Source organism: Lactuca saligna, chromosome 8 (genome assembly GCF_052625555.1).
Source record: "Lactuca saligna cultivar CGN05327 chromosome 8, ASM5262555v1, whole genome shotgun sequence".
Classification (NCBI taxonomy): domain Eukaryota; kingdom Viridiplantae; phylum Streptophyta; class Magnoliopsida; order Asterales; family Asteraceae; genus Lactuca; species Lactuca saligna.
This window is the reverse complement of record NC_136424.1, coordinates 165,047,858-165,119,946: the sequence shown is the minus strand read 5'-3', so window position 1 is coordinate 165,119,946 and position 72,089 is coordinate 165,047,858.

Below are 72,089 nucleotides of genomic sequence, written 5' to 3'. Positions count from 1 at the left end.
CGTCACCGAACATCGCAAGCAGCTGCGTGGAAGCCTCTCAGCTATGGAGACCTCGACCTCGCACCTTATAAATAGGGGGCTGCGAGATCTCCCGACTACTTTTGAAAAGTTGTCATTTTACACCCCTAAACTTATATTTTGACTATTTTGACTTCCCCCGAAGCCCCGATATCATTTTTAAAGCCCGGAATACGTCCTGAAGTGCCCGAAAACCCGGAAAATTTTATCTTTTCGGTTTTGAAGCTCCAACTCTCGTAGAGCCCGGTTTCTCAATAAAACTCCCAGTTTTATCAGAAACGATCATTTTAAGGAACGAATTGTTGTCCGATTATCATCAAATCAAGTGAGTGTATAGTCACTTTCATCTTACACATAGATATGAAGTATTTTCTATAAAATACGTGTTATGTGTAATTGTATTGATTGTTTATTTGAGATGATTGTTGAATACAATGTTCTATACAAGTTATAAATTGTATATGTATTTTATCTACAAATATGTTGGGTAGAACATGGGTAGACAAAATAGTTGATGTATTTTAAAATGATGAGAGGCCTCGATGTTGTTGTTGTTCCAGTCATCTAGCGGAGTATGGATGACGACCACAGACTCTTCTAGACAGTGCAGTGGAACGCTAGCAGACTCGCAACCTGTAGGTGTTGTGAACGATGTGTTCACCGGTGTACTCCATGCCCCTCATGGTTTCCTTTAGGACATTTATTGTTGAGGAACCCCCTTAGCAGTAGTGTCCATCCCGATGATGAAATCCTTAGACTAGGTCCCTTATATAGGTGTTTAGGGACGTAAAGTGAGGATAACGGGAATGGGTAATCAGGGTTATTGTTGATTTATGAAATTAATAAATTTATTGTTGATCGATGAAATTAATAAATTTATTATTATTTGTGGGTTGAAAACCCTATATGCTTACCAGGCTCCCAAGCCTGACCCACTCAGCTTTCGGTTTTACAGGTACTGGACTCAGAGCATAATTATGATGATGATGAGGGACTTTTGGATTATAGGCCATTAGTTTTAAATAACTGTTGTAAGACTTATAATGTATTGTATCGAACATGACATCCCAAGTCTTTTAATGAAATACATTTCTAAGGAAATACTTTTGATAAATCTTTATCATATTATTGTTTTGGGACAAATTCCGCATTCTTTTATTAAAAGGTTACTCTGATTTTGAAATAAAGTATAAACAAAACCGGTCTTTTCTGGCCGTGAAATTGGGGATGTCACAGTTGGTATCAGAGCATTAGTTTAAGCGAACTAGGAATTTGTAGGATTTTCTAGACTTAAACTTAGAATGCTAAGCAATGATTGTGAGGTATGAGCACTAGTATATTCTAGGAAAGATTCCTAAAATGCTTTTATGTTCTAAATGTGATGCGTTTGCTATACATGATATTAATGTTCGGATCTATGGTCTGTTGCCGACCGGATCTGGAAAACATTATGTGTGTAGGATTCTAAGCGTATGATAACAATATTAGAACTAGCATGTAAACGTTTCAGAGTCTATAGTGAATAAAGATCTAAATTCACCTTATTCGGTGTATAGATCAAGATGGCAAAGACCCGTAGCAGAAACGTAAACGCAAATGGAGATAGGAACCAACCCCCAGTGGTACAGCAAATACCTGTTGTTGAAGAAGTTGCACCTGAGCCAATCACCATGGCTGGAGTTCAAGCCGTAATTTAGGCTATGCTAGCTGAACAAAGGGAAGAAATGAGATGGATTCTCCACGAGAATAGGGACGAATCTACCATACATGTTGAAACGATGGAGCCAGTTCCTGAGCAATCCGAGGAAGGGACCTACAGCCGCCAAGTGAGTCAAATAGGGACTCAAGGTGAGCAAAGGGATGATCCAGAAGGGAGAAACAACAAGGATGGGTGGATGTACAAAAATTTCTTGGGTGCGAAACCACCAAGTCTCTCAGGAAGCCCAAAGCCTGTTGAGATCATGGACTGGATCTCCGAGATGGAAATGGTGTTTGAAAGTTGCGACTGCAGCAAGAAGCAGAAGACTATCTTTGCTGTGAGGCAATTGAAAACTGGAGTCTTGAGCTCGTGGAAGCTATTGGCAGATACAATTCCACGAGGAGAAGCTCTGAAAATGTCATGGGATAAGTTCTTGGAACAACTGAAGGTGCAATACTGTTCAGAGATAGATCTCATTGATCTGAACAATGAGTTCCAAAATTTGAAAAAGGGAAAATGAGCATCGATGACTATGCTGTTGCATTCACGGAAAAGATAAAATTGTTTCCATACCTAGTGCCAACCGAACTTTCCAAAGTTGAGAAGTTCGCAAACAGACTGCCGGCTGACTTTGGCCCAACAGTCAAGATGGCAACCACTCTGAAATTAGCCGTTCGAGCAGCTAAGAATGTGGAGACCCAACAAAAGGAAAGAGGTCTAGAAAGGGCTGAGGTTGGTGAGAAACGGAAGTTCGATGGATCCTCGAAGTCCAACAAGAAGAGTAGATTCTCGAAGTCTGGTTCGAGAGGAGGAGGATCAGAAGCGATGTGGTGTGACAAGTGTAAGAAGAAGCACTCTAGGAAGTGTGATGGAGGGGTCACTTGTTTCAAATGTGGAAAGCCTAGGCACTATGCTAACGAATTCACATTCACTAAGAAGGTATGTTATGAGTGCAACGAGGAGGGGCACATTTCAAAAGATTGCCCAAAGAAGAAGGAGGCAGGAAGACCCAACATACCACCAAAGCCGAAGGCGAGAGCCTTCCATATGACACTTGAGGCTACAAAGGAGGCAGCAAATGTCGCTTCAGGTACCTTTCTTGTAAATGGTTTGCCTGCAAACATACTATTTGATTCCGGAGCCAACTACTCCTTTGTGTCGCATAAATTTGGTGTGAAATTAGCATTACCTACAGAAAAACTTGATAATGCCTTGATTGTAGAAGTTGCCAGTGGCAAATTCATACTTGTTAGTAATGAGATTAAACTAACCTTTAATCTATAAAGATTGATTAGATCTTGAACAAATAAGTAAACAAAAACGATATAAACACAAAAATAAGAACAAGACGAGATGGAATCAAACGTGTTGAATGATTAAACAAAATCCTCAGAAGAGCTCGATTAAGAACATCAACTGTAGAGGATTGGAAGGTTACAAGAACGATCAAAGAAACCTGTTTATCGTCTAGATGTATCGCTATTCTCAAATCTCTAAAAACCTTAACCTAATATGCATGCAAGCGTAAACTTATATACAAAACATAAAAGGTTCACGGTTGGACAGGCCCAAACCGGAATACAAAGTAGCATAATCAGTCGAGCCCAAAAGATGCAATCTTCAAAATAATTTTCAGCCCAACAATATCCCCCTTTGCGTCAATTTGGAGCGAGACCGTAATTCTCTTTTCACATCAGAGGGCTTCTTTACCGTTTCAAAAATCTTCGGTATTAAAGCCAGAATATGATGCCTGAAGGTAATATACCAACGAAGCATGTTGGTAAAGTTCTTCTTGTCTGCTGTTAAGTTCTGTTTGCATCGGCGAATGATATTGATAATATGCTCAAGACAATCTGTAGAAAACAGATGTTTGTCTACCAAAGCAAACAGAAACTTATGCTTGTCGCCCCTGGTGAACATAACCGTCAGATTGGAAGAATCAATTTTCCCTATCTTCATTTTATGAACATCTCCGGTCTTGGAAGTGGGCTTGATGGTCGGTTTCTTGTTCATAACTTTTGCTATTTCCTGATCCATAGTGGCGAGCTCATGGACGTAGGAAGCCAACATTCTTTTAAGATGTTTAAGAATTGGTTCATACTCTCTTTGGTTGGAGAGAAGAATGTTGTATAGCAAAATCCAATCATGCGGATTCAGACTGGGAAGATCTGCCAGAGAAATAAGATGTTCGGTGTTGGCCGTTCCTCTGTTGATTTTGAAATTAACGTTCACAAATTTCCCAACCTGTGTCGGTTTCAGTACCTTGACTTTAATGATTTTCTGAGCGCTCCATGTCAAGTACTGCGGTTGACCATATTTCAGATAGAAATCTATGAGTTCTCTGTCAACCTTCAGGTTCGGATGAGGGACATCGGCAGTGACATCAAAGCAATGAAATGTGAAGGCTTTGAGCATGATAGGCATGTCGAACTGTGATTCTTTTGTATTTTCACACTCAAAGGATGCAATCGGTTCCAACCAATAAATGGAAGGAAACTCAATCGCTTGAGTGATGAGTGTGTCTCTGTCCCAATCTGGGAACAGAGTCTTCTTGGCTTGAATGGCCTCCTCATCCTCCCTGATCTTTCTTTCCCTGGCCTCGGCCTCACGAGCTATCCTTAGAGTTTCATCAAGCTCTTTGTCCCTTTTCTTGCGTTGAAGAGCTTCAGTGATAGTTTCGTCTGAATCTGATTCACTCTCAACTAGGACTTGTTTACCAGAAACCGAAGCTACATTAACCTTCGGTTCTGTCTTGGACACACCTTCCTCTCCCCCTTGTCTCGGAAGAACAAGCTTCTCCGAGACACCCTTCATTTCACTTAAGATATTAATAGCAGGAAGGAGTTTTGCCTGGAGATGCTGTCGAATAGTGAGGGTTAGGAAGGGATCATGGGTGTCAAGAACATTTGTTAGCATATTCTTGACATCACCAGCGCAACTTTGAAGAACTGCCCGCTGAGTCTGCAGCAAAGTAATTTCATGTTGTGCCTGGGTCAGTTGGATCTTTTGTAATTCGATGGTTGCCTGGTGCTTGACAAGATCTTCCTTCATGGTGCTCTCGGCTGCCAGAGAGGCAAAACGTGAATCCAAAGATTTGAGAAATGAAGTGGATTCAGTTTTGAGGTCAGCGCGCAGAGCCTCAAATTTTGTGGTTTCATTCTGAAGGGTAGCCGAAAAAGAGTCTACTGACGTTTGAAATTTGGACGCTCTAGAGTCAGCGTGAGCTTTGAGAGAATCAAGAAAGATCTGAGTTGTATGAACAACCTCGGAAACTTCCTGGGTGGCTTTTGAGCATGAAGCTGCTGAGTTATCTATGGCTTCAGTTGAGCGATCCAAGGCTTCAGTGTACGTCTGGATCGCAGACTCAATGAAAGCTTTGAGCGCAGCACCCCCGTAGGCTTTGCTGTCAGCTAGCAGACTGTCAAGTTTGGCGTGAATTTCCTGAAGCTGCTGAGTTGACACGGGGGTATCGGCATCGGTGTCTGTAGGAATCCGGTAGGGGCTATAATAGATAGAGTCGAACTCATCATCATCGCCCCCTAACGTAGCACCGGAGTTGGAGGATGGAGAAGGAGATGAGGGAAGGTTGATGACCGGGGTTTCAACCACAGTAGCAGCCCCTGTATCAGATACATTGACCGTTACTGGTGGTTGGGAAGAGGTGATGGTAACAGATTCGGTGATAATGGGCGTGGAGATAGAGGATGAAGGTTGAGAAACAGATAATGGAATATTAGGTTCTGTTGTGGTTTGGGGAATACATATAGGAACAGAAAGTGTGACCTTCTGTGTGGGTGATTGGGGTGGGGTTGGAAGGTTTGGGGAAGTAGGAGGAGTAGGTGATTTGGTAAGTTGGGGAGATTTAGGTGGAGAGGGTGATTTGGGAATATGAGGAGATGCTGGTGAGGATGGTTGTTGAGGAGACTGAATGGGTGTTGTTTCGGTTTGAGGATCAGCAGCTTCTGTTTCTGAAGGTGCATTCGGTTCTGATTCAGAAGAAGGAGACCCTTTGGCTCTTTTAGCCATTTTCTTTACCTTTTTCGATTTAGACTGAGAAGGTGCCTCTGCCTCATATTTGCGTTTGGAGGACCTTCTCTTTCTCTCCTTCTTTGGTGCGGTTTCTTTCTTCTCCGGCTTCTCCTTTTTGCTCGCCCTCTTGCCACGGTTGGCAGGTTGATCCAGGGCATCAAGAGCAGCACGTTGTTCCTCAGACAGAACCCTAGGAGGCAGGGGGGTTCTGGTGCTGTAGTCAGCCATAATTGTGCTGTGTGGCGTGACGCACCTATACATGGACTCAGGGATTAGTCCATAGTGAAGAAACTTAGTTGGATCGGAGACTATGATCTTCTTGGTGTGGTAAGTGGAAATTGAAGCCGTAAGAACATCCTTCATTACCAGGATGTCAAGGGAATCCATGGCCCTTCTGGTAATAAGCGTCCAAAACCTGCCGCACGATATCTCAGAGTGCCTGGCAGTTGTGTTGAGACTCTGAACAACTTGAGCCCAGATGATGGACCCATAATCGAGATTAATGTCGTTGTAAAGACCATACACGATGGTCAGAAACCCTTTGCTGGTGGTGTCAGAACCACCACATCGCTCCGCTAAACCCTTAATTAGAAGGGTAAGCAATCCGTTCCATTGAGACGGAAGACAGGATTTCTTGACTTTGGCAATGGAGGTAAGAACATCCGTATACCCCATCTCATACATCATCGAAAAACGTTGCGTCGTGGAGATGAAGTCTGGTGAGATGACGGAGGAGTCGACAGCATGCCCTAGAAGAGAGCAAAACCGGGTTTTGGATACTGAAGTTTTCTTATCGTGAATGGTGAAGAAGATGCGGTCTTTATGTTTGTCGTAGCTGGCCGTGGTGTAGATTTGGGAGAGCAGGGACATGGGAACGGCCTCCACTTGCGTAAGTGCCAACAACAATGGGGAATATTTGAGGCATTCCAACACATGTAGCATGTAGGAGTCATAAAGGAACGGGGTCATCTCTATAATCAAATTCTGATTTGGTTTGATTGAGAGCAAAGAAGAGGATGCAGATTGATCTTGTGCTGAAGAAGAAGTCGCCATTGTTGAGTTGTGGAAGAAGATGAACAGTGGTAACTTTTTCAGAGAGAGAATGCTTGAGAGGTAACTGCCAAAGAACACGATCACGCCTTATTTATACCGTTCACAGGAGAGAGAAAATCGTGATGATGAAGAAACCAAAACGTCGCCTGAAAAAGCGCGATTGGAAGTTATGGTGTATCCCAAGAATACGTCAGCACACGTGGGTGTGAAACGAATCATTTGCACGCGCCCAAATCATTTTCGTACCGTTTGAAATTCCTTGTGCCCTTGTTTGGTTACAATTGAAACTTAAAACCATATGCCAACCGGCAATCAAAATGTTGGAAAAATGTAATTTTCGTGCATAAGAGTGTGAAATACAAAGAAATAAATCAAATGTGTTTGGAATGTGAGTGTTGTCTAGTAAGAAGACAGAAAGCGGAAGATTCCGGGCAAGAATCGCTTCCTTCAAAGCCAAGAGTGACCTGAAGTGCTTGTGTGGTTTCCCAAGAAATACGATCAGTTGTCTTTTAACAAACAATGAAAGGCATCTTTTGATAATGGCTGAACAAGTCTTGACATAAAACTGAGTGTTGGCAGAGTTACCTGTGAGACCGATAAGATCTGTGGAACAGGTAGGTGGGAAGTATTTCGTGACGTGAATGGTATAGACAGAAATCTCAAGAAAAAAATTAAACTGGACCTCTTTGGGAAGAAATGTCTTAGGTCGAGACAATTTCATAAAAGATCACACAAAAAGAAAAGGAGATTTCCAAGTAATAGCTTGAGATTATTTCTCACCGTCAATTCATTTTAGGTGTTGGATTTTGGGTTTCACTTAGAACGTGGTAAACGAATCTAAGATCATAAACACTGATGTTGTGCAACCATAAGCCTTAGTGGTAAAGACCGAAAGCATCAAGGGTTACTTTTGAGGAATCGAAGGCACATGAAGAAGATGATGAGAGGGTTAAGAGACCAAACGTACCTTCTACTACAGTAATGGGACAAAGCAGAGCAACTCATGTTTCAGATGAGTAGAAGAAGGTGTTGATCGAATCATTAAGGCATGTTCGAGGTCATAGAGGCTTGCGACAACATACATCAGCATGCTTCTAGGGACGTCTAACTAGTCTGATAAAGATAAAACATACATGGGTAAACATTATAGAAGGAGATGCTTGTATTCACCTGTGCAAAACGTACACCTACTAGAAAGATAAAATGTTTTTGTAATTTTCTGAAAAATAAATAAAAACTAAAAGATAAAATATTTGTGTAATTTTGGAATTTTCTGAAAAATAAATAAAAACAGAAAGATAAAATATTTTTGTAATTTTGGAATTTTCTGAAAAATAAATAAAAACAGAAAGATAAAATATTTTTGTAATTTTGGAATTTTCTGAAAAATAAATAAAAACAGAAAGATAAAATATTTTTGTAATTTTGGAATTTTCTGAAAAATAAATAAAAACTAAAAGATAAAATATTTGTGTAATTTTGGAATTTTCTGAAAAATAAATAAAAACAGAAAGATAAAATATTTTTGTAATTTTGGAATTTTCTGAAAAATAAATAAAAACAGAAAGATAAAATATTTTTGGAATTTTGGAATTTTCTGAAAAATAAATAAAAACAGAAAGATAAAATTTGTACAAAATTAGGAAGCAGAGATAGACCGATCGATCTGTGTATTTCGGTGATAGTTTAGGAATCGAGAAGAGACCAAGCGTGCTGTTTGCTTGAGCGCCTTTAAATTACTGGGATATAGAGGGACCAAGCGGTCTAGTTGTTTCGGTTACTTTATTTTACCAGAGCAGAGAGTGACCGAGCGGTCTGGTTGTTTCGGTTCCTTTATTTTACCAGAGCAGAGAGTGACCGAGCGGTCTGGTTGTTTCGGTTCCTTTATTTTACCAGAGCAGAGAGTGACCGAGCGGTCTGGTTGTTTAGGTTCCTTTATTTTAAATAGAGATTTGAGGATTTGGGACCGACTCTGCAACCATCATACCTAAGCCTTGCAATATTTTATTGAATGATGCTTCAGGAAGAGCTTTTGTAAAGACGTCAGCCAGTTGATCAGTGGTTCTTACGAAGTGAACTTCGACGTTTCCATCTTCCACGTAATCTTTGATGAAGTGATACCGTAGTGCTATGTGTTTGGTTTTGGAGTGTTGCACTGGGTTATGACAGATCCTAATTGCACTTTCAGAGTCACAATATAGTGGGATCTTCTTCATATTGAGTCCATAGTCTCGAAGTTGACTTTGGATCCAAATCACTTGTGATGTGTAGGATGCAGCTGCAATGTATTCCGCTTCGGCAGTAGATAGCGACACGCACGTTTGTTTCTTGGATTGCCAGCTGACTAACTTCCCGTCAAGAAATTGACAACCACCAGTTGTGCTTTTACGGTCGAGTCCACATCCTCCAAGGTCAGCATCAGAATAGGCTTGAACAAAGAAGCCTGAGTTGGATGGATACCATAGACCTAAGGAGGTGGTTCGCTTAAGATATCGTAAGATGTTCTTCACTGCAAGCATGTGAGGTTCGCGTGGGTTTGCCTGAAATCGAGCACAATAACACACAGAAAACATGATATCAGGTCTGCTAGCAGTTAGATACATTAATGAGCCAATCATTTGACGATAGAGCGTGATATCGACAGCCGGTTTGTCTAGAGATGGGGTAAGCTTGGTGCCGAATGCCATTGGGACTTTGACTTTTGAGTCTCCCATCATACCAAACTTTTCTAGGAGAGTCTTCGTGTAAGCTTCCTGATTAATAAAGATGCCTTCGGGTCCCTGTCTTATGTTTAAACCAAGGAAAAAGTTAATTGGACCCATTGAGCTCATTTCAAACTTAGTCTCCATCAGCTTTCTGAATTCAGCTGTTAAGCTGGGATTCGTGGAGCCAAAGATGATGTCGTTGACATAAATTTGAACTATCATAAGGTGGTTACCTTCCTTTTTGCGAAAGAAGGTTGGGTCAACCGAACCTTGTTTGAATTTAGACATCTTTAAAAATTTTGTAAGCGTTTTATACCAGGCCCTCGGAGCTTGCTTGAGGCCGTACACAGCTTTATCCAGAATATAGCAATGATTTGGATGCTTCTCATTCACGAACCCAGGAGGTTGCTCCACGTACACAATTTCTTCGAGTTCTCCATTGAGAAATGCACACTTTACGTCCATTTGGAAAACCTCAAAGTTCTTGTGAGCAGCATAAGCCAGAAATATTCTAACAGATTCTAGCCTAGCTACTGGAGCGAAAGTCTCTTCATAGTCTATCCCTTCCTCCTGACAGTATCCCTTTACCACCAGACGAGCCTTGTTCCGTATAACATTACCTTCCTTGTCCATTTTGTTCCTAAATACCCATTTGAGACCAACAACCGAAGCATCTGGAGGAGTTGGAATGAGGCGCCAGACTTTGTTCCTTTCAAATTCGTTCAGCTCGTCTTGCATTGCTTGAACCCAATCAGAGTGATCCAGGGCAGTATTAACTGTCTTTGGTTCAACTTTTGATACGAATGAGTTAAACATGCAAAACTCAACCTTTGAAAATAAGGAAGTCTGTTTTGCCTTCAGTTGTGATCGGGTCAAAACCTTTTCAGAAACATCGCCAACTACTTGAGAGACAGGATGATCTTTGGTCCATTTGATAAGAGGAGGGTAATTCGGATCAAAGGTTGGGTCTAGTTCAGCATTAATTATTTCGTCTAGCTCAGATTGGCTATCGTAAACGAGTGTCATATCATTGTGTTCCTCCTCAGTTGATGAGCTTTGAAAGATATGGGGTTCAGGTGTTTCTTGTGGTTCTGAGCTTCCTGGTGTTGAGGCCTCTTCGGTTGATGAAGGACCTTCGGTTGAAGTTGTAGAATTTGGCTCCCCCTGGACTTGTGAGCTCGGCTCCCCCTCGACTTGTGAGCTTGGCTCCCCCTCGACTTGAGTGTTGTTGGAAGGAGAGTCGTTAGAGGTAGATATTTCTTCATGCATACTTCTTGCAGCATCTTCGACAATCTGCTTCATGTGATCAACTTTGTTGTCTGCTGCACCTGCTTCGGAGAGTGACGCGTTCTCTGGTTCGTCAAAGAGCTCCAGAAATGTCGAATAAGTTGGCGACCGAGACTGTAACCTGGCCATTTAGAGGAAAGATTTCCCCAGCGATGTCTTCTTTAGCCTGTAGCTTCTTGACATAGATGTCATCAAAGGTCACATAGTATGTCTCTTCAATCTTTCTCGAACACTTGTTTAGGACCCTGTATACCTTGGATGTGAGCGAGTAACCCAGAAATATTCCCTCGTCGGCTTTGACATCAAACTTGTTGCGGTGTTCTTTAGAATTAAAGATGAAACACCTTGAGCCGAACACATGGAAAAATTTCACATTTGGCTTTCTGTTGTTCAGTATCTCATATGGAGTGAGCTTGAACCTCTTGTTGAGATAGGACCTGTTCTGTGTAAAACAAGCAGCCGAAATAGCGTCAGCCCAAAAATAAAGAGGTAAAGAAGCGAAACTTAGCATGGTTCAGGCAACTTCATATAAAGATCGGTTTCGTCTTTCTACTATTCCGTTCTGTTGCGGTGTGTAGGGAGCTGAGAAATTGTGACTTATTCCTTTTTCTACAAGAAACTCTTCAAACTCCCTGTTCTTGAATTCGAGACCATTGTCGCTTCTGATGTTGCGAACAACCTTCTTGAGCTGTACTTCAATTTGCTTGATAAACACTTTCAGCTTTTGAGTCGCTTCAGATTTGAGCTTTAGAAAGAACACCCATGTAAATCGTGAAAAGTCATCAACAATAACAAGAATATACTTGCTACCACCGATGCTTTCGATAGATGAAGGACCACACAAATCGATATGAAGTAATTCGAGTGGTTCAACAACTTTTGTGTTGATTATAGATGGGTGACTTTGACGACTCTGCTTCCCCATTTCGCATGCAGCACATAAATGATCTCTGTCGAACTTGAGCAATGGAAGACCCCTAACATGACCTCCAGTGACAAGTCGGTTGATATCTTTAAAATTGAGATGAGATAATCTTCGATGCCACAACCAGCTTTTGTCGGATTGAGCTTTTGACAACAAGCATATAGCTGGGTTTCCTTTAATGGGTTTGAGGTTTAAAGGAAACATTTCACCCTTTCGCTCTGACTTGAGAATCACTTTCTTTGACTTTTTCTCTATGATATCAGAACCTTCATCATCGAACGAGACTTTGAGACCTGTACCTCCAACAAGCTGAGATACACTAATTAGGTTGTGTTGGAGTCCTTCCACATAAGCCACCTTCCTTATAGTAAAGTCCCCATTTGTTATCATCTCGTATCCCTTTATGGTGCCGAAAGAATTATTTCCAAACTTGACGTTGCCACCATTTGCAAGATATCTGTATTCCCTAAGCTCCTCTTTCCTCCCTGTCATGTGACGCGATCAGCCACTATCGATGTACCATTCTTCGTCGAACTGCTCGTCACTTATAACCTGCGAAAATTAGACAGATTTAGGAACCTAAGGTTTCTTGGGTCCACGTGAGCTTTGCATGGGAACGGGAACAATAAGAGACACATCAACAAGATAAGTTCGTTTTATAAGAGTTGTTTCATCTTTCCTTTTAATGGTAAAAACTTTTATTTTGTTAGGATTGGGTGAGTTAGGTTTGGACCCTAGTTTGGATTCATTGACCTTCTGCTTCCCCTTTTGCTCAGCTGACGAATGAGATTTTTGAAAGCAAGAGGAATCAGCTTCAGAGGAAGACGGAGACGAATCGGTGGGAGTAGAAGAATTAGAAGAACGAGAAGAAGAATTAGAAGAACGATAAGAATTTGAACGAGAGGATTTTCTGGCTGGAGACTCTAGGTGACCCTTTTGCTTTTGATCGTTGAAGGGACTGACCTTAGAATTTTGTTCTCTTTTGACTTTGGAACCGAACCTTTGCGTTCGGTTGGAGCTGTCTTTGGAACCAAACCTTTGGTTTCGGTTGAAGTCTTTTTCAGAACTGAACCTTGGCTTTCGGTTGATATCTCCTTGTGAACCGAACCTTGGCTTTCGGTTGATATCTTCTTGTGAACCGAACCTTGGCTTTCGGTTGATATCTTCTTGTGAACCGAACCTTGGCTTTCGGTTTTTGTGACTTTCAAGCTTTCCTACAGGATTGTTTTCATACTTCAGATTCTTGTCTTGATGAGAGAAATATGCATTCTAGGAATGCCAGAATTGTTTCCTTTCAGAAAGGTTCTTCCTGTATCTATTGTTCCTTTCTCTCTTCCTATTCCTCATCTGTGTAGGTTGATGATGAACATTTGCTTTTGTTTTCGGTGTTTCCTTGGCCGGTTCCTTTTGAACTACAGGAGTTTTACTTTCAGCCGAAAGAGCCGAGGGAATGTCTTCTTTTGCCGAGTGATCATTCTTCTGAGGAATATCTTTTGTACCACTGGTGCTTGGCTCATCGAAGTTGTTCGGCTTATTCAGGGGTTCAGGTATGTATCTTCCTTTGCTCTTCCAGGAAGTTCTTTCAGATAAACCAATGGTTTCGTCTGCATTATCAATTGGAGCTTCCCAGAAGTACTCATCGCATCCATCAGCATTGTCTTCGTTTACAATGGCTACAAGTTCAGCTGTTTGATGTTCGGTAACTCCTGTTACCTTGTATACTTGATTCGGAATGGTCCTGACCTTTTGATACACAACAGCTTTCTCAACTAATTTTGGGGACTTTTGATGGGACAACCGAGCGAACTCCACTGAATTTTCAGAAATAAGATTCTTGTGGTTTTCAGGTTCGGTTTTAATAAATTATGAGCAGTCAACCGTGTCCTCTACAGAAATTTCGCTCATGTTTTCGTCCTCGTTAAGCTCAGATGCATTTTCAACATCAATTTTGTTTTCTGAGCTTACGTTGGCGTTTAAAGAGTCAAATTTTTGCATGGTTTCGGTTCTCAGTTTAAGTCTGTCATTTTCATCCAAAAGAGTTTTAAGCATGTCCTTGTGATCTTTGGATTTAATGAAGGACTCAATTTTTTCCAGTCCATACATGTAGGTCGGATTGACATCATCAGACGATATCACACTCTCACAATTGTAAGCTTCGGCATCGATTTCATCTTCCTTAAATTCTAGGAAGGGCAAAATCATGCGGTGGATCTTTTGGCCTATTTCACAATCCAAGTGAAGCTGAGTAATATTAGAATACAGACGTTTAGCAATTAAACAAAAAACATTCCGCTGTTTTAACAATTTTAAATTGTCTTTTTGCAAATAAATGTTTTCATCTTTAACTTTAACTAATTCCGACTCCTTTAACTCGATCCACATTCTCCGCTCCTCACTCTTCGACGTCACCCTGCTCAATTGATCAGTTAGGTTAGAATTTGTGACTCGAGTTTGAGTTAAGCTACTATCTAGATGAGAAATTCTTGTATTGACGTTTTTTAGTTCTTTCTCATATGAGGATGAGGGTACTTCGCATGAAATAAAAACAGATTGTACCTTCTTTATCAGTTCATCGAGCTCATTGAACTGTTGGCTGAGCGGTTTGGCCGTAAAGCACATGTCCTCCTTTACCTTCGGTCCATCGCTTCCTCCATCGGTGTTGTATCCCCTCATTTGAGATACGTCAGTCACCATAAAGCATCTTCCTCCACTTCTTTCTTCCTTAGCCACGTAGGCCTTTCCATGGGTAGGCTTCATCACTTCCTCGTCTTCTGAGTCGGTAGACCAAACTTCCGTGCTACCGAACTCATCACCTTTAACCGAACCCTGCACAATAAGAGCATTAATAGAAGGGTTAGCGGTAGACTTCTTCTTTCTCAACTCGTCCAGTCTTTTCTGCAACACAGCTTCCTCGTCATTCCCATAATCTTTTTCAGCCATCTTCTTAAGGACACAGTCCTTGGCATAGTGATTTTTCCCACCACAGTAGAAACAGCTTACTCCTCCTTCTTGTGCTCCTCAGCTTTCGGTTCATTGTTCACCTTTTTAGAGCTGTAACTCCCCTGCCAGTTTCGGTTTTTGTTGCTGGGGAATCTCTTCTTTATGAACCTCTTGGGATTGGACACCATCATGGCATAATCCTCTGATGTGAGATCATATTCCTCCAGGTTGAGGTCTTCATCCTCCATCACAGCTTTACTTTTAGATAGGAGGGCCAACGAACCGAGACTGGAAACGACGTTCTTTTCTTGCAGCACAATCTTCTCTTGGGACTTGAGAATTCCCACCAGTTTCGCCAAAGAGTATGATTTAAACTGTTCATGGGCTTTGACTGTGGAAACCACTGCTCTCCATTCAGCCCTCAGGCCATTCAAGAAAGTAACCTTCTGTTCGATAAGTTTCCTTTCAATATCGTGTTTGATCATCTTGCTGAGAAGATGATTGAAGCGATCAAATGTCTGGGTCACGGTTTCTTCAACCCCTTGCATGAATTCTCCAAACTCAGATAGAAGCAAAGTTTGAATAGAATGTTCAAGATCCTCGTCTGTAGAATACAGTTCACCAAGTCTATCCCAAACTTCCTTTGCCGTCGTGCATGAGCTAACCAACCTGAATGTATCGGACTGAAGGGCGAATCTGATCAACCTTAATGCCTTGATATTGCACTGGAATTTATCTTTTTCATCTTGTGCAATATCCTTCACGTCCTTTAGCAGATCATTGTACTCCTTTTGTGTTTTGATGATTCTGGATGTCGCAGAATGAGAAAACGGTCCATTAGTGATGGCTTCCCAAATGAGATACCCATTATCCTCCGATCCAATAACGTAGTCTTCGAAGTGGTGCGCCCATACTTCATAGTCATGGGTGTATAAGATTGGAATCTTTGTCGTCGAACCAATGCTGTTGGAGATATTAATAAGGTTTGATTGTGTCGCGTCCATTATGATCGTAAAAACCTGTTCAAAGATCAGACTTGTAATAAAGCAGATTAGGGCAAAATAATAAATATCAAGATACGTCAATAAAGAGATGACGGCTCAATAAATATTGATAATTGCGGAAAAACCCTAATGGAAATCTTTTTCACAGAAAAGATGTGTATCAATTACACAGCCTCCCACTCTGATACCAATTAATGAGATTAAACTAACCTTTAATCTATAAATATCGATTAGATCTTGAACAAATAAGTAAACAAAAATAATATAAACAAAAAAATAAGAACAAGACGAGATGGAATCAAACGTGTTGAATGATTAAACAAAATCCTCAGAAGAGCTCGATTAAGAACATCAACTGTAGAGGATTGGAAGGTTACAAGAACGATCAAAGAAACCTGTTTATCGTCTAGATGTATCGCTATTCTCAGATCTCTAAAAACCTTAACCTAATATGCATGCAAGCGTAAACTTATATACAAAACATAAAAGGTTCACGGTTGGACAGGCCCAAACCGGAATACAAAGTAGCATAATCAGTCGAGCCCAAAAGATGCAATCTTCAAAATAATTTTCAGCCCAATAGTTAGTAATCATATTAGGAACATCGCCATTGACCTAAACGGAAACATATTCCATGAAGAGCTATTACCCATAGAGTTAAATGATTTCGACATCGTTTTGGGTATGGATTGGCTTAGCGCCAACGATGCTGAGATTCTTTGCAAAAAAAAGATTGTAAGGGATAACCCACCCAAAAGAGAATCATTTATGGTGTACGGGGACAAACGCAGAGTGAATTTTGGAATTATCTCCCTGATGAAAGCAAGGGAATGTTTGTCCAAAGGATGTGCGCCGTACTTGGCATTTGTAATTGATGCTAAGGAGAAGAAAGAGGTGCAGACTATACCGGTTGTATGTGATTATCCAGAAGTCTTTCCCGAAGATGTTCCCGGATTACCACGTGATAGGCAAGTGGAGTTTCGTATAGACTTGTTACCAGGAACAACACCGATAGCAAAGGTACCTTACCGATTAGCACCGACGGAGATGAAGGAGCTCATGACGCAACTTCAGGAGCTGTTGGACAGCGGTTTCATTCGACCTAGTTCATCACCCTGGGGAGCTCCGGTGTTATTCGTAAAGAAGAAAGACGGAAGCATGAGAATGTGTATTGATTACAGAGAGCTGAACAAAGCAACGATAAAGAACAAGTACCCGTTGCCAAGGATCGATGACCTGTTCGACCAGTTACAGGGTTCGAGCTATTTCTCGAAGATCGATCATAGGTCGGGATACCATCAACTAAAAGTGAGAGAGCAGGATATCGAAAAGACTGCATTCAACACAAGATATGGACATTATGAGTTCTTGGTTATGTCATTTGGGCTAACCAATGCTCCTACAGTATTCATGGATTTGATGAACAGGGTTTGTAAACCATTCCTCGATAAATATGTGATAGTGTTCATCGACAACATTCTCATCTACTCGAAAAACAAAGAGGAACATGAAAAGCATCTACGTGAAGTGCTAGAAGTTCTGAAAAATGAGAAGTTGTATGCAAAGTTCTCCAAATGTGAATTTTGGATTCAAGAAGTCCAATTCTTGGGTCATGTGATTAACCAAGAAGGAATAATGGTTGATTCAGCAAAGATTGAAGTTGTAATGAAGTGGGAACAACCAAAAAGTCCTACGGAGATCCGAAGCTTTTTAGGATTAGCTGGATATTACCGAAGGTTTATCCAAGGCTTTTCTTCGATAGCCGCTCCATTGACAGCCTTGACCCACAAAGGAGCTACTTATACTTGGAGTGAAAAGCATAAGGAATCCTTTGAGAAGTTGAAGAAGAAATTATGTGAAGCAGCAATTCTTTCTTTACCTGAAGGAGTTGAAGACTTTGTAGTCTATAGTGATGCATCTGGAGTTGGGTTAGGTTGTGTTCTGACCCAACGAGATAAAGTGATAGCATATGCATCAAGACAACTGAAGGAGCATGAAAAGAACTACCCTACTCATGATTTGGAGTTGGCAGTGGTAGTTTTCGCTTTAAAAATATGGAGACATTACCTCTATGGTACGAAGTGCAAACTTTTCAATGATCATAAGAGTCTCCAGTATCTCTTTAATCACAAGGAACTGAATATGAGGCAACGACGTTGGCTGGAATTACTCAAAGACTACGACTGTGAGATACTTTATCACCCTGGTAAAGCAAATGTTGTTGCTGATGCTCTCAGTTGGAAAGTCAACCTTGAAAAGAAAAGGCCAAGAGCATTGAGAATTGAGGTTGTCTCAACAATTGTGGACTGTATAAAGAAAGCTCAGGAAGAAGCTTTAGAGAAGAATGACCGAAAAGAAGAACGTTTGGGCAAAACATTAGTATTCGGTATAAACAACCAAGGGTTGAAGGTATTCCAAGATAGGATTTGGGTACCTAAGACGGGAGGAGTAAGAGATGTTCTGATGGAAGAAGCTCACAAGACCATGTACTCGATTCATCCTGGCAGTACAAAAATGTATAGGGATTTAAAACTCTATTACTGGTGGCCAACGATGAAGCTTGATGTTGCTAAGTATGTGGCCGAATGTGTGACATGTGCAAGAGTTAAGGCACAACATCAGAAACCATATGGGAGTTTAGATCCTTTACCTGTACCCATGGGTAAATGGGAAGACATCACCATGGATGTTGTGACTAAACTACCCAGAACAAAGCGGTCACGACATGATTTGGGTGGTCGTGGATCGTTTCACCAAGAGTGCACACTTCATAGCAACCAATGAAAAATGGTCTATGGATAAGCTTGCAAACACTTATGTGAAGGAAATTGTGAGACTTCACGGTGTTCCTCTAACAATTGTATCAGATCGTGATAGTCGTTTCACGTCACGATTTTGGAAAAGTCTACAAGAGGAAATGGGTACCAAGTTGTGTTTAAGTACAACTTACCATCCACAAACTGATGGTCAGAGCGAAAGAATAATACAAACACTTGAAGATATGCTGAGAGTATGTACCCTGGAATTCCAAGGTAACTAGGATGAACATTTATCTTTAGTAGAATTTTCCTACAACAATAGTTTCCACTCGAGCATAAAGATGGCACCTTATCACGCTTTGTATGGATAGAAGTGTCGTACGCCGTCTTGTTGGCTTGAAGCTGGAGAAAAGCAGTTTATGGGACCTGAGATAGTCCATCAGACTACTGAAAAATTGAAAATGATTAGGGAAAGGATGTTAGCAGCTCAGGATCGTCAAAAGAGCTATGTTGACAAGAAAAGAAAACCGATAACATTTGAAGTTGGTGATTCGGTTTTGCTTAAAGTCTCGTCGTGGAAGGGACTTATAAGATTTGGTAAAAGGGGAAAGTTGAGTCCAAGGTTTATTGGACCATTCAAAGTTCTTCATAGGATTGAGAATCAAGCTTACAAGCTAGAACTACCAGAAGAACTAGATGGTATTCATAACACTTTCTATGTTTGTTATTTAAGGAAGTTCACAGGAGATATTCCTGACATAATTCCAATATCTGAGTTAAGATTCGATGAAAGCAAGAGGTTAATCGAAGAACCAGAGGCAATCGTTGAACGTAAGACTAAAAAGTTACGACGCAAGATGGTCGATTTAGTGCTTGTGTAATGGAAACATACGAATGGGCCAAATCTCACCTGGGAAACGGAGAGTGACATGATGAGTCGCTACCTGTATATGTTTGCTGATGTGTGATTCCGAGAACGGAATCATCCTAAGGGGGAGAGAATTGTAACGCCTGTGTTTCTGGGCTAAAAGCATCAATAAAGTTGTAATAGTCTAGGTCAACCTTTGTAACTCATTTTGGAGTAGTAAAGAGGAATTATGTGAATTATATGATTATTTTCTTAATTATTATGATTTAATTAATTGATAATAAAAATAAGCATTTAAAATAAATATTATAAAAAGCCAATATCTTTTAAGGAAGTTGTAGTGGCCGAAACAAGGATTCCGGAGATATAAAGAACGTCGAAATTCGAGTTATAACGAAGAAGTTATGACCTGTCGAAGTTTCGCGACAAAACCGGCACAACACCGGGAAGCGTAAAAAGTAAATATTATGATAAAGTGTTTTTTAGCCTTAACAATCTAAACTAAAGTCGTAGTATTCGTTAAACCGAGAAGTTCGATAAAAAGAACGCCCAAATCTGACTTCGTATGAGGAAGTTATGATTTTTCTAAGTTTTAGCTTAGCAGTAGACAGCTAAATACTCGAATTTAAAATCGAACGAAATTTAGCCAACACAACCTAAACAAGAATCGAAGGTCTCGTCAATAGTAGTACAACGGTAAAAAGACTGATGAAAACGGACGTCGGATGAAGAAGTTATGAATTTTTAACGGATTTTCCTCTCCCGGTCTGTTAAAAATAATAATATTAAAATTAGAATCAAAATTAGCCGACAAAGTCTAAACAAAAGTTTTAGAGCATGATTTTAGCTACATGTGCATATAAAGAACGTCAAAAACGGAGCTCGTATGCGAAAGTTATGGATTTTAGAAGTTCGGGGCTCAAAATTCGGAAATTTTCGCATGAACAGTAACCAGACACGTCATCGAGGCCGAAGCTGCTGCGTCGCCGAGTCGTGGCCGAATCCGAGACCGACGCGTGCCAGCCTCTGATAGGCCGAAGCCAATGTCCAGCCGGAATCAAGCGCGTGTCGCCTCCGTGGAAGAATCCGAAGCAACCACGTCTCGCCTTCGCATCCTCCGACACGCCCTTCGCATCCGAGCCTCGCTGGCCTTCGCTGCATCCGACGCGTGTTGCTTCCGGATTCGACCAGCCTCACGACCTATCCTCTTCCGACGCGCCTCGCCTCCGTGCCTCCTCCCCTCGCAGCCACGCCTCCCTTCATCACCGAACTTCGCAAGCAGTTGCGTGGAAGCCTCTCAGCCACGGAGACCTCGGCCTCGCACCCTATAAATAAGGGGGCTGCGAGATCTCCCGACTACTTTTGAAAAGTTGTCATTTTACACCCCTAAACTTATATTTTGACTATTTTGACTTCCCCCGAAGCCCGGTATCATTTTTAAAGCCCGGAATACGTCCCGAAGTGCCCGAAAACCCGAAAATTTTTATCTTTTCGGTTTTGAAGCTCCAACTCTCGTAGAGCCGGTTTCTCATTAAAACTCCCGGTTTTATTAGAAACAATCATTTTAAGGAACGAATTGCTATCCGATTATCATCAAATCAAGTGAGTGTATAGTCACTTTCATCTTACACATAGAAATGAAGTATTTTCTATAAAATACGTGTTATGTGTAATTATATTGATTGTTTATTTGAGATGATTGTTGAATACAATGTTCTATACAAGTTATAAACTGTATATGTATGTTATCTACAAATATGTTGGGTAAGCACATGGGTAGACAAAATAGTTGATGTATGTTAAAATGATGAGAGGCCTCGATGTTTTTGTTCCAGTCATCTAGCGGAGTATGGATGACAATCACGGACTCTTCTAGACAGTCCAGTGGAACGCTAGCAGGCTCGCAACCTGTAGGTGTTGTGAACGATGTGTTCACCGGTGTACTCCATCCCCCTCATGGTTGCCTTTAGGACATTTATTGTTGAGGAACCCCCTTAGCAGTAGTGTCCATCCCGATGATAAAATCCTTAGACTAGGTCCCTTGTATAGGTGTTTAGGGACGTAAAGTGAGGATAACGGGAATAGGTAATCAGGGTTATTGTTGATTTATGAAATTAATAAATTTATTGTTGATCGATGAAATTAATAAATTTATTATTATTTGCGGGTTGAAAACCCTATATGCTCACCAGGCTCCCAAGCCTGACCCACTCAGCTTTCTGTTTTACAGGTAGTGGACTCAGAGCATAATTATGATGATGATGAGGGACTTTTGGATTATAGGCCATTAGTTGTAAATAACTGTTGTAAGGCTTGTAATGTACTGTTTATACTTATGTACTGTATCGAACATGACATCCCAAGTCTTTTAATGAAATACATTTCTAAGGAAATGCTTTTGATAAATCTTTATCATATTATTGTTTTGGGACAAATTCCGCATTCTTTTATTAAAAGGTTACTCTAATTTTGAAATAAAGTATAAACAAAACCGGTCTTTTCTGGCCGTGAAATTAGGGATGTCACACTTAATTTCTTCTTCCTTCCTGTCATGTGATGGGAATAGCCACTATCAATGTATCATTTGGAGTCAAACTGCTTGTCACGCATCACCTACACAAATCAAAGAGATTTAGGAGCCTAAATTTGTTTGGGTCCATGTGAGGTTTTCATAGACACAGGAAATGTATTGCTTCATCAACCAAGTAACATCATTTAATCAAAGTGGAATTATCTCTCTTAGTTATTTTAAAAACAACGATCCTGTCATCTTTATGATTCCTTTGAAAAGAAGTTTTTCTTTGCTTATCTTTGATTTGTTGGTTGATAAACTTTTTCTCAACAGTCTTTTCCTTTTTCAAGTTTGATTCGGAGTTTTTGAAATGAGTTTTTGACTCCGAAACAAGCTTTCCTTTGACTTTAATATCTTTCGATATTTAGACAGATTGGGAAACATTGGATTTTTTATAGAAATTAGGCTTTGTTTGCTCAAAAGATTTTGCTTGACTCGAAAAATGTGGTTTTTGAATTTTTTTTGGATTCAATGAAGGAGTTGATTGAGATTTTGAAAAACTTTTAGGATTCGGTGTTGAAGAGACATTCGTACTCAGATTTGCTGATTTTTCTTTATAAACAATGTTGGGATTTTTGGATCTCCAGAAATGCTTTTTTTCTTTTAGATTATTATTGCATCTAGCATTTCTTTGACATTTCTGAAATGCAAATTGCTCAGCAGACTTATGATAACTAGTCCAAGGTTTCAACCTTAGAACAAGTGTTTCCGCCTGTTCGGATGATGTATCACTTGGAACATTTTTGGTTCTACTCAGACTTCCTTTCTCGTAGCTTGAGTTAAATTTTTTCAAAGGGTCCGCCACATATCTTCCCTTTGACTTCCAACAAGTCATTTCTGATAGACCTTTGGTTTGACCAGCGTTGTCAATAGGGGTAGACAAAAAATATTTTCCGCACCTATTAGCGTTGTCTTCTTCTACAAGGGTCGATAGTTCTTTGGTCTGATTTTTGTTAAGTCTGGAAGTTGCGAAAACCTGATTCGGATCTGTTTGAACCTTTGGGAAAGCAGTTGCCTTTTCTTTTAAAACTTTTGAACCATTTTCAAAAATGCGAATGTACTCGATTGAATTTTCAAAAATCAAATTTTTCGTAGGTTCAGGTTCACTTTTTATAAATTCTGAACAATCAACCTCATCCTCCACAGAAATCTCACTCATGTCACTATCATCATCAAATTCAGATATATTTTCAACGTCAAACGTATTTTCTGAACTTAATTTAATATATAATGAATCAAATTTCTGTAAAGTATCAAATTTAATTAGCTCTTTATTTTTTTCGCTCAAAATCTGTTTTAGCATGTTCTTATGATCTTTGGACTGTATATAAGATTCAATTTTGTCCAGTTCAATTTTGTAAGCATCAGAGACTTCTTCAGATAACACGATGGATTCACATTTGAAACATTCTGCATCAATTTCGTCCTCTTTCATTTCTAGAAAGGACAAAATCATTTTATGGATTTTCTTCCCTATTTCACAACCAATGTGCGGCTGAGTGATGTTAGAATAAAGACGTTTAACAATCAAACGAAAATATTCCATTGTTTCAAAATCCCTAAATTGTCTCTCTGCAAATAAATTAAATCATCCCTACACCTAGATAACTCCAACTCTAACTTCTCAATCCATATCCGTCTCTCCTCACTTTTTGATGTTACCCTGCTGATTTGATCAATTAACTTAGTATTACTTAAACGAGTTCTCTTTAAACTATCACTTAAACTAGAAACTGTAAATTTTAAATCATCTAACTTAGTTTCATACCTAGAGACATGAATATTTAAAGATTCAATAATAGAATTTACCTTGCTTATCATCCTTTCACATTCACTGATCTGCTATGTGACTAGTTTCGCAGCGAAGCAATTGTCCGAAGTATATCCCAATCAGAGAAAACCCTAATCAGAAAAGCTTTCATCAAAAGTTAACCTAATGATTATTTATATGGAACATAAAATATTTACCAAAAATATAAAACCAATGTCTTAGAAGAGCTCTTTAAAGAACTTCTACTGTAAAGGCACCGTAGGGAATCAGAAAACAATTAACCCCAAAAAGGCTAAATAACCAAACATGCCAAATCAGTTTCAATATCTCAAATACTCAACAATTTCCTCCTAGATGATAAAACTGATGAAGATCACGATTTTTGATCTTCTTGGCATTTCTCCCCCTAATTGTGAGAAACATCAGTACATGGGGTCTTCAAAGAGAGAGAAACAAATATCATCTTCCAGATACAAATTCCCCCTTGAATAATCATCACCCCCTTCAATCTTCAAAAAATACCATAGAGAGAATCTGAAAAATTAATAAGAATCACCAACAATCTTTGTTATCTCATAGAATAAGTCGTAAAACCTGCTCTGTCGATTTTGCCAAAATAGATCTTCAAAACCTGTTGGATTTGATGAAATAATTTTTTTTAGAATATTCGTAATCTCAAAAATTAAAACCGGAAAAATAACATAAATTAATTTTGTATTTTTCGATTTTTAAATATTAGACAAAAAGAATAGAATAAGAAACAATTATTTAGAAGAGTTTGAAAAGATTTAGACCAAAGAAAATGATAAGAAGTGAAAATATTTGGAAAGCAGAGTTAAAAGTGGTAAAATCCAAGAAATTCTAAAGGAATCTAAAAATTTGGGTTGAAATTGTTAGGTTGCCCGAACTCTGAGGGCTGAATCTTGAAAGAAAGCCACGATCTTCATATGAACGGAGATCAACACATTCTTTGACTTTGTAAAGTCAGAATCAAATACGTGAAAGAAAATTTCCGATCCAGAAAAGCTTGTAAAATGAAACCAATCTTCAATGCCGTTGGTTCCGATTACCATTAATAATAACGACGAGATATGAAGACCAGAAAACTCGTGATATAATTCCGAGATCAAATTCCGAAATCAAATCAAAATTTATTCCTATTGAAACTTCCGATTTTGGTTTCAGAAACCAGATAATCATGAAATTCCGATCAATGAATTTCAATTTCAAACGTCCGATGCCTGTAAACTCCGATTCCGAATCGATTTCGAATCTTTAGCCCCTCTGATGATCAACTCCGAATGCAGTTTTTAATCCCAGAACTCCGAATGCAATTTGAATTTTGAGACAGAAACACCGATTGCGAATCGATTGCAACCTCCGAACGCATAAACTCCAATCCCGAAAGTGTTGTAGTTGCGAAGCCGATTCCTTCCGAGCCTAGAACTCCAAACGCCTCCGAGCGCTCGGAGTTGAACAGTGAAATCCGAACCCTTCGCAGTGAGAATATTTTATTCCAATCGCTTTTGTTTTTGATGTTGAACTTCCGATTAAAGATGTCGGTTTCTGAATTAAACAAAGTGCCGAAACTATGAACGAACTCCTATATATTTCCTTGAGAAATACTGATGCCAATCTTGTCTGCAAATGATTTTTGAACGTGATCTGATCTACAATTCCAAAATGTAGCCTTTAAGTTTCAAGGAAATGGCATATGTCACCCAAAGTGACGAAACTAATTGATTTTGTGTATAATTTCGAAAGTAACCCTTAAAGTTTGAATAAACTCGCAGTTTTTACCCAAATTCTGAAAGTGACATCTTATTGGCAATAATTTCGAATCTGACCCTCTGTTTGCAGTACACTGACAGTTTCAACGCACTTTTTGCTGTAATGTCAGATTGATACCCTCCTTTTGCAGAAAATGTTAATTTTCACCTACTTTTTCAAGTTTTTCAGCTTTTGTCATTTCCAACCATTAAAAATCAATAAAAATTTGTTCCTTCAACAAGATTTCATCCTTTTAACTCAAAATTCGTCAGCTTTCACCATATTTTTTTTATAAAGGAAAAAACTTTTATGAAACTTTTGGTACCCATTTAAGATTCAAGATTGAAGTTGGGTTTTTGCACATCCATTTATTTGAAGAAAATCGATCGTCTTCTGAAAATAATACCCGTTTTTAGTTGGAAAACAAAATTTTCCATAAATTTCATTAACCCAACCAAATACTCTTTTCTCTTTTTTCAAACTTCTAACATCTTTATATAAGGAAAAATAAGAATTGAAGTTTCTTTGAACATGTTTGAATTCAACTTTCTTAACCTTTTCACATGCAATAGGTACTTATACCTTAGTCATCCAAACCTTCTTTATTTTACTCTTGTTCTTGTTCTTGTTCTTCTTGTTCTTCTTCTTGTTCTTCTTGTTCTTGTTCTTCTCTTGTTCTTCTTGTTCTTGTTCTTGTTCTTGTTGTTCTTCTTCTTCTTTCTGATTTCTAGGCTTCATAAATGAATTTTGGATCTGAACAACCTCTTCATCTTTCTGAATCTGAACATCAGAAACTTTTGGCACACAAATTTTGGAGTTTGATAAATATAAACATCTTGAAGTATTGACTTTAAGGAATCATTCCTTCAAAAACATCATCAGAACATAAAAAGTCATCGGTTTGAGTTACAATCGAACAAAACTTTTTCACTTTCACGATTTTAGATGAATTTCTTTGAGATACGTCTTCTGAAGTACCAGATTCGGAATGTAACACTTCTGAAAACATGAACCACTTGACTCAGAACATCTGGACTCATCATTTCTTCATAAACATGAGGAACATTATTAACTTCACCAAGAACATCAACAATATCTTCCTTTTTCTTGTTAACTCTTTTCATCTCCAGAATTTGTTATTTTCTCGATCTAAATGTCTATGGATAATAGGAAATTGTTCTACTAATCTCTCATCTTTTGTATTTCACGATCATTAACACGTGAGTCTTTAGATATTTTCTTATCAACAATAAGATTATACAAGTCAGTAACATCCTTCAACATATATTTACCAATAATATGAAGCATAATCACTTTGTCAACACCATAGATTGGTTTAGTAAACTTTAATCCAAATTCTAAAATAGAGTCAAACAATAAATTCGTTTCATCCATTAGATCTTCAACAAGACACTAAACTTGAAGAGAGAGAGAGAGAGAGAGAGAGAGTGAGTGAGAGAGAGAGAGAAAAAACAGATATGAGATGGTTTCTAGAGAGAGAAAATAGAGATGAGACAAATTTTAGAGAGATCAAGTAGATCTGAACACAAAAATTCGAATAAACACGGGAATTTTCTTCTAATTCTCTTCCAGATCACAATTCAAGAACAAATCAGATGAAATAATGAGTAGAAGATAGCATATTCTAATAAGATTTTGCAATAAAACGAGGTATTAGAATTTTTCTTTTCAGAAAACTTACAAACTTGAAGAACAAGGTGAGATTCATGATAAAATATCACCATAAACAAGATATCAAGAACAATCAAGAATCAATCACCACAATATGCAAGTAATCTGATAAAGGTTTTGTGTATATTGATATGGATCTGAATGTATAGAGAAAACCCTAATCAGAAAAAGCTTTCATCAAAAGCTAACCTAATGATTATTTATAGGGAACATAAAATATTTACCAAAAATATAAAACCAATGCCTTAGAAGAGCTCGATGAAGAACTTATACTTTAAAGGCACCATAGGAAATCACAAAACGATTACCCTAAAAAGGCTTCCCTAAATAACCAAACATGCCAAATCAGTTTCAATATCTCAAATACTCAAAACTTTCCACAACTCGACACTCGGAGATTTCGTGTGCTTGGTTTTGGTGCGTCATCGTCCACAGAGCAATCTCTAAGCTCAACATTTCGATAACTTAAGGGTGTATCGTCATAGGTATTCTGCTCTATCACACTTTGAACATCATCGTGTCCGATCCAACAAAGTTCACCTTTATTAGATAACTTCCATGCTTCTCAATGTTCCTATCGACAATGTGATTATTAAAGAATACAGAAAGAAACCTATGTCCGGTCCTCTCCCATTAACACCAGAGATGAAAAAGGCTTTGGAGGAAGCAAAAAAGACTAAAATAGGAGGTAAGAGAAAAGCGATAGTTGGACCTTCCAAACCAGCTCAAGTTACGAGGAAGAAAGTAAAGAAACCGGCTCACAAGACAAGGTCTCCTACTCCTGTTGCTGCTGAGGATTCGGATTATCATACAATTTCTGAAATTCAGCGAACAGAGCAAGTCCAACGCGAAACTGAAGACACAGTTGCGACTTCGCAACCAATGGTCTCGGAACCATCTTCTGCTAACCCCACTCCATAGGTAACTTGCTCAATGCACACCTCTATTCCATTATCAGAAGATTTCTTTTAGGGCTTCACTCCTCCATTTTCTTCGAATCACACCCCTACGCAAACCACCACTCCAACTACCATTGCTCCATATCCAAAAATCTTTGTTAGTGTTTCGCATTGATAAGTCATAGTTCCTCAACCAACTCCTTTTTCACAGATTCTACAACAACAACCGCCACAACCATTAGTACACCGCCAATAACTGTCAACATATCTGATACGGGGGCAGGTGCTTCTGGTGTTACTGTTGGTCCCGATTTCTCTCCCATCTCACCTCTAAGAACTGGTGATTCTGATACGGTGTTTGCTGATGATCAGGATTATATCTAGGACTTCCACTATATCCCTTTCAACGTCCAACCGTCTAGTGATGACGAAGACGCACCGATGATGAAGGGGTAATTCAAATCCCTCAATGATAAGTTGGATACTCTCCTTGTGTATTCCAAATATTCGACCAGCAGTGAATATTCCCATGCGTCTTACAAAGCTTTATTTGACACCGTCTTACAAAGCTTTGTTTGAAACTCTCACCAAGGAGCATGTTGAGAATCTTGAAACATCGACAAAAGCCATTAAGCACTCTGAAAAGATTGTTCGTGAAATGACCGAAAAAGTCGATAAACTACTTTCTAATGTTAAACAGTTTATGGAAGTCTTCTAAACTTCTTCGGAACGAAACATAGCTTCTGCAAACAACGTAATTACGAATCTTGGCTCTACACTCCAAACCAAGAAATAAGCTCTTTCCAATGTTCTCCTGGTATCCAGGCTGGTAATATAGAGCTGCAAACGTCGATCACTTCCATGATTGAAAAGCTTCAAGCAGACCTTGCTACTGAGAACGCTCTCATGGATACACTTGCCATCAAAACTGAAAAAGTGCAAGTTGTTTCAACCCACCTCTCTCATGCCAACACAAAGATTCAAGAGCTTATGCCTGATAAAGTTGTGGTCAAAAGTGTTGTCATTGATGTTAATAAGTTTTTGCATAATCTCATCAAGACTCATGATTCTATGCTCACAGTCTCTGTTCGACAACATTTGGTTAACAAACTTCAACCAATATTCTATATGCTTGATCTGATAGATGGTGTTTCGAAATTTGGTACTCTTTCGAAACAATGCGGAGAAGCAAAGAAGGTATCTGGTGAAGAAATTAAGAAACCAGTTGGTGGCTCTGATGAGCACGAATAGAAACCCAAGTCAAAAGATCCAAAGGTTAATGTAGCTTTTGGATCAAAAGGTAAAGATAAGTTAATTGATGGTGATGATAAAGATGAAGAGGATGAAGGATCAGAGCTTAAATGCAAGTCTAGTGATGCAGAGATGGATGAAAATATGTGAATTGCCAAGGAAGCCAAAGCTCGACAAAGGGAAGCCCATGAAGCCCAAGTGACCCTAGAAACTCAAAGGCTTCTTTTTCCTACCTGGTCTATGGAGTGTATTCTGAATGAAGCCTTTGATAATCCAAATGTTTACTGGCTTGAGCCTGTAGTATTGTTTGATTTGGAGAACTCAATGGATTCGCAGCTTGATCTTCCATTCACTCTGAAGGCCTCTCAGTTTCGTAGCTTTGATAAAATTGCGAACGCTCCTCTTCCGGACCATGATGTTGATCATGTGCTTTTCTCATTATATCTCAAGCACATGAAGCCTCGTTACCAAACTTGGAGCTCAAAGAAGATTACTACTATCAAAGTTTAGTACCAATTGAAACCGAGAGTTTATCAATGCTCATTTCAAGGTTGCTCGTGGGGCTGCGAGTTCTGTGTTTGAATTTACTCTCGTTGACTTGCCTTACCTTAACCCATCCGAATGGATTTCTCTGTTGCATCTTTTACTAAAGGATGAATGGAAATTTGAACCTATTGTTGCACATCTCAAAGAATGTTGGTTTCTTACATCCAAGAAGTTGGTAAGATGGATGTGGAAATTAAGATTGTTCTTCGAAAGAAACCTACAGTGCTATGTAAGGAGCCTCCGAAAGATCTTGACAAGATGAAACTGGGATGAATTTGGAAGGACAACTGGAGTATGACGTTCCAGATACTTGAAAGGGCTAGTGCGAATTTTCAAAAAATGTTGCTTCTTTTTGCCTGACAATCATTTTTATTCCACTCCGTCCATGGAATATGTAACATCCCCCTCTGGCACGTATCACATATTGTCCGCTTTGGGCCACTCGGCACGAGGACTTCCCAGGGGGTCACCCATCCTGGTACTACTCCCGCCCGAGCATGCTTAACTCCAGAGTTCTTATGGGATTTGCTGCCCTCACGACTTTAAAACGCGTTGCGATAGAAAAGGTATCCACACCCCTTGTAAGGAATGCTTAGTTCTCCTTCCCAGCCAATGTGGGATCAGATCTAACCCACTTATCTAACTTTCGTATTTATGAAAGACCCAAACTTTCATAATTCACATTATCATTACTCCAAAACATGCTACTTGCATATTCATAAAACCAATAGTTTACATTGATAAAGGGATTACAAACTACTGGATAGAAACCGACTATTGTAAAGTGTTATATATTACATAACTTCCCAGGATTCTATAGTTTTATACATATGGGAGTGCAAAATACAATAGTTTCAAACTATTCATAAGCTTCTATCGATACAATAGTTTCAAACTATTCAAGAATCTTCTACCAGTATATAACTATACAGGATGTTTATCTCCTGCAATTTGTTAAACATCGACAGGGTAATCGGTGATGCTTAGTGAGTTCAAAAATAGATACAATATAACATTATGCCATATATATACTTTAATAGGGCAGAAGCAAAGAGGAACAAGGAACAACAAGGGCATATGTGAATCATGTGACAAACATTCCATATCAATGGTTGATTTGATTTAAAGATATACAATCAATGAGACATAACAATTTCCATGCTTGATATACATCAATAAAGCTTTGGCCCAAACGGCACAAAAGATATACAACTTCGGATTAACATTTCGGTAGATTTCAGGCTTATAGCCCTGTCTAACCTTCTGCCACTACCATAGAATAGAATTCATTCTCTTACGGAGACATGTTCCACATGGCCTGAGGCTACATACCAATACCAACGTGAATCTAAGTGCTTTCACTGATCACATGGTCAAAGGTACTTCTTTGCTATTAAAAATAGCAAATCAAAATAACTTGGGAAAATAACCCAGAATAATAACACTGAAAAGCACGTAGCACATATAACACATAACATACAATTATTTCTATATATTAAACTCACCGTGAAATAACCGGGGGCTAAAATATTATTTTGGGCAGTCCTTCGGCTCTAAATACGACTTTCGTCGTTGAAAACCGGGAGTTTTCTTGAAAATCGGGCTTTGCGAAGGTAGAGCTTCGAAACCGAAAAGATAAATTTTTCGGGTTTCTCGGGAGTCTCGGGGCGTGTTTCGGGCTTTGGAATCAGTACCGGGGCTTCGGGGGAAGTCGGAATAGTAAAAATATCAAAAAAAGGGGTGAAAGTGGCAATTTTCCAAAATTACCCGAGAGGTCTCGCAGCCCCTTGTATTTATAGGGAGGTCCGAAGTCGGCTAAGGAAGGGGAGTCAGCAGCGAGGACACGCGGCATCAGCAGGGCGAGGGTGCGCAGGTGGCTCGCACGTGGGTTGCGCATGCGAGGGGCTCGGTGTTGGCTTCTGATTAGACCAAGGTCTAGTCCGAGGCTTCGGACGTGGCACCCATGCGAGGCTTGCACACGTGATAAATGGCACGCATCGGATTCTTAGCGGACCGGACTTCGGATGCGAGGGCAGGCGACACGTCTCGCCAGCTGGCTTCGGTGACTCACCAATTTCGGATACGTGACATCTTCTAAGCGAGGGTGACTTGGACGAAGCCACCTATGCGAAATTTCTCGGTTTTCGCGCCAAAACTTCTAAACTCCATAACTTTCGCATACGAGCTCCGTTTTTGACGTTCTTTATATGCACGCATAGCTAAACTTACGCTCTACAACTTTCGTTTAGACTTCGTCGGCTAATTTTGACTTTAATTTTAATATTATTATTTTTAAAAGACCGGGACAGGAAAATCCGTTAAAAATTCATAACTTCTTCATCCGATGTCCGTTTTTGTCAGACTTTTTACCGTTGCACTACTAATGACGAGACCTTCAATTCTCGTTTAGGTTGTGTCAGCTAAAAATCACTCGATCTAAAATTCGGGTTTTTAGCTGTCTACTACTAAGCTGAAACTTCGAAAAATCATAACTTCCTCATACAAAGTCAGATTCAAACGGTCTTTATATAAAATTGATTATTTTCACGAGTTCTAAAACTTTTATTTACATCACTAAGGCTAAAAATTAGTTTATCGAAAACTAAATTTTTACGCGACAAAGTATTTTCCGGATTTATCAAGGATCTTCGTTTGGTCATAACTTCTTTATTATAACTCGGATTTCGATGAGGTTTTCGCCCAAATGTTTCTAACGAGATTATCGACAACTTTCAATAATAAAATTTTACTTATTCCAAATTTTATATTTTCACTATATTTCACTATTTGATTTTTAATTGGAATCTCATAAGACTTCCAACATTTTATGAGTGATTCTAAACATAGTTTTACTTCATTTCTAGTAAAAAACTATCTGTTAGAACTCAACATTCAAATTCACATAATATTTCATAATATTATTTACTTATAACACGATTTCAAAACGTGTATGTTACAAATACCTCCTCCTTTTGAGGATTTCATCCCCGAAATTACATCAATTAAAATAAATTGGGATACTTTGCTCTTATCTCATTCTTATTTTCCCAAGTATAATTTGGGCCTCGATGGTGTTTCCACTTGACAAGAACCAACTCTACTTCTTTATTACGTAGATTAGTTGTTCTTTCATTCACGATCTCTTACGGCTCTTCTACATATCTTAACTTATTATCCAATTTCAGTTCGGATAATGGAACTGTCTCATCATTGATGCTCAAGCATTTGTGCAGATAGCTCACATGAAATACATCATGAATACATGCCAAATCTTCAGGCAATTCTAAGCGGTATGCTTGCTTTCTAATTCTTTGGATGATTTTGAAAGGACCAACAAATCTGGGACTCAACTTTTCTTTCTTCCCAAATCTCATAAGGCCTTTCCATGGAGATACCTTCAACATCACGAAATCACCCACTTGGAATTCTATGGGTCGTCTTCTCTTTTCTGTATAGGACTTCTGTCAATCCTAGGCCGCTTTCATTCTTTCTCGTACAATTTGAATCTTGTCGGTGGTGTCTTGAATCATTTCAGGGCCTCCAAGGATCTTCTGTCCTATGTCTCGCCAACATAATGGAGTACGACACTTGCGACCATATAATGCTTCATATGGTGGCATTTTGATTGAAGCCTGGTAACTATTATTATACGAGAATTCGACAAGAGGTAAGTATTTATCCCAGTTAGCACCAAACTCCAAGACACATGCACGAAGCATATCTTCTACTATTTGGATTGTTCTTTCCGTTTGACCATCTGTCTGGGGATGATAAGTTGTGCTGAGAGCAACTCGAGATCCTAATTCACGTTGCATACTTGCCCAAAAGTGAGAAGTGTAGAGAGTATCACGATCGGAAACGATCTTTAGTGGCACACCATGTCTTGCCACAATTTCATCCAAGTATACTTGCGCATATTTCTCCATTGGAGCCGTTTCACGCATTGCAAGAAAATGAGCACTTTTAGTCAGGCGGTCGACAATTACCCAAATGCTATCATGCTGTCTAGCAGTCTTTGGCAATTTGGTAATGAAATCCATGGACAATTACTCCCATTTCCATACAGGAACACTAAGACTTTCCGGGGTTCCATAAGGCTCTTGGTGCTCTGCTTTGACTTGTAAGCATATTAAGCATTCCTGTACATATCTTCCAATGTCTCTCTTTAATCCAGGCCACCAATAATCATCTCTTACATCATAGTACATTTTACTTGTACCTGGATGGATTGACAGTTTAGATTTATGGGCTTCATCTAAAATCTTCTGTCTCAATCCACCAATCTTTGGAATCCACAGCCGATTCTTGAATACTTTTAATCCTCGCGGATCATCAAGTAGAGCATCATTATAATGTATCATCCCTTCTTTCTTCACATTTTCTGGCTTTAGGGCCTCTTCTTGCCATTTCTCTAATTCATCTAAAATAGTAAATTTTACTGTAGTATGAGTAATGGCATAACACATACTATTGCGATAAACTTTTCTGCTAAGTGCATCAGCCACCACGTTAGCTTTTCCAGGATGATATAAGATTTCACAATCATAATCTTTGATCAGCTCCATGGCTCGTTGTTGTTTCATATTCAAAGTTTGCTGACTGAATATGTACTTGAGACTTTTGTGGTCGGTAAATAATTGGCACTTTGTACCAAAAAGATAATGCCTCCAAAGCTTTAGGGAAAATACCACTGCAGCGAGTTCGAGATCATGAGTGGGATAATTCTTTCCATAATCTTTCAGTTGTATTGAGGCATAGGCTATCACTTTGCCACGTTGCATCAACACACAACCAAGTCCCAATCTTGAAGCATCGCTATATACGGAGAAGTCATCATCACCTTTTGGGAGTGATAAGATTGGAGCATGAGTCAAAAGATCTTTTAGAGTTGAGAAAGCTCTTTCTTGGGTTTCACCCCATTCGAACTTCACTTCTTTCCGTGTAAGACTCGTGAGAGGTACGGATATAAGAGAAAAGTCTTTAATGAATCTCTGGTAATATCCCGCGAGACCTAAGAAACTACGAATTTCGGAAGCATTACGGGGCACTTCCTAATTTTGAATGGCTTCTATTTTGATAGGATCTACGGATACACCATCACTAGAAATAACATGGCCGAGAAATTGAACTTGGCGAAGCCAAAATTCACATTTCGAGAATTTAGCATATAGTTTCTCCTTTCGAAGAAGTTCCAATACCGCACGAATATGAATGGCATGATCAGCTTCAGACTTGGAATAGATTACAATATCATCAATGAATACAATGACTGATTTATCGAGCATTGGGAGGCATACCCGATTCATCATATCCATGTATACAGCCGGAGCGTTTGTTAAACCAAACAGCATAACAAGGAATTCATAATGCCCATATCGAGTATGAATAGCAGTCTTCGGTACATCCTGCTCGTGAACTTTCAACTGATGATAGCCAGATCTTAAATCAATTTTTGAGAAATAGCTAACACCCTGAAGTTGATCGAACAAATCTTCGATGCGAGGTAGTGGGTACTTGTTCTTGATAGTCACCTTATTTAACTCACGATAATTAATGCACATCCGCATCGATCCATCTTTCTTCTTGACAAATAGTACCGGAGCACCCCAGGGAGAGGTACTCGGTCGAATGAAACCCCTGTCAAGTAGTTCTTGCAGTTGGATCATCATTTCTTTCATCTCAGTTGGTGCAAGACTATAAGGAGTCTTTGCAATTGGAGTAGCACCAGACACAAGGTCAATTCGGAATTCTACTTGCCTATCCAGAGGAAGGCTAGGCAAATCGTCGGGGAAAACGTCAGGATATTCGTTAATAACGAGAACATCATTTACAGTTTTCTTCTCCTCTTTTGAGACATCAACTGTGTAGGCCAAATAGATAGAACACCCTTTCGATATGAATTTACGAGCTTTAAGGAAAGAGATTATTTTTAAGAGTCTTTGTTCACCGTAGACATAGATAGCATTCTCCCTTCAATCGGAATACGTACTATCTTTTCATAGCACAAAAGTATAGTCTTCAATTTCTATAACACAATCTCTATAGACTTTATCAGCAAGTAATGATATACTTCCCGCAGTATCTACGTGAAATGGTTGTGCGAGTACAAAGCATGCAATTTGAAAGGCATGCGCAAATTCGTAAGACACAAAAGAATCTGAGGCACCAGAATCAAATAAGATGTGAGCAGGTCTAGAGTTGACAACAAATGTACCCATCACAATATTACGGTCCTCACGTGCCTCCTCTGAGGTAATGTGGAATGCACGACCCTTAGCTTTTGGCACCTCCTCCTTTTTAGTTGGAGTACCCTTTGATTGTTGAACAGGGACTTGGCTTCTCGCCGGTTGTTGAACAGAAGCTTGACTTCCCGTCATCTGACTAGTAAGAGTAGGGCAAAAATGCTTCTTGTGGCCAGTAATACCACATGCATAGCAAGTAACATCCTTTCTTGGGCAAGCTGGCTTTATATGACCCTTTTCTCCGCATCCATAACAGACAATGGATTCCTTTTCTATTTTGCATTCGCCCGGATGATTCCTTCCACAAATACGACATGAAGGCAATTGCATAGAAAAAGATTGTGATCTACCGCGTCCACGAGAGACACTTTGAGTTTGAACTTGATTACCAGGTTCAGTCCGAACGGATTGAGCTGGTAGAAAAGAAGGAACAGGAACAGTTCTTTCAGTACGTGGATGCTTCGGAGCAGTAACAGTGGCACCACGTATTTCTAAGTCATGCTCACGTCTTCGAGCATATTCAATGGCTTTATCGAATGACAGAACTTCTCGATTGGCAACGAAATCGTGGATTTTGTGTCGTAGTCCCTCCATGAATAACTGAATTTTCTCATCTTCAGTTGGAATATACTTTGTATCAAACTTTGCTCTTTGATTAAACTGTGTTCCATACTCATTCATAGTCATTCCTCCTTGTTTAAGCTCGAGGAATTCCTTTTCCAATCTCCTCCTCATGTCTATAGGACAATACTTCTCTAGCAAACGAGTTCTAAACATTTCCCAGGCTAAATTCTCCTTGTCAAACCCGTTGAGAGCTTCATATGTTGCTTCCCACCAGACCAATGCTTCTCCGATGAGCATTGCGGAAGCATAGTTAGCCTTGTCTTCATTATCCACATGAGAAATACGAAACACTTTCTCTGTGTTCTGGGTCCAAGTAAGAACAATAATGGGATTGAGAACACCAGAAAACTCTGTAGCACCACTACTCTTGAAATCTTTGAACGAGGGATGCTTCACCTCTCCTTTTGAAGATTCTCCAGTGGCTTTCTCTTTTCCCTTATCTCCATTCTTTTTGTATTCTTCGAGAGTTTGTCGAATAACACCGGTAAGTTTACCCAAGAGTCGCTCCTCACGAGGAGATATTGGAGTATTCACTTCCTCGGGTTGACGACCTCCAGCAATCTCAGGGGTATGGCTACTAACCTGTTCAGCCATTGTTCTGCACTACGGAGTGACATTCTATTTTAGAATATTAGGGTTTATTATTAATTAATACTTTTACTTATATCTTTCCTATGGTTTGTATCCCTATACTTAAAATGATTAAGTTCATATATTGAACTTCCAATAGTTTAAGTCTAAATACCAATCCGTGGAATTTAGTTCACTCAAACTACTGCTCTGATACCATGATTGAAAGACCATAACTTTCGTATTTATGAAAGACCCAAACTTTCATATTTCACATTATCATTACTCCAAAACATGCTACTTGCATATTCATAAAACCAATATTTTACATTGATAAAGGGATTACAAACTACTGGATACAAACCGACTATTGTAAAGTGTTATATATTACATAACTTCCCAGGATTCTATAGTTTTATACATATGGGAGTGCAAAATACAATAGTTTCAAACTATTCATAAGCTTCTATCGATACAATAGTTTCAAACTATTCAAAAATCTTCTACCAGTATATAACTATACTGAATGTTTATCTCCTGCAATTTGTTAAACATCGAGAGGGTAAGCGGTGACGCTTAGTGAGTTCAATATTAGATACAATATAACGTTATGCCATATATATACTTTAATATGGCAGAAGCAAAGAGGAACAAGGAACAACAAGGGCATATGTGAATCATGTGACAAACATTCCATATCAATCATTGATTTGATTTAAAGATATATAATCAACGAGACATAGCAATTTCCATGCTTGATATACATCAATAAAGCTTTGGCCCAAACGGCACAGAAGATATACAACTTCGGATTAATATTTCGGTAGATTTCAGGCTTATACCCTATCTAACCTTCTGCCACTACCATAGAATAGAATTCATTCTCTTACGGAGACATGTTCCACATGGCTAGAGGCTACATACCAATATCAACGTGAATCTAAGTCCTTTCACTGATCACATGGTCAAAGGTACGTCTTTGCTATTAAAAATAGCAAATAAAAATAACCCGGGAAAATAACCCGGAATAATAACACGGAAAAGTACGTAGCACATATAACACATAACATACAATTATTTCTATATATTAAATTCACCGTGAAATAACCGGGGGCTAAAATATTAATTTGGGCAGTACTTCGGCTCTAAATATGAATATCGTCATTGAAAACCGGGCTCTGCGAAGGTAGAGCTTCGAAACTGAAAAGATAAATTTTTCGGGTTTCTCGGGAGTCTCGGGGCGTGTTTCGGGCTTTGGAATCAGTACCGGGGCTTCAGGGGAAGTTAGAATAGTAAAAATATCAAGAAAAGGGGTGAAAGTGGCAATTTTCCAAAATTACCCGAGAGGTCTCGCAGCCCCTTGTATTTATAGGGAGGTCCGAAGTCGGCTAAGGAAGGGGAGTCAGCAGCGAGGACACGCGGCATCAGTAGGGCGAGGGTGCGCAGGTGGCTCGCACGTGGGTTGCGCATGCGAGGGGCTCGGTGTCGCCTTCTAATTAGACCAAGGTCTAGTCTGAGGCTTCAGACATGGCACCCCTGCGAGGCTCGCACACGTGATAAAGGGCACGCGTCGGATTCTTAGTGGACCGGACTTCGGATGCGAGGGCAGGCGACACGTCTCGCCAGCTGGCTTTGGTGACTCACCAATTTTGGATACGTGGCATCTTTTAAGCGAGGGTGACGTGGCCGAAGCCACCTATGCGAAATTTCTCGGTTTTCGCGCAAAAACTTCTAAACTCCATAACTTTCGCATACGAGCTCCGTTTTTGACGTTCTTTATATGCACGCGTAGCTATAATTACGCTCTACAACTTTCGTTTAGACTTCGTCGGCTAATTTTGACTTTAATTTAATATTATTATTTTTAACAGACCGGGACAGGAAAATCCGTTAAAAATTCATAACTTCTTCATCCGACGTCCGTTTTCATCAGACTTTTTACCGTTGCACTACTAATGACGAGACCTTCAATTCTCATTTAGGTTGTGTCGGCTAAAAATCACTCGATCTAAAATTCGAGTTTTTAGCTGTCTACTGTTAAGCTGAAACTTCGAAAAATCATAACTTCCTCATACGAAATCAGATTCAAATGGTCTTTATAGACTAAATAACATAAATGGTCCTCATGGTTGAAAAAATCCACCAATTATGGTCCTTATGACGAATTCTTTACACAGATGGTCCCTGTGGTTTCAAAATCTGTCAAAGACGGTCCTTTTAACTATCGGCGTTAACTTTTTCAGTTAAGTTTTATGTGAAATGACATATTTACCCTTCATGCATAAGGATGCTTTATGTAATATGTTTCTACCATAGGGACCATTTATGTAATTTTCTCTATTATTTATTATTTTTTTATTTATTTTAATTATATATTTAAGGATTTACATTTGTTTAAATTTATTGTTTAATATATATATATATATATATATATATATATATATATATATATATATATATATATATATATATATATATATATATATATATATATATATATACATGCTAACATTTTTTAATGTTTTGCTCAAATTATTTTTTCTAATCTTTTTGATATTTTCTTCAAGTAAATTTATTAATGTTTTTTATTTTGACGATTCATTCGAATATTATTTATTTATTTATTTGACGTTATGTTCGAATACATTTTTCAACTATATAACGTTGTATAATTATTATTTTTGTAAACTAATTTATTAACATTTTTTTTTATAAAAAAGTGTAAAATTTATGTTAAATGTGAATATGATTAATATTAATTAGGTAGACATGGGCTAAGCTGAGATCGCCTCACAACGTTGCCGAGAACGGCCAGGTCATTTCACATTAGATTTAAATGTAATTATTTCGATTTATTATTTATTTATTTTTTTGTTTTTAGCAGTGTTGTAAAAAATCACAACGCAAGGGTCTCTAATCAGTTAGGTCGCGCTTAGGGATTAATGTGAGTTTAAACGGGCCTAATTGTGATTTTTTACAACACTACTAAAAACAAAAAAATAAAATAACTTGAAATAATTACATTTAAATCCAATGTGAAATGACCCGGTTGTTCTCGACAACGTTATTAGGCGGTCTCAACGTAGCCTATGTGTAGCTAATCTATATTAATCATGTTCACGTTTAACAAACATTTTACACTTTTTTTATAAAAAAATATTAATAAATTAGTTTACAAAAATAATAATTATGCAACCTTATATAGTTAAATATTTGAATTAAAAAGTAATAATTATATAACCTGATAAAAGAAATAAATGAAAACATAATTGAAAGTGAATTAAGTTACGAATTATAATTACAATAGCCGTGAAATCCTTTAACAAATATAAACATACTATATGTTGAAAAATGTATTCGAACATAAATTCAAATAAATAAATAAATAAATAATATTCGAATAAAACTTCAAAATAAAAAACATTAATAAATTTACTTGAAGAAAATATAAAAAAGATTAGAAAAAATAATTTGAGCAAAACGTTAAAAAATGTTATATATATATATATATATATTAAACAATTAATTTAAAAAAATCTAAATACTTAAATATATAATTAAAAAAGATAAAAACAAAAATAATAAATAATAGAGAAAATTACATAAATGATCCCTGTGGTAGAAACATATTACATAAAGCATCCTTATGCATGAAGGGCAAATAAGTCATTTCACATAGGACCTAACTGAAAAAGTTAACGTCGTTAGTCAAAAGGACCGTCTTTGCAAGATTTTGAAACCACAAGGACCATCTGTGTAAAGAATTCGTCATAAGGACCATAATTGGTCGATTTTGTCAACCATGAGGACCATTTATGTAATTTTGTCGTCTTTATATGAAAGTTGATTATTTTCACGAGTTCTACAACTTTCATTTACATCACTAAGGCTGAAAATTAGTTTATCGAAAACTAAATTTTTACGCGACAAAGTACTTTCCGGATTTATCACGGATCTTTGTTTGGTCATAACTTCTTCGTTATAACTCGGATTTCGATGAGGTTTTCGCCCAAATGTTTCTAACGAGATTATCTACAACTTTCAATAATAAAATTTTACTTATTCCAAATTTTATATTTTCTCTATATTTCACTATTTGATTTTTAATTGGAATCTTATAAGACTTCCAACATTTTATGAGTGATTCTAAACATAGTTTTACTTCATTTCTAGTAAAAACTATCTGTTAGAACTCAACATTCAAATTCACATAATATTTCATAATATTGTTTACTTATAACACGATTTCAAAACGTGTATGTTACAGAATATGTTATGGAATTAGCAGGAAGGTATAAAGGGAACGGTGATGCTGATAAGAAATGCTTCGCATATATGATTAATTGGTACATCACTGTTCTTAAATCTTTGCTTGGTGTAATAATGTTACTCTTCAAAGTTCAAAAGCGACAACATAACTGAAGAAAGAATATGCCTTCTTTATTTGACACAAAGGGGGAGATTGTTGGGTTATTTATTAGATTGTGTCAAACTTATTAGGCATGTATTTAGCCTTTTTACGGTTTGGGCTTGTCCATCCTTCTTGATGTTGTTAGGATTAGGCTTTAAATACTACATTCATGTATTGTATTAGGGTTAATCGTTTTTTGATTCCCTACCGTGACTTTACATAGAAGTTCTTCATCGAGCTCTTCTAAGTTAGTGATTATTAATCATTCGACATTACTTTGATCATATCTTTTATTATTTTGATTCATATTCCAGTTTAGAATCTATTGATCTATTCTTTATTGTCTTAACAATACCTATCCAGATTGTGACTTTTAATCATCTTCGTATGTCCGGGAACTTGCATCACTATATCCTTTTACAACAAGTTCTTATTCTCCACGATGAATAAGCTAAATATTTTTCATATTTCTCAAATACTTTAGAATGTTCTTGACAACCATCCAATGAATTAGTCCCAAATTTTTCCTTATATCAACTTACCATGCTCAAAGCATATGATACATTAGGATGAGTACATTTTATAGCATACATGATCGGTCTTATAGCCAAAGCAGATGGGATTTGACTCATTATGTCTTGTTCATCATTAGAACTATGACAATGAGATTTACTCAATTTAACGCTATGATGCATATGAACATTTCCTTTTTTGGAATTATCCATAATGAATATTTTCAATACGTAATCCACATATGTACTCTGACTAAGTCCTATTAAATGCTTCGATATATTGTTATAGATTCTTATACCGATCATATATGTTGCTTCCCTCAAGTACTTCATAGAAAAACATTTCCCGAGCCAATGTTTTACACTTTGCAATTTTGGAACACTGTTTCCTATGAGTAGTATGTCATCCACATACAATACTAGGAAGACAATGACATTGCAACTAGCTTTTACATTCACATAGGACTCACCAGACTTCTAGAAAATTATACTCTTATGACTTTTTCATGGAGGCACAAACTCTAGCTCCAATATGCTTGTTTAAGTCCATAAATGGACTTTTCAAGCATACACACTCTATTTTGATACTTGACACGTTCAAATCCTTCTGGCTGTGATATGTACACATCCCCTGAATGTTTCCTATTAAGGAAAGCTATTTTAACATCCATTTGTCATACCTCGTAATCATAAAAAGCATCTATGAAAAAAAGTATCATAATATACTTTATATTAGCTACTGGTGATAATGATTCCTCTTAGTCAATTCCTTAAGTATGAGTATAACCTTTTTCCACCAACATAGCTTCGAAAGTGTATACATTCCCATCCATGTTGGACTTCTTCTTGAAGATTAGTTTAGAGCCTATTGTCTTAAGACTAGGTGTTGGATCAACCAAATTCGAAACTTGATTATCCATGATGGACTGAATTTCGTTATCTATTACCTCTTTCCATTAGATAGTATCAGGGTTTTCCATCGCTTCCTTGTAGTTAGTTGGATCATCTTAATTGACCAATGTTCTATCAGTAATTGACGTGTTTCATTCGATCATTATATGGAAACTATAAAAATCAGGAGGATTGCTAACTCTATTGGATCTGTGAATAGGTAAGGATAAGGATATGTCATTAGGCTCAATAGGTTTCTCTTGGTCGAGTGATAGTATCAACTATAGGTTCACTTTCGGTTGACTCTAGAATCTCTTCATGGTCAATTTGACTCCCACTGACTTCTTGAGGTATAATTTATCTCTCTAGAAACACTCCTTTTCAATCTACAAACACCGCATTTTCATAGGGACTGTAAAACAAGTATCCGAAAGCCTTTTGCGGATAACCGAAAAATGCGACACTTCTCATATCTAGGTTCTAGTTTATCTTGCGTTTCGTGCCAAATGAACACATCATAACCCCATACCTTAGTGTGATTAAGCGATAAAACTTTTCCAATCCACATCTCATGAGGTGTCTTTGAAACATTCTTATTTGGAAAAAGTTTTAAGATATGGGCTCTTGTTTCAAGTGTATACCCCAAAAAATTACTAGTAACGAATACCAACTCATCACAGATCAAACCATGTCCAACAAACTATGATTTCTCCATTCAACAAGTCCATTAGGTTGTGGTGTTCTTGGATGAGCTAATTAGGAAACTATTCTGCAATTTATAAGAATACCATTAAGCTCTATACTAAGGTCCTCTCCTACCCTATTAGATAGGAGGACCTTTATCTTCTTTCCCAGTTGATTCTCTACTTCGTTTTGATATTCTTTTAAGTTTTCAAAGGTATCCAACTTATGTTTAATCATATAAACATAACCATATTTTCTGAAGTCACCAACAAATATAACATAATATTGTTTATTGTCCCTTGTGGTGGATCTGAAGGGTCCATACGCTTCGGTGTGTATGAGATCCAACAACGAATCACCTATTTCACAAGTCTATGTGAATGGTGATTTAGTCATATTTCCTAACAAACAAGAATCACATACATCATTTGATTTTTAGGTCGAATGATTCCAAGATTACTTCCGATTGGAGCTTGGTGATGCATTTCTTATTTATATGGCCAAGGAAACAATGCCATAAGCATGGTTTGTCTAAGCTATTAGAAGAATCAATATTAAACTTAACATTGCTATCATTAGAAACATAAAAAAAACTTTCATATATGCTATTTCAAGGGGAAGCTTTATACGTAAAGCAAACATCTTTATAAACATAAATATCACCGTTATCATGATCAAATGAAAACTGAAAACATTGTTTAAACAATCCATGAAATGAAATAATATTTCTAGACATCTCCAAATAGAAACATTAATTAACTAAATTAATCCTAACTCCACTACTTAGCATCAACCTAAAATCTCCAACCATCGAGACAAGCGACGTTCGTCTATTCCACGTGATTTGATTTAGCTCCCTGTGCTTAAGATTCATTCTTTCCTTTTGACCCTACAATACAAAGCATATGTGAGTACCACATCCCGTATCAAGAACTCATGAATTAGCATTAATTGTCTTATGGATTTCGGTCATATAAGTACCTAAACTTGACCCGGTTACTTTCGACAACTTCATTTCTAATCCCCCTTAATGCCATAGTAGAAACACAATGCTTCTTTTGGATCACTCCCTCGTGGAATAGAAATTTCACCTTTTTTCCTAATCGGAATATGAAGCCACATCTTTCCTTTTCCACTTGGGATTAGAACACTTCCTTTTCTGTTCACCACCATTATGATTGGCGATACTTAAGCTTGAAGTGAAACATGATTTTTCTTCACACCGACTTCAACTATCTAGAGGAGGTTGTAGAGCTCAATTAATGTCTTTTCCACGCTATTTAATTGATAAGTAATGATAAATTTTCATATAAAATAGGGATAGAACCAAGGCCAAGGTCCAGAACTTGGTTCTTAGCAAAGAAAACATTGAGGTTCTTGAGTCAGTCTATGTAGCTCTTCATTTGTTGAACATGAGTACATATTGAACCATCTTCTTTGAGTTTGCATGATGTTAGGGCTTTGACAATCTCATATCATTCTTGCCTTGCCTTTTTGATGAAAATTCAACCAAGTGGAAGTTCATTTCATATTCCTAAGTGTTCTTGAAAGCCTTTTAGAGATTTGAGGACATGGTGACAATCATGATGCAAGAAACCTTATTCAAGTAATCTACGTGTTTGGTGTGACCAAATTTTTCTTCACTAGTCGAGTACTCATTGATTTCTAGAATAGGATCATCGAGCATGTATTCATGATTGTCATACCTCAATGTAATCGTAAGGTTTCTCATCCAATCAAGGTAGTTAGCCCTGACAATGAGCTTCTTTCTTTGGAGAACATAAATAAGGGACAAGTTGGAATTGGTGGATGGAGGAGGTAGGAGAGGACGACTATTGATACCCGACATCGAGGTAGTTAGTCCTGACAATGAGCTTCTTTTTCTGGCTACTGCAATCTGTTATTTCACTACCTCAACTCTTTTCTCTACCGCAATTCCTCCCCTGCTACCACAATGAAGAAGTGAACCACGATGAAGACTTAACTTTTGTACTAACTTAGTGTGATAGCATCTATTTATCCAATGGACATTGTAGGCCATATTATTCAGTAGTTTATTAATTGTTTTCTCTGAATGTAAGTCTTCAAGGCTCTATAAATAGAGTGCTCATGTTTTGTATCAAATACAACTCCTAATCTCCCTTCTTAATTCACTTCTAATTCAAATTATACTTCTACTTTCTTATCTCTTATCTACTACGATCTTTTGATCCTTCTCTTAGAATATAAATATTATCTTCTCATATCTTGCTTACTGATCATCATCGAAGATCCTCTTCACTTTAAACTAATCTCACTTACTAACTCATGTTTGAATGCAAACCGTGTTTTGTATCAGTTTGGTGTTTACTTGATTTAACTTGTCATTTACATTTCCTTTACATTTCAGCACTTTACATTTCCGCAACTAACAATCTAACAAATCTAAATTATTATTGTTGAGCTTTCATGATCCTTTGAGATTAACTTATTCCGTAACTATCATCTTGTACTAACGTTTGTTCAAGTGTGTCCCAAAGTTCTTCTATCAACAATTGGTATCAGAGCCAAAGTGGTTGCTTTTTAAAAAAAAAACTTTGATTTTGAAAAGCCTTCTATACCACTGAAGCTGATCTCTTTAAAAAACAACAATCATAAAAAATAGAGGAAATTGCAATAGCTTTATCACTCAACATTCCAACGATGTTGGAGGCTCTAACCGAGCCCCGATACTTTTTGCAAGCGAATATCACCACTGGTCTCAAAGAATGGAGAGGTATCTGAAAAGACTTGGTAGAGATGTATGGAGATCTATAGAAGAAGGACCTCATGTTCCTATTCTCATGCATGTTAAAGTTGATGATATTCAAGCTAGACTAGGTGGAGGTCAAGTTGTAATGAATCGTCCTACTAAAGAGGATCTTGATAAGATGTAAAGTGATGTTGTTGCTTTCTATGAAATCTCATGTGAAGTGGCCCCAGATAACTTTGACATCATCATCAACTGCAAATTAGCCAAAGAGATCTAGGATGTTCTCAAAAACCTATATGAAGGTTCCGAGCAAGCTCAAGACAAGAAACTCACCACTGCCCTCACTGCGCTTAATAACTTCAAAGCTCATCCAGGTGAAAGTCTTGAAGACTCATTCAAAAGATTCAATCTTATTGTCACCAAGTTGTCAAATGATGCACCGTCTGAAGCAATCATTAAACAAACCTCCAGTTTCTCAATGGTTTGGGTAAGCACTGGAGTACAACAAAGATGAAAGTCCAAGGAGATAGGAAAATTCACACACTGTCTCTCTTCAAGTTGTATGGTGAATTTCAGGCACAAGAATCAACCATGCTAAAAGACTATGCAGACATCGGAGGTCTACTTGCTCTCATAGCTCAAACCCCTCAAAACAAAACCACCTAATCATATGGATCGTATCCACTCTCATATGACTACCCACCACAATCCTATGAAGCTGATACATAATATGATGATGAAGAAGAATTTCAAAATTCCATCACCCTAGTTAGCCAACAATTCAATAGGCCACCACCAACCTCTTTTCATAAAAATCAACAGTTTACCAAACCACCCTTCAACCGTAACTTCATTCCATAGAACAATCATTCTTGATATCCCAAAAACCCTCATTAGTCTCCGCAACCACAAAACACTCATCAACCCAAAGAGGCACCACATTCCATCAAGTCAACTGACTTCGATACCTCACAGAAGACAAAAATGATGTTATAATATGTCACAAATGTAACAAAGAAAATCACTATGCTAAAGACTGCAAAGCCAATGCTGTGAAATATAAAGCATTTTATCTGATAATGGCTCAGGAGATGGAAGAGAAAGAAAAGGAAAGGGCATATATAGCCCAAGTAAAGAGGGATCATCAAATAGGGTCTTCCAGAGATGAAGATGAAGATCATAACATAAAGGGCAAAGGAAAAATATGCATGGTGGCAACTGTTGATGATGATGGATCTACAAAGCTGGAGAAAAACTATTGCTTCATGGTAAAAGATGGAACTCTAAGCATCATCGAACAAGTAAAACTCATGATCAAATCTAACGATTATAACATGCATGATTGTCAACCCTTCTTGGACAAATTAATGATACTTGTGATATTGTCCTTTCAGACTATAACAAGGCATTATATGAGAAGAACATAGCTCCCAAGAAATGTTTCATGTGAGAGGATGACTCGAAGATAAGAGAATTAAAGTTGCCATGTTAGAAAAGGACATAGTATTAGAAAAAGATGCTAGGATGTTGTTTCCAACTCAGTTAGGGATAGACTTGAATCAAACGGATTTAGCCCAAAAGGAAAATGTACGCTTAAATATTTTAATCAAAAATTTGTTTAATGAAAGTGAGACTATTGAAAATCTTGTAAATAATGGGACTACAAATAACAAATATAATTAGGGATGGTCCAATGGGTTTTCAACCGCAAAGGACTCATCGCCTCGATTTAACCAAGACCATCCATATGTCCCTCTGGATCGAGAGTTTCAGTTCCCTGTCAATGACAAAACACTCCCGAAGACATTAGATGTCACTTCGGTAGGCTTCACGAGCTGAATAACAATTGTGTTATTGAGGAAATTCACCCCAAATCCTCAGATCCCATACCAGTCATTAACACACATCTTCCCAACTCTCAGTAATCCTATGATGTCGATGGAGAAATTGTTTTGGAAGGACCGGACTTAGCCAATGATTGTCCATCTTCATCTTCTGTAAAGTGTCCCAACAAAAATCCATCATTGACTTATTTTGCGGTAGTCCAGTCATCCATACCACAGACTGCAATCAAAAGTACACTGAACATTCAGCCCATTCATCATGAATTACCAATTGAAAATGTTTAGTATGGACACTGTTCACAAAACATTGAACTATCTAGTTCAGATGATTCCATCCCTTGTTTTTCATAGCAGTCAAAAACTCTCGAGAAACCGCAATTGAACATTTCTCATTGCGGTTCTCCAAAAACTCACGCAAAATTGGCTTTCAAGGAGCATCTCAAAAAACAGGATGATAAATACAAAACCAATTTCAAACATCCTAAAGTTTCAAAACAAAAGAATTTAGAAAAACCCATCAATGACAAAATCTTTCAAAAATCACAGTAGTCAAAGTTTCAGACAAAAGGGAGTGTACAGTAACAAAAACTTTTCCAAACTCTCTTGTAAAGTCCCAAAAGAAAGTTACATATTTTCAAAGGTATATTTTTCAAAATTATTCCTTAAAAGATCCAAAATGGAAAGGTATTTTTCCAACTCCTAAGTCTGAAAAGTCATCTCTGTCACTTCTTAAGTCAAAACCTTGGAGAAACTCACGTGTAAACACTTTTTCAAGCCCCAAGGTTTCTGCAGCCAAAAGCATTCATGGACCAGACAAAAGAATCAGAACACACCATCTAGACCATTGTGTAAACCTAGTGTCTGGATAAATCCTCTTTCTTCTAGACTTTTTCTTTTGAAAACATCACGTCCAACTCAACCTTGTAACATTCCCAAAGTTACTAAGTACCTAGGACTAGGTCTAAACCCGAACACGAAACCTGTCCTTGTAACTCATGTGCATGCATCAAGTCAGAAAAATTCTAGTTTGTCCCCAGACTCCAAATTTGTTTGGGTTCCCAAAGTGACCCATTAATTTTGTAGGCAATATGCAAGAAGGGACAAGAAGAGGAGTGGTTAATTGATAGTTCCTGCTCCTTGCACATGACCAGAAAGTTAGAGTACCTTCGCAATTTCAGGCCTATATGTAATGGTGGACATATCACATTTGGTAACAATGCAAATAGAATCATCTGAGGTTATGGTCTTCTCACTACGGGTAACTTCTTAATTCAAAAGGTTGCTTATGTTGAAGATCCCAAGCATAATTTGATCAATATGGGTCAATTATGCAAAGCTTGTCACAGAGTTGAGTTTGATAGTGAGTATTGCCACATCTTAATGAGTGATAGAATCACCTGCTTGATTAAGTCAAAATCTGAAGGTACAATGTATCCTTTGGATGTCTCATTGATCATTGGGAAACCACAATTTTGTTTTCTATTCAAATCCTTATCCGAAGTCAGTTGGCTGTGGGAACGCAAGCTAGCTCATCTTAACTTTTGGTATATCAACAACTTGTTCACTTAAGAACTTGTATGTGGTGTTCCTATTCTGAAATACAACAACGATTCTCTCTGCCCAGTGTGTGAGTGTGAAAAGAAAACAAAGGGAAGCCATCCACTAATTATCGATTCTTCAATTATTAAGCCATATGAGTTACTTCATAATTGTATTTGCGGTCCATCTACCATAGTCAGTCTTCATCATAAGAAATACATCCTGGTTATAATTGATGACTACACTTGTTTCACTTGGTTCTTCTTCTTGAGACTCAAATTAGATACACCGTAGGTATTAATTAACTTCATCAAAGAGGTCGAGCTCCAAATCAAGCTATTAGTAAGAATAATAAGAAGTGACAATGGAACCGAATTCACTAATCAGCTCTTAAATAGTTTCTTGGTTTCAAAGGGCATTAGTAACAATTTTTAGCTCCCTAATCACGGTAGAAAAATGGAGTTGTAGAGCGAAGGAATCGTACATTGGTTGAAGCAGCTAGATCAATGTTAAAATTTGCCAATCTTCCTCTATACTTTTGGGCCGAAGCAGTGGCAACTGCATGCTTTGTTCAAAATCAAAGCATCATTTGCAAGCGTCTAAACAAAACTTCGTATGAGGGTCTGAACAACCGAAAACCAAATGTCAGATTCTTCTACATTTTTTGTTGCAGATGTTTCGTAATCGACAACAAGGATCATCTTAACATATTTTCACCCAAGTCAGATGAATGCACTTTTATTGGCTACTCAAATAGCAAAGTGGCCTATCGGGTTCTTATCAGACGCACAAGGCTGATAGTCGAAAGCTTCGATGTTAAATTCGATGAATATTATGTCCGCAACACTACTCCCTAAACTAAAACCAAATTCATCCTGGAGAGTGATATCCCAGACTCCTCGGGTCCCTTAAACATAGTTGAAGTTAACTATGATGATCTTTTTGACCCTATAGAAACAACACATCTTTCTGAAATACCGGTGTCTCCGGTAGCTCAACAACAACATGTTGAAGTATCTGATTTGTCTCTCTCTGAAAAATTGTCACTCAGCACTTCCACCTCGCCAGTTGAGGGGAAAAGTTCAACTCCGGATCAGACGACAACCATCGAGGTTCCAGTACCATAAGATATAGCTCCGGTGTCTACTAACAGAGTACTAATCCAACTAAATGCTCCTTCGGACTCTGAGGATGAAGAAATTAAGAATTTGACACTAGATCAGATTCAAGGGTGATCACTCATTCATCTTTCTAGGGGGAACCATCTTCAGTCCATGGGGAACTTCCTCTCACAACTGCAATTCAAGCTCCTACAGTCCAATATACTTCTCCAAGCTACTGTCAAGTCGAGGGGGAACTACCTTCTCCAATAGCAGAATGCTCTAACATTAAAGATATTCCTTCTACCGCAGCCGCTGATCACCAACAATCTCGCCCTCATATTTGGACAAAGGATCACCCACCAGGTAAAATCATTGGTAACCTATCTACAGGTGTATAAACTCGATCTTCTAGTGATCTAATGGACCATTTCCACTATGCAGCCTTCATATCCGCAGTCGAGCCTCGAAGCATAAAAGAAGCACTCATGCAGCCCAACTGGATCACCGCAATGCAAGAAGAACTAGCATAGTTTGAAAGAAACAAGGTGTGGAAGACAGTACCAAAGTCAAAAGACCACACAATCATCGGTACTAGACGGGTTTACAAGAACAAGATTTACGAATCCGGTGCGGTGGTGAGGAAAAAGCAAGACTTGTTGCTAAGGGGTACAATCAACTGGAAGGCATTTACTATGATGAAACACATGCCCTTGTAGACCGAATGGAAGCCATATGCATCTTCGTGGAGTATGTGGCACATAAGAACATCAGGGTTCACCAAATGGATGTAAAAAGTGCATTTCTAAAGGGTGAACTGAAGGAGGAGGTTTACTTGCACCAACCTCTGGGCTTCGAATGTCAAGAATTTCTAAGTCATTGTTACAAGCTTGAAAAGGCAGTCTACGGTCTCAAACAAGCTCCAAGGACATGGTATGAGACTCTTTCATAGTTTCTCGTCAGGTTTGGATGCAAAAGAGGCGTGATTAATCCCACTTTATTTAGAAGGGAAAAGGGTAACCACTTAATGCTCATCCAGATATATGTGGATGATATCATATTTGGTTCAACATACCAGAATATGGTGAATGACTTCACGAAGCTAATAACAAACAAAATTCAAATGAGCATGAATAGAGAGATCAATTTCTTTCTAGCATACAACGTTTCAATTTCTTTCAAAATCACTTTTTTGTGTCCGACCTATTTTAGTCTATGAAACAAATAAATCGTTTTTCCATAAAAGAAGTCCTTTGAGAAAATCTTTTTGTTTATTATGTCATGTCTCATAGCCTCCAAACTGTCATTTCCATTTCAACTTCTTCCTTTTTAAAACTGATAAAACAATGTCACCACATATTCTATAACGTGTGATCATGGGCCTGAGAGTCATTAAATCCCCTGGTTTCCAAGAAAATATTTTATTTTTCTTTTTGATTTTTTTCTGCTGCTGATAATGGCTAAAACCCAAGGGTTTTTACCATTAACACTTGTAAAAAGTTAATTCCAATAAATTTTGAAATCCGGGAGTATAAAACCCCTTTTTCCTCCCAAGAAAGATTTACGCTTTCTGAATCCCTAATTGACTAAAATTCATCTTCTTCCCTCTTGCACAAAATAGTTTTCCTGCAAGTTCCTCAAAAAAAATTAACAATGGTGAAATCTGGTGTTTCCAAGACGCAATCAAAAGCCTCAGGGCCAGCAAAACCAACTGGTTCAGACACAACGATCAAGGTTCAATCCCCAACCATTGCTTCAAGCAACTTCAGGGTTGCATTTGAAGATCAACCTCATTACAATGATGCAATCCGCCTAATGATCCAGTTCATTCCATCTCATCCGTTGTTTGGTGCTTTTGATGCTTTCATTGATGTTGTTCCACTCCTTACACTATTCAAATGTACTTTTTATGCATATCAACCACTCCATGACCTTTAAGAAGTGAACTTGCAATTGATCAATGATTTACTGGTTGTGCTCACAAAGAACATGTTCCTGGAAGCCATCAATCTCAGAGTTCCTCCCAACACCAAAATTTTCTCACCAAGCACATCTGAAATCATCACCACTCTATACCAGATGGGGTACCAAAAGAAAATGAAAGGGATTGGCGAGTTCAAGAAGAATCAATTACCGACGGTGTGGCAGTTCATTTGTCACTTTGTGATCAGAAGTTTGTCCGACAGAACACGTGCCACGGACAACATGGGATCAAGCTTCTCGAGCATGTATGAAGTATCTTCACCGGCAACACGGTCGACTTTGGTTAAATTTTGTGGGATGACTTTCTCCAATACATTCCAAAGGAAACTCCTTTACAAGATGCTACAGAGCTTACTTTTGCTTGTTTTTGGTCTCTTTGCATCTCAGATCTTCACAAGGAGGCGAAGCTGGATATGGGTGATGATTCCACACTCTTTATCACCCGCGAATTGAAAAGGTACACCCCTTCCGAAGATCAATCACTTTTTGGACCTCTTAGGAGACTACTTGGACACATCCTGGAGTCTATTGGACTATATACTCGTGATGTCACTGACCACATTCAGGCTACAGATGGTATTGATCCATACCATTCCTCCCCACCTCATCCCAGTCAGGTTGTTGTAGTTCCTACCAAAACCCAAGGTCCTTCTAGTACTGCAGTTCTTGGCAGTTATAGCGGTCCGAAATCAAATATCGGTAAAGGGATGGTATTTGGGATATAGGATATCGCGGTGGGATATCGGTATTTTTATATCATGCATAATTAATATATATATAAATAAAACATATATAAAAGTAATATAAAAAGTCAAAATTCAAAAATGTAAATGTTTGAAACATAATCTTATGTAAGCCATGGAATCTTCCTCTAAGTCCACACCAACCAAGCCATAGAATTATTTTATCTAGATCATCCACATCAACTCTAATATCATCATCATTTAAGAATTATGTACTAAGCACAACAACATGAACAAACCAATAGAAACTAGCAAGTTAACACTTAAGTATGTAACAATTAACATAACAATAAGATCGGTTAATACTTAAAACATGAGTCAATGACCTAAAACTAAAAATTAAGTACTTAACATAATAGCAGGTTTCATTAAGTTCAGTCCATAAGACTTAAGGTCTTGACTTAACACTAAAAAAAGAAAGTAAAATTACTTAACAGATATCCCACCTGGAAATCGCCTGGAAATATCGGTAAATATCACCGATACTTGCGGTCTGATATTTTAGACCGATATTTGACACCGCTATTTTGAAAAGTACCGATAATCGATATCCCACCTGGAAATCACCTGGAAATCGCAGATATTAACTGCTTAGCCACAGTTCCTACTTCAACCTCAGTGCCCCATACCGAAGAGCAATCTAGTCAACCAAAACCCAAGTGTCGCAAGCAAATTGTTTTCTCTAAGAAAGCTCCTTGCAACATAGTCATAAAGGGTGAAAATCTCTCCAAGAAACGCAAGTCCAGGGCTGTTGAATCCTTAGACGAAACTCCTTCTCCCTCTGAAAGTCATGAGGAAGCAGTTAATGTCGACAGATCCTCTTGTCATGAATCCGGTGATTTTTTAAAATGCAAGAAGCTAAAACTTACCTTCTCTCGAAAGAATCTGTTAGTCCTTGGAGCCCACACATGCTTATTTGCTTCTACCCTTTCCAGCTACTCAGATACAACAAGTGTATATGTTTCATCTAAACATGGAGACACACCCCCAGTTGGATCCCAAGAGGATCCCATTGGTACATCACACCCTAAGGTCTCCAGGGCAGCACATTTGCACGTATTTAAGCCTGAAGAGTTGCGCTCCATCCTCTTTTTTGTTACACAAACACTTGACCAACTGTAGGTCAATTCTTCCATCCTTGATAGAACCGAGTCGGGGCCACACTTGACCACAGGTTAAGGAGACCAAGGAAGCTCAGGAAATCCTACTCCGCCACCATTACATCAAGTGGTTTAGGCATGGTGAGCACCAGTGTGATGGGATACACGAACGCGGGGGACACCCCAGTGCGAACTCAAGTATTTGATGGATACTGTTCTTACGATTCCTGGACTCAGTACCAACCCAGTACTGAATCCGGAATCAGAAAATATGAAGCTTTTTGCAGGGCGTTTCAGGCATGTAAGGCTCAGCAAACTCAACAACTTCAGCAATGGGAAAAGGATATCCAAACTGTAGCTAAGTACTGGGCTGATGCATTCAGAAACGCGAAAATTGTCCATGATATCCTGTGGATTCAAGAATGGATGTCCACAATGGAAGCCACGGTGCAACAAACTCAAAATCTTCAAGATGGTGCTGGTCCATCTTAGCCTCTTCCAAATGCTGAAAATCATGACTTAAACATTGATGACACCGCAATAGAGATCAGCTCAGGTCCGATGTTTCGAATTGATGATTTTGATGTTGATGAAATTAACCAACCTACTCATTCAGACGATTTTTAGATGATTCTTGACGATGAAGAAGAATCAAGTGGATCCCAACACTCCACCTCAAAGCCAAAGGAAAAGAAGAAAAAAAGAAGCTGGTAGTGTCTAGAAAGGAATTTATCTCGTAACAATCCAAAATCGACCAAATTCTAGCCGCAGTCACCATTCAATAACCGCAACAATCAGATATCGCTGGACCACAGTCTCTGGCTGAATGAGTGGAAAGCTTAGAAAACAGAGAACGATTGGCTGCGGAGAGAATATCTTTAAAAGTGAAAATGGGTATTAGAGCCCTTGGTAACAATTGCACTGTGCATCACAAACAGTTCCTATCCACTACTGAAAACCTCATCAAAGTGGTGACCGCAATCAAAACAAAAATCAAGTCTTCTCTGGAAAGTCAAGCCGTTAATTCAAAGAACCTAGTACAAGAAACACACAATGTTATGAGTCTGCCCTTGCGGTGCTACAATCAACCATCAATGGCTTGAGATGTTCTCTCACGGCAAACTTAAGTTCTGAAGAAATTCTACGCTTGACCAAAGAGATCTACAATCTGCTATTCAACATCAAAGTTCCTTCAAATGTTCACATCTCTGACTTAATCAAGTCTCAATTAGACAAAAACCTTTCGAATATTGATGGCCTCAGATAGTGGTTGGAGGAACAACAAATTGTTTTTTCCTCAAAAGGGGGAAGTGAACACTCTAATCCTCAACAACATCAATCTACCGCAACAATTCCAATCCTAACTTTTGGTCCATCCCATCAAAGGATTGAGACTCAACAACTATCACTGCAACAAACACCACAACCATCTCCTAAACCATCAAATCCAATGCAATCTAATCATTATCCTCCACCAAAACAAAACTCCCTACAATAAGAAGTACGACATTAATCCCCTCCTCATCAAGAAACTCCTACACAATTCAAGAATACGGAACCAACAACGTCCTCTGAGCACTCTAATTATTCTCCTACAGCTCATCAAAGGAAGAAAGACTCGAGGGTGGTAGAATGCACATAATTCTTTGGAGAGAACATTGGTTCTACATAACCATTGATGAGACCCTGATAAACTCCTAGATCAATCCCATGCGAAGGCTCCTTGATGATGACTACAAACCATGGATGACCTTCGTTGAGCCTCCCTTTGATGGATATTAGGATATTCCAATCTCTCCCAACTCAAAGTAGTTTCCTGTTGTTGAGCCCTTCGACCTCAGTCTTCTTGACGAAAAGAGACTTCCTCTTGAGTTTGAAAGACTAAATCAATTCCATGCTAAGCATGGAACTTCCATTAAAAAGATCTGGTCTAACGACAGACCCGAAGCTGTGAAAAACTATAAGGTGAGGAAATTCATGAAAAGTAACTTTGTTCAGTAGACACTCACCAGGAGAGGAATGGAATACATCAAAACTCAGGCGGACTTCCCTTTCATGAACCCATAATTTTTTTTTTCTAATTGCAAGATTTTTCAAACTCAAGACTGAAAAGCACCCAAAATGAAAATTCCTTATGAAAACGCGCGAGACTTCCTCAGAGCCTTAATTTATGATTTCGGGAAGATTGATGCAGAGGTTTATCCAGTTCTAGCAGGGAAATTCAACTTTACAGATTTTAAGCCAGTTCCAAGCTTCACCGAAGGCTACCAAGAGATGTCACTTGGTGCTACCAACTTTCCAAAGTTAGGTGTTGTCTACAAAAGAGCCAACAACAATGTGAAATACTTCATCCTTGTCACTTCAATGCACAAACTGACCTGCAAGCAACTAGAAGTAACCTTGACTATAGTTCACCAATCCAAATACACAATTGTGGAAGTGAAGTTTGAGATCACAAGGAGAATCACCTAGCTAGGAGATGTAAGGAAGTTTTGGTGGCTGCTTATCAAGTTTATGAAGCTCAATAACTAGTGAAGGAAAAGTTGAAGATGTCGGTTAGGGGGAAATGTTAAAGCAAAAAGTAACCCTCTTAAACTTAAGTCATCCGCAATCATCTCTGTCTACCGCAATTTGTTCTTTCACTACCGTAACTCTTTTATCTACCGTAATTTCTCCCCTGTTACCACAATCAAGAAGTGATCCATAATGATGACTTAACTTTTTTTACTGGCTTAGTTTGACAGCATCTGTTTATCCAATGGACCTTGTATAACCATATTATTGAGTAGTTTATTAATTGTTTACCCTGAATGTAAGTCTTCGAGGCTCTATAAATAGAGTGCTCATGTTTTGTATCAAACACAATTTCTAATCTCACTTCTGAATTCACTTCTAATTCAAATTCTACTTCTACTTTCTTATCTCTTCTCTACTACGATCTTTTGATCCTTCTCTTAGAAATATAAAGATTATCTTCTCATATCTTGCTTACTGATCATCATCGAAGATCATCTTCAATTTAATCTAATCTCACTTACTAATTCGTGTTTGAATGCAAACCATGTTTTGTATCAGTTTGGTGTTTACTTGATATAAATTTTCATTTACATTTCCTTTACATTTCAACACTTTACATTTCCGCAACTAACAATCTAACAAATCTAACTTATTATTTTGAGTTTTCATGATCCTTTGAGATTATCTTATTCCGCAACCATCATCTTCTTCTAATGTTTGTTCAAGTGTTTCCCAAACTTCTTCTCTCGACATACACAATTTATTTTAAGGCTAGCATCCATATTTTAGATTTTTTTTTTATGAAGAGGAATACTGTAATCATATAACGAATGTATCTTAGGTATGTAATGCAATTTACCAATTTCAATCTCTATCACAACTAGCATTTTTGGCTAGGAAATTTTGTATTCATGTAATCAACTCTTGTATAACTTGTAATCTAAGTTGATGTCATGTACTATACTCATTCAAAAACAACCATTTGAATCAATACTCATGACTGAAGTTCAAAACCTAATTCAATGCATCTCATATACTCAACTATGGTTTTGAAACCCTAATATCCCAGTTTAAACTCAGAATAGACCAGGATCCTCTTGTTGGGCCTAATGGGCCAGTAAACTCTCAATTTAGTTTTTTTGGGTTAAGGAACCCTGTTTGGGCCTTAAATAGACCCATATTCATTAAATAATAGCATTTTGGGCCATAAGACTTCTCATGGGCCTTATTGGGCCTAAAATGTCTCATTTTGTTATCATGGGCCTTATTGGGCCGTAAATAGTTTCTTGAACCTTAATGCGCCGTAAACTCCTTTTCCTTATCACTTTTGGGCCGTAAACCCTCATATGGGCCCAATGGGCTAAAAACTTTCAATTTGGGCCTCATAATTTCGAAAATAAGCAAACAAGGTCCAAAACCTATCCCTTCTCTTTTCCTTCCCCCTCATTCTCGGCTATACTAAGAAAAAAAAGGAAAACAATGAGATAATTAGGGAGTGCCACCTCACTAATGTCTAGAGGTTAACCAAACAATTGTACAACAAATATCTATGCTAATCTCATGTTCATATGCAGCCATCTTGTCTCAACTTCTCTCTTCTCTCCCTCTCTTTCTTACTCTCAGCCAAAGCCCCTCTTCACTCACCACTCTCCATTCAAACTCCCAACACTACAAAACTCCTCTCAAATCCATCTAAGATTCCTTCATCTTCATCCCTCAAAAGATTGTGAACTAGGGTGTGTTCACCAAGATTTCCTTTAAAGTTCATCACTCATTTGGTAAGCTACTCTTTAAGCATGATGATTAACTTCATTTTATGTCACACCCCCGAACCGTCTGAAAAACAACGACGGAAACGTCTGGGGCGGGTGACGTCATACGTAGTATCACAACAATCATATCACAGCAATCAAAGTAAACACAACCATTGCATTACAATATGAATATTTACATCTATTTTGAGAACATAGTTTGTACATAACAATATATAGCAAAAGATAAAGACGAGACTCTAAAAATGCTCCGTCTTGTCCAAAAGTTGGCGAGGTACCTGTTTATCGTTACCTTGAGAATACAAGCGGTTTTCAAAACATATCAGCGTTAAGTTGCTGAGTTCATAAGCACGTTTTCGTATTGAAAACTAGTCACCGAGTTTGTATAAATGGTTTGTTTCCATTATAAGTAAATGTCCTTTGTATTGAAAAAACATTGTTACCAAGTTATGAAATATCTATGCATGTTTTCCAAGAAAATCCAATATTTTCAAACATATTTGTTGATTTCTATATGAAAAGTATCGTTCCGTTTGAAAACCATGGTTATCACCAGTATGTAAGATCTATTCGAAAACCCCGGCTATCACCATTAAGCATAGTAGTTTTATTACTTAAAATAAAACCATAAGTTGTGTCCCTGGAATACACTCCAGTAAGTAGATAGGTAGTTTTAGTATTTAAAATAAAATTAAAGGTTATGTCCCTGGAATACCCTCCAGTAAGTACATAGGTAGTTTTATTATTTATCATAAAACCAAAGGTTGTGTCCCTGGCATACCCTCAAGTACGTAGATATATAGTTTTATAACTTAAAATAAAACTATAGAAGAAAGAAATCACGTAAACAAAGGTTAGTTTATACATATTGTGAGTCGTATATCCACACTACTATGACCGGTGACCTCCTTGACGTTTCTTCAGGCGTCGTACGATTACAAAATTTCTCACCCCAGGCGTGCCCGCCTAACTGTAGCTAACAGTTCAGGTGTGGAATTGTCGGTCCCGAATACATCTATTCACAAATTTCACACTCTCCCTCCAGGAGACTCTGGTTATACTACCGGAGAGGATTTATTGGTACCCCAAGGGGCATAACGAAGATAAGTCTCACAATCCTATATTAACTAGTTTACGTGTTGGCTGGTTGTTCTCGAGTTCGAAATCGTTGTAACAGTGCAGAGTATAAATAATTATACACAAAATAAATATTTAGCAAGATACTCTAGTTTTGTATTCGTAGTAATGGATAAAATAAATCTGACATAGTTCATATGTTTGACTTTGCATGAAGTTTGAATGTGCAAGACTGGTAATGAAATCCCAAAATATACCTATTATAGTTTGAATGGTTTGGTACGTTCATGTATTGTTTTGAAAACTATGCAATTATGGTTAGAAAACATCCCTTATGCTCCGCATCTTACAAAAGGGATAAAATATCTTATTGTTTGATAGAAAATCGTTGTAATTGCATCGGTTTTTAAGTTATGAAAATCTTTATGTGTAGCTTCTACCCCCCCTGAAAACATGAAAAACTCGGAAAAGTGTAGGGGTATGAACTCACAGTTTAACGTAGGATTTGAGTGTACGATCGATATGAGTGTTGAGTGTCAACTGATGTTTCATACGCAAGTGGACCCTATTAATGATATGGTAACACATATACGTATTAGATTAGGGTATATCATGACTAATCATGATGGGAAACCACCCTAAGGTCTTGCAAATGCTTGTACTAAGTGTTCTAGGTCCCACACTTAGTGATCTTTGCAAGTTTAAGGTCAAATATGAGCATTAAAGTGGTCTATGGCCATAAAGGTGGGTCTATGGTCGTAAAAAGGGTGTGTGCGGCCAGAGTGTGTGGTCAGGGTATGTGTGCGGCTGCACACAAGACTGTGCAGTCGTACACTCTTCGTTTATGCTCCAAAAGTCGATTTTCAAGTGTTTCTAGGCTCAAACCAAGTCCAACTAGGAGATAGAGGGCCAAAACTCTCACTTTGGAGGGTTCTTGAGGTGTATACGACTACCTTATGAAGGTGTACGGCCGTACACCTTCAAGTGATGAAGATCATGATGAATTTAGGCTTAGATTTAGGTGTTTTACCTGAATAACAAGTTAAACAATGGAGTTCTTCACGTTTTTGAGGCCCTTAGAGTGTTCTTAGATGAGATTTTTAGAGAGGGAAAGTAGAGAGAGAAACTAGAGTGCGGCCAAAAGAAAGGAATGAATGAAGGGGTCACCCCTATATATAAAGGGGAGTGTGCGGCTGGGGCATGATTGTGCTGCCGCACACCCATGTGTGCGGCCGTACACACCTCTCAGGAGGGTGTATGGCCCATTATTGCTTCTTTACTTCATGTTGACTCATTCCTAGTGTTATTTCCGGCTGTACACAGGCTTAGAACACTTAAAAAACCCTTAAATAGCATCAAAAAGTGACGAAATCAAATTTAACATTGATAAAGTTGACCAATCATACAGACTGGAAGTTTCGGGTTGTCACATCATCCCCCCGTTAGATGGAATTTCGTTTGAAATTCAAGAATAAAGCTACAAACCATGGATTTAGAAAAAGATGAGGGTACTTCTGTTTCATTGAATCCTCGCGTTCCCAAGTGAACTCAGGTCCCCGCTTGGCATTCCAGCGAACCTTCACTATCGGGATGCGACTTTTCTTTGTTTGTTTAACCTCCCGGTCCATTATTTCGATTGGTTCTTCCATGAAGTTCTGGTTTTCGTTGATTTCAATTTCTTCAAGAAGGACCACAAGGGTTTCGTCATATAGGAATTTCTTGAGATTCGAAACGTGGAAGACAGGGTGAATGTTGCTAAGTTCATGCGGTAAGCGAAGTTTGTAGGCTACAGGACCAATCATAGCAAGGATTTTGAATGGTCCTATGTACCTTGGATTTAGCTTTCCACGTTTTCCAAGGCGTATGATGCCTCTTTAGGGTGAGACCTTCAGCAGAACACGGTCTCTGACCTGGAATTCCAAGGGTTTTCATCGTTTATCGGCATAGCTCTTTTGTCAATCACGATTTGTATGATCTTTTCAGTGGTTTCGCGGATGATTTCTGGACAAGTGAGAGTGCTATCAGGGACTTGCCCTTTGGCTAGTTGCGTGTCGACCACCTCAGCCAAATGCAGTTGGGATCTGCACTTGCGGCCATAGAGGGATTCAAAAGGCGCAACCTTGATACTGGTATGGTAACTATTGTTGTAGGAGAATTCAACCAAGGGAAGATAGGTGTCCCACGATTTACTGAAGTTGATGACACATGCTTTCAACATGTCTTCCAAGGTCTGGATGGTTCTCTCACTTTGTCCATTTGTCTGAGGATGATAAGTTGTACTCATATCCAGCTTAGTTCCAAGAGCCTTCTATAAGGACTGCCAAAATCTAGAAGTGAACCTGTTATCTCGATCGGAGATAATTGATTCAGGCACAGCGTGCAGTCGAAATATCTCTTGGAAGTGGATTTATGTGAGTCTTTCCATCTTGAAAGTTTCTTTGATTGGCAGGAATTGAGCAGATTTCGTCAATTGATCGACTATTACCCAGATGGTGTCGTACCCACTTGGAGATTTGGGTAATTTGGTAATGAAATCCATGGTAATCCTCTCCCACTTCCACTCAGGTATCTCCGGCTATTGAAGCGGACCTGAGGGCTTTTGATATTCGACTTTCACCTTGGCGCAAGTTAGACACTTTCCCACAAAGGTATTGATCTCTGCTTTCATGTTTGGCCACCAATAAATTTCTTGAGATCAAGGTACATCTTATTCAATCCTGGGTGAACAGAGTATCTATTCTTGTGAGCTTCGTTCATGAAAACCTCTCTATATCCACTAAACTTTAGGGTCCAGATCCGGTTCATGAAATAGTAGACTCCGTCTCCCTTGATCTCTAAGTTTTTCTCTATCCCCTTTAAGGCCTCATCTACCACGTTCTCCGATTTTAGGGCTTCCAGCTGATCCTCTCTGATTTGTGCGGATAAGTGGAAATGGACGGTCATAGTAAGTGCTTTCACACTGGGACCCGAGTACTCTTTTCGGCTGAGGGCATCAGCTACCACATTGGCCTTGCCAGGATGGTAGCGTATTTCACACTCATAATCACAGAGTAGTTCTACCCATCGTCGTTGTCTCATGTTTAAGTCTTTCTGGATGAAGATGTGTTGCAGGATTTTATGGTCAGTGAAGATCGTGCACTTGGTTCCGTAGAGGTAATGTCTCCAAATTATCAATGCGAAGACCACTACTCCTAACTCCAGGTTGTGAGTTGTATAATTGACTTCGGGTGCTTTCAGCTGCCTCGAGGCATAAGCAATAATCTTTGCTCGCTGCATAAGCAAACAGCCTAAGCCCTGGTTGGATGCATCACAGTAGACAACGAAGTCCTCCATCCCTTCGGGCAGAGACTGGATAGGTGCGTTGTACAAGGCTCGCTTCAATATTTGGAATGTAGTGTCTTGCTTTTCACTCCAACAAAAGGGTACACCTTTCTGAGTCAGAGTGATTAGGGGTTTGGCAATTCTGGATGAATCTACGATAATAGCCAGTAAGACCCAAGAACTGACGGATTTCCAAGGGTGTCTTCGGTGCTGACCAATTCTCTATCGCTTTGATTTTGGACGGGTTCATTTGTATGTCTTCCTCACTTACCAAGTGACCTAGGAAGGTTACTTTTCAAATCTAGAATTCACACTTGGAGAATTTAGCGTATAGCCTCTCTGTTTTTAGAGTTTCCAGTACTAATCTCAAATGTTGTATGTGATCTTCCCCACTTATGGAGTAGACAAGTATATCGTCTATGAACAGGATAACGAACTTGTCCAAGAAAGGAAGACACACCCGATTCATCAGGTCCATGAACATTGTGGTGTTTGTTAGAGCGAAGGGCATTACTACGAATTCGAAGTGACCATATCGAGTCCGAAATACTAATTTAGGAACATCACCCTCGTGGACTCGTAGTTGATGGTACCCTGATCTGGGGTCTATTTTGGAGAAATAGCTGGCTCCTTGAAGTTGGTCGAAAAGGTCATTGATCCGAGGAAGAGGATAACAGTTTTTGATGGTGAGCTCGTTTAGTTCTCGGTAGTCAATGCGCATTCAAAAAGATCCATACTTCTTTTTCACAAGTAAAATCGGGGTTCCCCAGGGTGAGGAACTCGGCCTGATGAATCCTTTGTTGAGTAGCTCATTAAGCTGGCTGGATAACTCTTGCATTTTTGCTGGTGCTAGGCGATATGGGGACTTAGCTACGGGGGTATCTCCGGGGATTAAGTCGATGCAAAACTCGACTTGGCGCTCAGGAGGAATTCCCAGAAGCTCTTCGGGAAAGACATCAAGAAAGTTGTAGACTTCGGGGATGCTCTCGAGGTCTTTAACCTCCTGTTTCTCATTAACAACATGGGCTAGGAATGCATGACACTCCTTTCACAGAAGTTTTTGGGCTTTGATGCACGAGATAATGCGAATGTTTGAACTGATTTTATCACCATAGATCACAAGGGTCTCTCCAGATGGAAGATTTAGGCGAACGAATTTTTTGAAACAAAGAATATCAGCACGATTGGGGCTTCAGCAATCCATGCCAATGTTGACATCGAAGCTTTTTATGGAAATTAGCATAAGATCGATGGGAAAGGAATGATCGTTTATGGTAAGGGTGCAGTCGATGAATATGTCGTTAGTGCTCTCTTTCTCACTGTTAGCCATTTTGATGGTAAATGTTTCGATTAAAGATTGAGGTTTATGTTTGAGAAGATGCTTGAATGCATGACTGGCGAAACTTCTCTCGGCACCAGAATCGAAAAGAATGCATGCATAAGAGTTTTCGAGGAAGAATGTACCCGTAACAACGGTAGGATCAGCGACTGCCTCCTCTTGCCCCATTGTTAGAATTCTCCAGGTGTTGCCATCTGTTGTTGCCTTGGGGCAATTTCTCTTGTTGTGCCCGAACTCGTCACAACCATAACAGGCCTGACCAACACCTACTCCAGATGCCTGATTGGTTGGTTGGGCTGGTGTTCTGCAGCTTCGAGCAGTGTGACCCTTCTTTCCACAGTTGTTGCCAAGCATTTCACGACATGGGTCGGGAATATGATGATGATAACTGCACTTGTTGCACCAAGGGAGGGTACTAGTATATCTACTAGTAGGTGCTTGAGTTGCAGGAGCAGTAGCAGGGGTACTGGCAGCATGGACTGCCACAGTATGTTATTTCTTGGAAGGCTCCTGCGTAGAGTGGCCTTTTCACTGCTTCCAGAACTTCCTTTTCTCGCCACTTCCTTTCGTTGGTTTAGGAGCGGCTGTTACTTTATCCAGATTAACCCCATGATCTATGAGGGTCTACGTCAGGCACTTGGCGCTATCAAATGTGATTGGCATGGCAGCCAAGACATTTCCTTGGGTTGGGGGCGTCAATCCCCAAATATATCTCTCTATCTTCTTGCTTTCCGGGGTGACCATTCTCAGGAAAAGAAGTGCTAGGTCTTCAAACCTAGTAATGTAGGTAGAAATATTGGAACCCTTCATCTTTAGGTTCCAAATTTCGTGCTCTAGTTTCTGCATTTCGCCCCGCCGGCAGTACTCAACAAGCATGAGCTATTTCAAGCTCTCCCAACCCATAGCATTTGCTACTGACAGGGTTAGGGATTTGACCCGAATATTCCACCAGGTCAATGCTCTGTTGGTTAAAGTGCAAGCAGCGAATTTCACCCAGTTGTCTGCTGAACAGGAACAAATTTCGAAGATAGATTCGATCTTCTCGAACCATCAAGTCAATGCAATAACACCTCCAGTGCCGTCGAAATATGTGGTTTTTGCGTTTATGAAGTCTTTATAAGAGCACTCCTTCTGATGCCTTGACTCCCTTCATGATTTTGGGAATGAATACCACTCCCGGAACCACCAGAAGCACCAGGATTTATTTGTGACAAAGCAGCAGCCACGATGGTAGTAATAGCTGCCTGGAACACAGCGGGATCGAACTGGGGAGGTGGTGGTGGCATTGGATCCATCGAGGAATTGTTGTTCTTTTTGTTGGGTATTTTCTTTGGAGCCATCTTGTTCTATATCAGGATGAAGAAGATGATAAGTCCCTTTGACTTTACAACCAAGAGATATGAAATAGGATATATCTCTATATGATAGATAAAGTGTTCTACTAATCGATAAATAGGAAGGAGTTACTAAAACCAGCATACTATTTCTAGGAAAGAATGAGTAGCAACACTTGGAATGAAATTTTACAATGTATTCGGCTTTAACTAAAATACTCCTATAGTATTTTATGTTGAAAGTTTTGTTCTATCAATATCTTGTTGTAGGAATACTTGGTAAGTTTTAGGCCTGCTGCAACACCATAGTCACCCCAAGCACATGTTGGTCATGTCTCGAATGAATATAGTTGATAAGACTATATTGACCCTAGACATAATTACATAAATGCCCAAGTTTAACCTCAGTGTCCAGTAACCAATTACTTTTGTTTGGTCCTTTTTACGATATGGTTTCTCGTATGTAGGTATACTTGTATACTTCTTATGAAAATACTTATATTTTAAAAAGCATACTTTTAGTTCGAAGCACTTTATCCCCTTAGTGTTTATAGTTGTATACCATGTAAGGTTCGGTATACTCAGTTCACTATAAACAATAGCTCAGATACCAATCTGTCACACCCCTGAACCGTCAGAAAAACAATGGTGGAAACGTCTGGGGGCGGGTGACGTCATACATAGTATCACAACAATCGTATCATAGAAATCAAAGTAAACACAACCATTACATTACAATATGAATGTTTACATCAGTTTTGAGAACATAGTTTGTACAAAACAGTATATAGCAAAACATAAAGATGAGACTCCAAAAATGCTCCGTCTTCTCCAAAAGCTGGCAAGGTACCTGTCTATCATTGCCCTGAGAATACAAGCGGTTTTGAAAACGTATCAACGTAAAGCTAGTGAGTTCATAAGCATGTTTTTGTATTGAAAACTAGTCACTGAGTTTGTATAAATGGTTTCTTTCCATTATAAGTAAATGTTGTTTGTATCGAAAAACCATTGTTACAAAGTTCTGAAATATGCATGCATGTTTTCCAAGAAAATCCAATATTTTCTAACATGTTTGTTGATTTCTGTATGACAAGTATCGTTCCGTTTGAAAACCATGGTTGTCACCAGTATGTAAGATCTGTTCGAAAACCCTGGCTATCACCAGTAAGCATTGTAGTTGTATTACTTAAAATAAAACCAAAAGTTGTGTCCCTGGAATAGCCTTCAGTAAGTAGTTAGGTAGTTTTATTATTTAAAATAAAACCAAAGTTTGTGTCCCTGGAATACCCTCTAGTAAGTAGATAGGTAGTTTTATTATTTAAAATAAAACCAAAGGTTTTATCCCTAGAATACCCTCTAGTAAGTAGATAGGTAAGTGTATTACTTAAAATAAAACTATAGAAGAAAAGAAATCCAGTAAACAAATATTAGTTCATACATATTGTGAGTCGTATAACCATACTAATATGATCAGTGACCTCCTTGACGTTTCTGCAAGCGTCTTATGATTACAAAATTTGTCACCCCAGGCGTGCCCGCTTATATGTAGCTAACAGTTCAGGTGTGGGATTATCGGTCCCGAATAGTTCTATTCACAAATTTCACGCTCTCCCTCAAGTAGGATCTGGTTATACTACCGTAGAGGATTTATTGGTACCCCAAGGGACATAACGAAGATAAGTTACACAATCCTATTTTAACTAGTTTACATGTTGGTCGGTTGTTCTCGAGTTCGAAATCGTTTGTAACGGTGTAGAGTATAAATAATTATACAAAAAATAATTATTTAGCAAGATACTCTAGTTTTGTATTCGTAGTAATGGATAAACTAAATCTGACATATTTCATATGTTTGACTTTGCATGAAGTTTGAATTTGTAAGACTGGTAATGAAATCCCAAACTATACCAATTATAGTTTGAATGGTTTGTTACGTTCATGTATTGTTTTGAAAAATATGCAATTATGATTAGAAAATGTCCCTTATGATCCGCATATTACAAAATGGATAAAGTATCTGATTGTTTGATAGAAAATCATTGTAATTGCATCAGTTTTTAAGTTATGAAAACCTTTATGTGTAGCTTGTATCCCCCCCTAAAAACATGAAAAACTCAAAAAAGTGTAGGGGTATGAACTTACAGTTTAACGTAGGATTCGAGTGTACGATCGATGTGAGTGTTGAGTGTCAATTGATATTTCGTACGCAGGTGGAACCTATTAATCATATGGTAACACATATACATATTATATTAGGGTATATCATGACTAATCATGATGGGAAACCACCCTAAGGTCTTGGAAATGCTTATACTAAGTGTTCTAGGTCCCACACTTAGTGATCTTTGCAAGTTTAAGGTCAAATATGAGCATTAAAGTGGGTGTATGGCCATAAAGGTGGGTGTGCAGCCGTATAGAGGGTGTGTGTGGCCAGAGTGTCCAGTTAGAGCATGTGTGCGGCTACACACACAGTGTGCGGCCAGGGTGTGTGTGCGGCTGCACACAGGAGTGTGCAGTCGTACACTCTTCATTTATGCTCAAAAAGTCGATTTTTAAGTGTTTTAAGGCTCAAACCAAGTCCAACTAGGAGATAGAGGGCCAAAACACTCACTTTGGAGGGTTTTTGAGGTTTGTACGGCCACCTTATGAAGGTGTGCGGCTATACACCTTCAAGTGATGAAGATCATGATCAATTTAGGCTTAGATTTAGGTGTTTTACCTGAATAACAAGTTAAATAATGGAGTTCTTCGCGTTTTTGAGGCCCTTAGAGTGTTCTTAGATGAGATTTTTAAAGAGGGAAAGTAGAGAGAGAAAGTAGAGTGCAGTCAAAAGAAAGGAATTAATGAAGGGGTCACCCCTATATATAAAGCGGAATGTGCGGCTGGGGCGTGAGTGTGCAGCCGCACACCCATGTGTGCGGCAGTATACACCTCTCAGGAGGATGTATGGCCCAGTTTTTCTTCTTTACATCATGTTGACTCATTCCTAATCTCGTTTCCGGATGTACTCAGGCTTAGAACACTTAACGGACCCTTAAATAGCGTTAAAAAGTGACGAAATCAAATTTAACATTGATAAAGTTGACCAATGGTATAGACTGGAAGTTTCGGGTTGTCACAAATTTATGATAATCTCCACTCCTTAACACACCATTTCATGATCCATGCCCTTAGATCCATCTTAAGTTCGAAAAGCTCCACTTAAGAAGCTTCTAGGGCCGAGAGCCTCATCATTCTTCATAAAAAACTGAAATCTTCAAACCAATGTGAATTCATACTCCTTATTTTTTTTGTTTTTACTATGTTTTGGGGGAGAATACAAGTTGTTTTGTGCAGATAATGTGTATATGCATGATTTTGTTTGTTTTTCATGATATAAGTGTGATTATGTGTTATAAACTTCATAAAAGTAAAAATATACTAACTTATGATAATATTTATAGAACATAACACTTATTACAACATATAATGTTATGAAAAGGTTTTAAACACTTCAATGTTGTTTAAAACTGAGAAAATTGCATGAGAGGGCCCAAAAAGACAAAAAAAAAAAAAAATTGAGGTTTATATATATATACCTCATGGTTTTAAGGAACCAAAAAGGATTTATTTTTGCTAAACATGAATCTTTATGGTATTTGCGGTTTTCAAGGGGCTAAAAGTCTAAATTATCACAAATGGGCCTCATTTGGGCTTTTACGGCTTTTAGGCCAAAATTGTAAAATTTTGGACTTTTGTGGGCTTAAGTGTCATTTTAAACCAAGTTGGGCCAAAAATGTAAATTTTTGATAAAAAGGGCTGAAAATGTACATTTATGAAAACTTGGGCCAAATAGATAAATTTATTTATAAATACAAACTAGCCTTAAATACAAACTTTTGGCCTTAAAGGACCTAAAGTATCATTTTTACCAAAAATGAGCCCAAGTTGTAAAATTTTCGGTTTTAAGGACCAAAAATGTCTTTTTACTAAAAGTATTCATTTTATTATCATTTTGGTAAACAACTAAACTTAACAACCAACGTAACAACAATCGAATCAATTATGTCTTTTACGTGCTTATTGGGCCTGAAATATAATTTACATGTTTAGTGGGCCTTAATTGTCATTTTACATATTTATTCGGCCTGGAATACACCTTGCATGCTTATTGCGACTGGATTATAAATTAAATGTTTGGTGGGCGTTACTTTTCCTTTTATATATTTATTGGACCTGGAATATATTTTTCATGTTTATTGAGCCTTCGTGTTCCATTTACATGCTTGTTGACTTCACACATTCACAAACGTACACGTTGGGCTATGAAAACTAAATACTTATACGAAAATAATAACCCTGTGCAACTTCATTTCACATAAATTTGGTTAAGGATCTTATGATACATTTCGGTTGACACCTATTGAGTGTACAATCGTAGTCTGTAGTTATAATCAGGGTCTCCTAGAGGGAGAGCGAGAGTTAGTGTATAGATCTTGATGGGGGTGACACCCCACACCTGAGTTGTTCGCTATAGTTAGACTATGCCGGTCTAGGGTGACAAACCTTACCATAAACCCATCGACATCCAAAAAACATCATGGCAGGCGAAATTATCATAATTAAGTATGGTTATAACGACTCACTTAGAGGAATTAACACCATTATAAAATTTACAAAATACAACATCGGTCAATAATACCGGAACACACACTCATTTGTATTCAGTTTTAAGGTAATGAAATCACAAAGTCTTTTTATAAACAGACAACATCGGGTTCTCTAGAATTATTCACTTCATATACTCACAAACACTAACACACATGCATTAATACAAGAACTCGCACAAACATTTTAAACCGTTTTCTAGAAAATATAGGATTTTTGGGTGTTTATAAAGCAATTCAAAATTTTTTACTCAAACATGCTTTTGAACTCACCAACATTATATATGTTGACCTTTTCAAATTAACTTGTATTCTCGGCGAATCATTGAGCAGGTTAGTCAGCAAGAATACCTAGATATTTTGTTGTGTTTTGTTAGTACTATATTTGGATATTTTGGCATGTAATATTAAAATACAATACTTGATATAACAATGATAGTTGTAATATTACATATGTGATGATGATGATGTTTGGTTTCAATTATATACACTGTGATCATACTACAAAAATGAAGTCACCCAAGCCCCCGGACGTTTTCGTCGTCAGGTTCGGGGTGTGACAATCTCTATGAAATTCCTAGATCTTTTAATATTTATTGTAGCTATTCAATGGTATGTTAATCTATGAGTTGCATATCCTCTATTTGTGCTTGGGATACCGATGTCTCATAAATAAGATGGTGGACCAACCATGCAAAAGTCCGTGATCCCTTGAATATGTCAAGGTTCTCTAATTGATGTACCGGTTAACCACACACATTCTGCCAACAAATCATAACCACAAGTGCTACATCATCTTCTTCTCATGTCTTTAATTTATATGTTGGTTAACCACACACGCTCCATAAATAGACAATAAAGAATAATATGCATTTTTCATGTATGTGTGTATGTGTGTGTGTGTGTATATATATATATATATATATATATATATATATAATACTTTAATGAGACATCATCCTATCAAACCCTTTTGCCCAATGATAATCAACCACACAAAGAAGTGGTTACCGAAAATGACACTCATTCAACACTCATTTTATAGGTCATTTTCTTATACATCTCTTATAGCATGGTTGTATTAATGAGGCCTACACTTGATTTGACTAACAATCTTAGTTAATCTTCTAGTTTTACATACACTATATATAAACTATTATAATTATATCTATGGTGTATTTTACACAATTTAAGAACGCGTGATTTAAACATAGTATCTTTAATTAACTTTTAACTAATTAATTTTAATTTAGTTATTTATAATTTCAAATTACTTATGCATTTTTATCCTCTTAGTTCAATTATTTAGGTTTAACAAAAT